General features: G+C 42.8%; 1 protein-coding gene across 4 annotated transcripts; it reads left to right on the forward strand.

The window, feature by feature from the left end:
• Positions 1 to 12,809: 12,809 nt before the first annotated feature.
• SPATA13 (spermatogenesis associated 13) lies at positions 12,810 to 60,581 on the forward strand. Of its 4 annotated transcripts, XM_068423717.1 has the most exons (12): positions 12,810 to 14,303; positions 27,788 to 28,150; positions 31,277 to 31,421; positions 45,901 to 46,037; positions 46,459 to 46,638; positions 47,697 to 47,882; positions 50,549 to 50,728; positions 51,375 to 51,607; positions 54,022 to 54,151; positions 54,720 to 55,092; positions 59,085 to 59,163; positions 60,407 to 60,581. In XM_068423717.1, the coding sequence occupies exons 1-12, from the start codon at positions 12,834 to 12,836 to the stop codon at positions 60,579 to 60,581; spliced, it is 3,651 nt and encodes a 1,216-aa protein (XP_068279818.1). In that variant the 5' UTR covers positions 12,810 to 12,833. The 4 variants fall into 4 exon arrangements, with proteins under 4 accessions (XP_068279818.1, XP_068279826.1, XP_068279834.1 ...); XM_068423725.1 differs by lacking the exons at positions 12,810 to 14,303; positions 27,788 to 28,150; positions 31,277 to 31,421 and adding an exon at positions 43,369 to 43,423; XM_068423733.1 differs by lacking the exons at positions 12,810 to 14,303; positions 27,788 to 28,150; positions 31,277 to 31,421; positions 47,697 to 47,882 and adding an exon at positions 43,369 to 43,423.
• The last annotated feature ends 367 nt before the right edge of the window (positions 60,582 to 60,948 follow it).

Raw genomic sequence — 60,948 nt, forward strand, 5'->3', positions numbered from 1 at the left:
TCTGTCCCCCTTTTCTTAGACTTCAGAACAACTGAAAATGTAATAGTCAATTTTGAATCATTTCCAAGTGTTTGCATGATGTGTTTTGCTTAAGCGCTGGAAAATCAAGACGTAGAATATTGTGCATGGAGCAGGATGGCTGTTACTTCAGCGTTTCTCCGGCAGCAGTATCCGTGACTCTGAGAGCTGAACACTGAACGGGAGCTGTTTATCAGCTGAACGATAGCAGGATTTCTGATAAATTAAGCCTCTCCTCTTGGCCTGATACGGTGAAGTATAAAGCTGATCCTAGTCAGCTGATATGGGCTTGTTATAAAGGCGCACCTCTGACTCTTTGGTTAAAACAATTATTCTGGAATGTATTTATCAGTGGCTCTTGAGGACTTTCAGAGTTAAAGCTTTCATGTAAACCCTGTCCCTCCTAGGAAAATTACCAGATGCTGACAGGGGGTGTCACCAGTGGCTCAGCTGAACATATGCTGCGTATTGTTTGGCTGCAAGCGCGGGGCAGGGAGGCCCTGTCCCCTGCTGCTGCCGAGGCTGGTGAAAACAGGTTTTAAACCAACTTCTTTCAGCATAATACTAAAGGTTTGCCTCTACAGAGTGTCCATCCTACCAATGAGAGTGAATAACTAATCAAGCATAGATTGGCCTGCCCAAATTTTCGCTGCATCAAGAAAGAGTTAGATGGCATCTTTACTGAGTTATTTTACAAATGGCATTTTTTGAGGTATAGAGCAATCCCAACATCCTTGCACTGGGACTATATTGCGTTATTTTTGTGGTGAAGCTGGAATTGAAACTGAATCAGACATTGAATGTAAAGCAGATTAAAATCTCTATTTACCTTAATGATTGATTTTAATCTCTGAATTTGACACAACAGCACTTTATAAGCAATTCAATTAACCATTTTCTGGAGAAAGTATTTTCCTGCTTTCCCAGAGAACATACTTAAAAATATTTCCTGTTTGGGATGCTGCCACAGAACTTGTGTTTTTGTCTCTTTTGTGAATCCGCTACAGACACCCACCCAGCACCTCCACCCGCACACCCACCTCACACCCACATGTCCTGGCACCCTACGGCTTTGAAACACATCACACGGGGAATAAGCTGGGGGCATTTCCACAGTGTTCCCTCAGTCCTTTCCAATTCACAGCACTCCTGGGCGGCTCCTGAGACAAACTGCAAGTCTGGAGCCATTTCAGGAGTCCCGTTGGTTGCTTGTGAAAGGAGGAGTTTCCACTCGCCTTCCTGTGCCCTCCTCCTTGCCCTTGGATGCTTCCTTCCACCTCCTGCCCTGCAACAGCTTGGATGCAGCCAGGGGAGCTGGTTCAGCTCACAGCCTGGCAGGAAAAAGAAGGCGGCATGTCCAGCATCTCTCCCTTTAGGTGATGGCATGCTCTTAGACTGGCTGGAGCCATCACTTCTACCTTCACCTGTAGAGACCAGGTAGATCGAAGGAGATGATGTGAACAGGAGCAGGTGGTCTATGGGGAGCGACAGCATCACTGGGTCAGTGGGTGATAACAGGAGAGAGCAAAGCAGCCGTTTCAGTCCTGGCACAGAAACAGAAAGTTTGCTGGATTATGTCATGAAAAGTGAGAGGTAGGAAGAGATCTGACTCAGGTATTTAGTATTGCCTAGGCAAAACACAACCCTAGGACAGAACTGATGCAAACTGCTTGCCTTTCATACTGCAGCCAGAAATATAGCTCAGTATTTTAATTATGTACCCAGCAGGTTGAGGGAATGGCTGCTAAGGTTTTTCTTGTTAGATTTTCTTAACCTGAAGTTTAAAGAGGACTTTTTAAAAAGGGCAGTGTGACTGACAGAAACCAAAGTGTCCATTTTGCTGTTTGCAATGTTCAGGCAAAGACAGCTCACCAACGTAAACTAACTTTTGTAGTAAGAAAATGTGTAATTTTTCAGGTTCAGAGCTATCCCATGCTCTTACAAGACATAAATTATTAGCCAGATCTGCGAACTCCAGTTTAGAAGATTAATGGACCATCATCAAAATAGGCAATTGAGTCTTGAAACAGGCACTTTAGTCTGAACTCCTTTCAAAAAACTGGACTTTAGGGTTTGTCCTCTGCATGGGTAGATAATGGATTATTTTCTTCATGTGCACACTTTTTATAGCTCTCATCGCCATAAGCATCAAAGTGCCAGAGAAGCATTGATGGATTTGTCCTTGCAGGCCCATAGGTTATAAGGTACTACTCCTATCATCACTTCTTTTACACATATAGCACTTAAGCTGAGAAAAGTATGCTGAACTGCCAAGGTCAGACAGAAACAAAATCCAGAATCCCTCTTCCCCAGCCTCAGTCATAAAGACATCTTTCCTGCCTTAGATGGGGGTTTCATTTTTTTCAGATGATTTACCATTACTTTCAGGGCTGGTAAATCCAGAGTTGTTTAACCTCTACTCATAGAAATATGGGTGTATGAGCAATAAAGGTCTCTTGGGGCACTGTTTCCAGTCCCCCCCTGTTTCAGATAATTATGCCACATGGTACCTTAGATATACATAACTAACTCCATCTCAGCCTAATTAAGTCAGGTTTTCTTCCACGCTGTTCTAATAGGAAGACAGTTGCCTGATTCCAATGTTCTGATCTTTAAAAATCTTCTTCTGATTTCCCACCAAAATCTTTACAAAACATGCATAGGAGTATACTGATAATATGGAGGAGTATTAACCAGAAAGTGCCAGGAATCTTCTCCTTCCTTTGCAGACAGCTTGTCAGCTTTGCCACTCTGAAATAGTTAAAAAAAAACCCAAACAACCCGAAACAAAAAAAAACAGAAATCTAACAGAAACGTAGACACAGATAAATGACAGCCAGTGGAAACCTCTGCTAGCCCAAATAAGCATATGTTCACTAGTTTTTAGGGTCTTTAATAGCACAAATGAGCTGTGTCAATCCTACCTACTGCCCTCTACTTACACCTTTAGTGTATCTGAATAACTAACTTGCGCAGCTGCAATATCTTACAGAGGCAGTCAATGTGTATCATTTGTATTGATTCCTAGAAACAATTGTAATATTACAAATAACATCAGCCTGCAAGAGATTTCCTTGACTATCCTGCAGATAAAAGATCTAATTTAGCATGTATGGCTGATTTTAACAGGACCAGTAAGCTAGCCCAAAATTTATAAATTTGTATGTGTCTGATTCCATGTCCAGACAAACAAGTTTTCAAGTGAGCAGCATTATGTTTTCTGCATCTTTAAAATCAGGTAACATTTTCCTGCCGAAATAAACAGATAAATTGCTTAAATTAGATCATCCATGTTTTAAAAGAATACTCTTGATATTAGTGTTAATAAAGAAGGAGATAGCTAGTTACTACAGCACCAGAGAAAGAGAGGGATGACTATTAGTTAGAGGCTTATCGTTGCTTTGAAGTTTTGAGGGAGGCTAAATTCAGAGCACGTATTTTATTGAAAAGTCCCAGCGCTTAAATGTTGTTGTAGCACTTCATTAGTATCCACTTTGTTCTAATTGTTTTTTTCTAACGTTTCAATTCCACAGGATTTTTGATAGAGTAAATTAAAACAAAAAGTAGAAGTTCTTGACAAACTAGAGGTAGAATTAGCAAGAAGATTTTTTTTTTTTCTGAAAAAGAAAGAGAAACATGGTGGAGATGGTAATTCAATCTTCTGGCACAAGAAATGTGCCCATGAATGTTAATTTAGTTTGTCATTGTAAAAAGAGACTAAACAAAGAAAAGTATTGATACTAATTGAAAAAAAAACCCTGTGTGTTTCTTGAAGCACATGAATCAGTACTGCCTAGAAGCTTCCACTGATTAAAACAAACCCTGATGCTACCCCCCAAATGCTACCTGTTTCTCCTTTTTTTAATCTAGTGAGATACTCTCTGTTCTGACCTCATGAACATATCAAAAGCTGTAATTGTTCAGGGCTTTTTGCCCTGGCCAGCACAGGGTTAATAAGGTGTGCAGCTGCACTATCACCAGTTGGGTATTTCTGTTGCATCACGCTGGGACAATTATTCTACTGAGACCTGTTATTTTTATTATAATAAGCATCAGAAGCAAGATAATTTTATATAACTTCGCATAATTTCTACTGATGTGGCATCATTCCTAATGAAGTCCACTACCTGCTGCATTTCCATATTTTCTAATATCTGATGGACACTGGCCTCTGCGGCGTTGGTGTTTCCCTGCTCCTTTCAGCACAGCTGAATTATTTAAGCGAGGGTTGGGTCCTGCTTGTACTTCCTCCTCGAGCCCAGGGAGAAGCACCATCACTCAAAAACCATATAAACCCATGCACAGCCCCTCGCTACAGCTCACATGCAATAACGAATGAAGTTTGCCAGCTCCTCAGCCCCTGGCCTAAGTAGTGCAAACACCTGCTGCAGGTGGTCCTCAGCCTTCAAACTCTTCAATGCCCTTTCTCTATGTATTTATTCTTCCATTGACTTATTTGGCCTCCCTGCATAACAAGGCACCTTCATATCCTCAGGTAATTTTGGAAGGCCATAGTTTTGAATAGAGAGGACAGGATGGCAGGTTAATTAAGTGGGTGGGGAAGAAGGTTGATAAAGAGTTCTTAATAGTCACTTTTACATGCTACTATTTTGAGCAAGGAAAATAAATGCAGAATGGCTGTAGGGCCATCAGACGCTGCAGCGAGGGGTGTGACATAGGAAGGGATGGCAGGTAGAGCAGAGAAGGAAGAGAAAGCAAATGGCTGCAGAGTGGGACAATCCCATCCCTTTTTCTGAGATGGCATCCTTTCCTCCCAACTAGTCCATATCACTTTAATGTACATCCATCCAACAGAAAATCTAATATAACTTTTGTCAAGAAAAAAAAGAAAGAAAAATAGATATGGTATAGAAAAAATCAATTTTTGACTGATCTCTTTCTCTTCTTATTTCTGTCTACCTTACATCTCTATGGTCCTTTTCCTTCTTGCATCTTACACTTTGTGAGACACAAAACAAAGGTGGAATTCAGCCTTCCTAATTGGTAACGGGAAGTCTTCTTTATGTTTAAATACAATGATCTGTTTGTTGGAAAGGGCCCTTCTGTAGTACCAGCCATCTCTTCATGTCATGCTGCCTGAATAATGCCTCTTGAGGATGGGGAGAAAGAATAGCATCGCAGTCAGACCCCGTGGGGTTATAAATAGCATTCTAGCAGCCCGAAAGGCTGAAGCCATCATTAAGTTGCATGCAGCTGTAGTGGTGTAGGTGGGTGAGTAAGAGTGAGTTGGAGATGGGATAATGGTAACCTGGTAGGCAAGGGTCATTTTTCATTGATGGCGTCAGTCCATCGGGCTATTGTGTTCTCCCTAAATTAAGTCTCTGTGTTTAACAGAGCTGAGCAAGCTCAGCGAAACAACCTCGGCAAAGCACATTTGAAAGAAGATTAGAGGGGAAAACAGTTTGTTGTGTGTTGCGATTTAGACCAAATTGTGAGAAACTTTTCTCACTTTCATCAGTAATTGTCTTTATCAGCAGCAAAGTAAACACAACTGGAACTGGCCTTTCGGAAGTAGCACACCAGCTTCCTACATAATGGCAATGATGACTTTCACTGGGCAAATTAAGACGTTAATACAGCAATTTAACCCAAGCTATCCTTTGAGTGTTTTCCTTAGCAACATGATTCATCTTCTGGAATGGATTTTTTCAGTGCCAAGACAACAAAGGTCTTGAATTTCGAAAATCCCTTTCAATTTATTATTACTAATTTGGTTGCAGTTATCCTACATTAATTTCACACAGTTTATATATAAAACAGATGAAAATAATTAGCAGCCTATGTTAGTTTGAGCTTACATACACAAACATACTTCTCTTCCCTCATTTCTAAACTGAACAAATTGAGATCTTGATCCTGCTCCCAATGAAGTCGGTGGGGGAGTTGCCTTTAACTTCAATAGATATATGACTCAGCTTAATTTCCCCTGTGGGACCTGTCAATGTGTAAAGATTCCTTGGAGGTTAATTGCTTGCAGAAGAGTCTTTGCCTGGGATGTAAAAGGAAGGTGCAAACTGAAGAACTGGAGCATTACCTATGTACTGCAACCTGGAAAAGACACTGTCATTTAAAGCAAAGGGATCTCTTATTTCAGTAATCCTGCATCTGAATAATTAAATTTGGTCACTCATTAATTTAGAGCATGTCCTAGAGAGTCACTTCCTTTGCCGTCTTGCCCAATAGCTGTTGAAGTAGGACAAATGCTTTTATGTTTTCCAGAAATTACTCCTTTTGGCTCTTTTTTTATGCTCTCTTTTAAGAGTACTTTTTAAAAAAATCACTACTTTAAAATAGACTTTTAGAAAGTATTTATAAAAGAACCATGACACAAAAAATAGAGTTGCGGGAGTGGAAGAGAGGATTTCTAAACTAAGTAGAAAGAATCATTCTCATTTAGACTTTTCAGATTTAAGCGAGTGACTTTCTTATTACATAAACATGCCTTTTGCTATTCTGAGAAAGCTAAGAGATGTATCACCACCTATTAAAAGTTGGGGGGAAGGATTGTTCCTTCATCATTAAAACTCTATATTCTTTCTCCCATGTCACATTTTTTGTAATCCTTTCCCACCTGTATTACACTTGGAATAATCCTTCTCATTCCTTGTCACATGCGCATTAAACCTCTTTTAAATTACAGACTTAGAGCTTCTAAAACAAGCATTTCATTTTTGTTGCAGTAAGTGTGATGACCATTGTCAAACCACTATTAAAAATCTCATGCATATACCAATCTGGAATTTATTCTTGGAGTTCTCTTCATAAATTACTGTACTTGGTCAACCACAACATGTAATGCTGGCACTGCCTCTCAGTTCACTGCAGCCTTTGTTACTCATCTGGAGTCAAACTATTAGCCTGTAAATAACACAGTATATAGCTCACTTTTTCAGAAATACCTATGAAAGTGCTATGGATTTGTTCTCATTTACACCTTTTCAAGCATTCTCAGTGGCAAACAGTATTAATCTTCTCAAGAAACAAAAAAGCTGGAAAACCAGCCAGGAATGCCACTTCAAAACCACCTTTTTTAATCAGAAATTTGGATGACATTTTGCTTTTTTAGGATTGTAGAAAAACCTTTATATATGAAGGACTAATTTACTGAAACTTTGGTGTGTAACTTTGATGAAACACTACGGCTTGTTTTCCTTCAAATATTGTAAGAAACTGGAAAGTGTTCAAGTTTATAGTCAGAAGAGTGATTTGCCTTCTTTCTCATGGCAGCCCTGTTGATAAATTTTGCTTTGCATAATTTTACTAAACCTTGGTGTGAAGGCACCTGAATACTATATGCACTTCCCAGCCTTTAAAAAAACAATAATTCAGATTAAGAAAAGATTTGGGTAATTATGGTCTACAGTACAGGAAGTTAATCCTGTTCTCAGACACACTCTTCAGTGCTGCATCCGTGCTTCGCTAAATAGTACGCGGATGTGGAAGGACAGACTCTGACTCAATGAAGCTGCAAGAGTTTGAAGAGGGTTTTAGCATACTACCAGTAGAAAATCTATGACAAACAAGTCTGGAAGATTAAAACTATAGTATTTACTTTTAGAAGCTTGACAAATGTCTAATTGACTAAACACTGTTCTCTCTGTAATCGCAATTTTCTAGGTATTTCCTTTATTAAATGTAATGACATTTAGGAAATATGACATACAATGATATTCTTACCTATTTATCCAAAGTGAGATTTTTAGCATGGCTTTCTAAGGAAATTACGTTCTTCAAAGCATGTTGTTAGTCTGCCAATACCTTCTCATGTCATTTCTGTCTCCTCAAGCAGTTCTTAGCCTGCTAATGAGCTTCACATGTATTTAAAAGAAGAGTTCAGATCTCAAAGTTTAAGTTTCAGAAACGCTGTTGGCTGGATAAAGGAGAGACACACATTAGTGGCTCAGTTCAGCTCAATAGTTTTTTCTGCTTTATTTTTTGTCCAGCTGGTAGATAGAGGACACGGGAGGAACTGGGGGTTCCCTTCTCTGAGGGGGCTTGTGGATTAAAAAGGATATTCAAAATTAATGTGATGGATATAGCTGGGATATTTATGGAAAGGAACGTGCAGGAACATAGGAACATAAACCCATTGAAATTCAGGTTTGAATAGGGCTGTTAGAAGTTTTTGAGTGACCAGCACAGATTCCTAGAGATACCAAGGAGGCTGAGATAAGTTTACAAGACCTGTTGAAAGGTTTTTAAAGTTAACTTCTGATACACTTCTTGTCTCATATAAATGAAATAATATTTTCCTGAATGGTGCTGCTAAAGTAATTTTCTTGGCCATTTCAGTGCCTTCACTGAGTCTGCCTTCAGAGACTTCCTTTGTCATAGTCTGAAGCAGATAATTCTTGTCTGCACTGACTTGAGAACTTCCCCAAGGTAGTCCCAAGCTAACATAGGTCACCAGAGATGGACCATATGGAACCCCTCCACACTGTGTCAGCATTTCCAGTCCTAATCTCCATTTCCCCTTTGCTTTCCATGCCCAACACTGTAAAGCAACCATTTTACCCTCTCATTTGAGTCATTCTTCAAAACTCCCTCCTTCCATGGCGTGTACCATAAAGCTGAGGCCAGCAAGACCTGGGCTGGTGTCAGGTTGTGCCTGCTGCTGCTGACTGACGGAGAATCCTGTGGTGGCTCCCAGAGCTATTTGCTACCTCATTTGACGTACATCCCTTAAGCCCATTTGTTTGCCTCGTCCCCTAACTACACCTTGCCTTTGAGAGTATGTGACTGCTCTCCAGCGAAGTAATTACAGCCTGTACAGTAAGACCAGTCTCAGAGGAGAGACAGTGGGGCTGATGGCCTTCGTTACTTCTTTAGGGTGTCTGTTCTGTCATGTACTCTGTGTTGCTCCATTTTCATTCTGCCTTTTAATGAGATACATTAAAACTGTTATAGTTAAGACTACAACTCCAGTCCAAGTGTAGTAATAGTCTTAGACAATAAAATGTTTGAGCAAGGACTACCAGTTGTTACGTGTCTTTGTCAAGAGTCATGACACGGGGCTGTAAGACATTGTCTCACAAAATTTTCCTTCTAGTATATGATCACTGTTCAGACTGTGCATGAAATGTTCTTGCTGCTAACTCTGAGGAACGGGGGCAAACCAAAAGGTCATCCAGTTTTGGGAGAGAAAAACAGCCTGGGAACCAAGCATAAGTATCTGAAAGAGCTTGGGCAGATTGGTAAGTACTTATTTTCCAGCATTTATGTCTTTAAGCTTAATAAAGCAAACCATGCTTAGGAAAATATGCTGATTTGTTCACCAGTAAGAAATTTGTGTTTGGCACCACAAACACAATGGGGCCCCAGTCCAATTTAAATACTAAATAAAAATATATTTCTATGTTATAGATTGTTTTGTTATAAAATAAGCAACTAGCTACTAAATATACTTTGCTGGGGTGAAAAAGAGTGACAGGTGATCTGAGGCTTTTTTCAGTTACTTCGGGCTTACTAGGAGGATCAGTTATATCATGTAAGAAAGGGGACTATTTAACCCGCAGATTACAGCTGGGAATCACAGAATCACAGAATGGTTGGGGTTGGAAGGGACCTCTGGAGATCGTCTAGTCCAACCCCCTGCCAAAGCAGGTTCCCCTAGAGCACATTGCACAGGGTCATGTCCAGGAGGGTTTTGAGTATCTCCAGAGAAGGAGACTCCACAACCTCCCTGGACAGCCTGTTCCAGTGCTCTGTCACCCTGAAAGTAAAGAAGTTTTTCCTCATATTCAGATGCAACTTCCCATGTTTCAGTTTATGCCCCCTGTCCTCCTGTCACTGGGCACCACTGAGAAGAGACTGGTCCCATCCTCTTGACACTTGCCCCTAAGGTATTTGTAAGTGTTGATAAGATCCCCTCTCAGTCTTCTCCCAGCTAAACAGACCCAGCTCCCTCAGCCTTTCCTCATAAGAGAGATACTCCAGTCCTCTGATCATCTTTGTAGCCCTCCGCTGGACCCTTTCCAGCAGTTCCTTACCTTTCTGGAACTGGGGGGCCCAGAACTGGACACAGTAAAATTTATTTGTGAAAATAAACTAGTGTTTGAGAAAGGGTGAAAACTGGTACACATGTTGGCCAATCGGCCGTGCTACGTAGCAGAAGCCTGTGCAAGGCCTGTGCCCATGCCAAAAGCCAAGGGCGCGCAGAGCACACGTACCTAGAAAGGCAAAGCGAGTGGTGAGGCTGGGGGGGGCACGCAGGACATTTATCGTTGCGTGGCCCTGTGCCTTCTACTGGGGCACCGCCGCCGCGCACGGCAGAGGGAAGCGAGGCTCCTTCCAGCAAGCGGCGGCGCTGAAGACGCGGCGGGGTGCACTGCGGGGCGGCCGGAGCGCAGCAGACCCTACCCGGCGTGGGACCAAGGCCGAGGGCCGCCGACAAGCTCGGCGCGGGGGCGGCCGGAGGAGCCGGGGGTTCCCGCTCCGCCCCGCCGGGCCACCGCCCCCGGCCGGCGCTGCCCTTGGCCCGCCCTCCCTCCGCGGCGGCCGCTGCCATAGCGATGCGGGAGCGGGCGGCGGCGGGGACGCGCTGCGGCGGCGGGATCCCTCGGCTCCCCGCAGGTAAGGGCGCTGCTCCGCGAGTCGCCTCCCGGCAGCATCGCGGGGAAGTTGTAGACTCGGCGCCGTGGGCGGAATTTTTAATTTCGTTTCATTGCATTTGTTCTCCGGCCTCTGTTCCGCGCCCCTTCTGCCTGCTCAGGTGCAGCTTCTCCCAAAGCCGCTTTCTCTGGGAACTTCTTTGCCGAGAGCAGCGTCTTGTGCTCGTTATTGTTATATATATATTTTTTTTTCCGCGTGGAAATTTGCGAGCGGTACTAGAGCACTAGGGCAGGCCGAGGTTTCGGTGCCCGGCGGGCTTTTGTCCGGCCCCGGGTGCCGCGGCGGCGGGGCAGGCTCGGCCCGGCTCAGCTCAGCCCGGCTCGGCTCGGCTCGGCTCGGCTCGGCCCGGCCCGGCCCGGCCCGGCTCGGCTCTGCCTTGCAGCCCGGCAGGCCCCCGCCGCCACCCCGTGAATGAGGGGGATTAAATCAGCGGCGAGGGAGACTTCAGGCGTCTTGCTGAAACACAAGAAAATCCTTTTATCCTCAGAGGGACAGCGGCTCGCGAAACTCCTTTTAAAGTGCACTCGGGAGGGAGCAGCCTTAAAATCAGCGGGTACGAGCAGCAGAACCCCCGCGTTTCCCGAGGCGGTTGGCGTTTGCCCGTGCGGGATCTGCTGCTGCTCCCCGGGCCCGCTCGCTGCAGTCTCACCGCCATGAAAAACCTCGACAGGCTTTTGCATCTCCATCTCCTGCAGGCTGCGGGGCTCTGCCGCTGGCCCCCCGCCTCGCCCGGCCCCCTCTGCTTGCCAGGGGCCACCCCCATCCCTGCTGGCCCTCGGAGCCCCCAAAACCACTTGGGTGGGATGGAGACAAAGAAGGGGCCGGGGCTACCTCTCTCCCTCAAGCACAGCTGTATGTTTTCTCCCCAAGTTTTGTGGGGAGAATCCCCCCCCCACTTCCCCCCCAGGCAGTGGCAGGTTTGTGAAGATCCCACTGGCCCTTGCAGAGAAAACTGTGCCATGACCTTAATTTTTAAGATGGTACCAGCTTTGGACTGGGCATCCCAGTGGTTTCTGGGCCTTGTGTAGCATGGTGATGCAAGCACATGGCTACCCAGCAAAGACCCCTGTGCAGGGCAGGGGACGCACGGCCGGTGGTCCCCACATGGCTTTCCCAAGCACCGGAGTGTGATTTGGGCTGCTAGATCTCCCACACTCAGCTCAGGGGGAGATCTCTTATGCAGCATGTCCCAGTCACAGAGGCTTCGGTCACTTCCAAATTAAAGTTTTTATCACGCTGTCATGGCTTCTGGCTGTGCGTACTTCTGAATCTTGTTTTCATTGGCTAGGGAAAAATACTTCACTGTGCGCTTGATGTAACGCTTAGGTTTGCCTGCTAGGGGACAGGCTAGACAGTCAAGTGTCATGCAGTCCTTCGACAGCAGCAAGTGTCGGAAAAAATATGTATGTTTTCCTCTTCTTTGCCTGTTGTTTGAGGATTAGGTGGCACTTGAGGGACGTGCTCGGTTTTTTGGATGAAAACTTCTGGTGTGTCTTGGGGCTCAGTGCTGAGTGCTCTGAGGAGGAAGACTGGATTGCTGTTGGGGGTTTCTCTGTGTATGTGGATTATATTTAGTGTTGTAAGGTAGGTGTGGTAGTCATACTGAATTCATTAGCTGATTAAGCATTAGAGAAACAAGTGCATATTGAAATTATTCTGGTCTCTTAAATTGCTAATGAATGCAATTGAAGGAGTTATGAATGTCTTCTCACCACTGCCACACACCTTTGTTCAGTGGAAAAGAACTTCATTTCATGCATGTCTTTGTTTCCTGCAAGGAGGCTCAAACTTCTTTTAGTTGGGGACTTTGTAAGGAAATTTCTCTAAAGGTTGCTTTTGTTTTCTTCATCCAGGCAGTGCAGCCTGAGGAGCTGAGCTTACCCAGTCCATGTGAAAGCAAGACAAACCAAGGTGCAGCAGATGAAGGAGACGCAGCGAGGTCAGCTGGTGGAGACAGCAGTGTCGCTTTGAGCTACCCCAGCCTCCATCTCCATGCGTACAGCATTGAGAGCATGACAACATTTCCTGATGGCTGTGGAAATGGCACCACCATTGCTTGTATAGTTATGGATAATAAAGAGCCCCAAAACCAGACTACTTGTGTCAGTCATAATGGGGGATACAGCACCGGCAACAGTCATGAGGAGGAAATTCAAGAGGATAAGCTCAGCCCTTCCAAAATCATGCGCTTTTTCACCACCCCTCGGAAACAGGCTAATTCCAGCTCCGACAGGCCTCGTTCTCTGATTTTAATGGGCAACTCGTCCACGTGGAATGCTTTGTCTTCCATCAGAAAAATGGGATCTTTCAAGAAACTGAAATCTTCAGTTCTCCAAGGAATTCAAACAAGGGAATGCTCAGACATCTTAAATGAGAATGGCGTAGGCAAACAGGGTTCAAATGGGGCAGTGGTGAGAGTTCAGACTAACAGGTATTCCTTTTCGGGGCCTCTGCATGATTTCCAGAATGCAGTGGATGGTTTAGGTTCTGATTGCTCTGATGTGGAGGAGAGCGATGAGTCTTTCCTGAGGAATACTCATCGCTCACGCAGCATCAGGCGGGCTTATGGTGCTGGCCGCATAAACTTGCTAGACACAGAGAAAGTTCAGAGTCATCACAACTGTACTAGGCCAACGTCACCTGTCATCACAGAGCCAAAGATCTGTGAAATTTTGGTGAAAGACTCTGAAAACAACAGGATCATTTATCGGAGAAGCAGAAGTTCGGATAATTTGAACTTTCTGAAAAAAAGCTCATTCAAACGGAAGTCCACCTCAAACCTCACTGACCTCAAGGTTGCAAATGAAAAACAGATGCCAACGAGGACAGTGAGTGTTACTTCTGCTGACTTGGACAAAACCGGTGGGAACCCCGAGAGGAGATCCAAGCGATGGAAGAGCCCTATCAGGGCAAAGGATTTTGACCGAGTTTTGAAACTTGTCAGTAATGTTACAGATGTTTCATGGAAGAAGGATGGCCCTAAGAGCACTGCTCCTTCTCCTAGCGAGCAGTCCCAGAGAACATGGTCAAACAGCAGACTGCACGATGACTATTCCCGCAGAGTTTCCAGCAGCACAGATCATGACAGAAAGAGATGCACCTCCCCGGTATCTAGTCCAGACTCTTCCTTGCCGGGAACACCTTGTCTGCAAAGCCCCACAGTTGCTCAGGTTAAAGAGGCTGAAATGAATGTAGCTGTTGCTGAAGATAAAGGCCTCAGGTCGTCATCAGGTATCCCAGACTCCGATAGTTTATCATCACCCACGCTGAATGACATTAGTCCATTTTCCAATGAAGTGTTTTATTCGGACTCAGATGAACCAAAAGCTACTCAGCAGTTTACATGTGAAGCTGAAAACCCTCATGTTCCGGTCAGGCCGACTACTCCAAAGCCTCAAAGTCCCACTGCAGAGAAGGTCAAGTGCAATATGAATTTCCAGTGCCCAGACTATCACAGCATGTTGTCGCTGAGCTCATCGGAGAGTGAGGAGAGAGTTGAGGTACCGGGGCTGAAGCTGGGCAAGAATCCTGTTTGCTTCCAGGACTCAGTGCAAACTGTGTACTATGATGATGGAAATGAAGACAGTGGCATAAGCAGCCACTCTCAGCTGAGCCTCAATTTAGGATCTGGTGCTGAAGAGAAAAAGGAAGAGGTAAGAAAGAAAGCAAAATCCTTTAGAAGCTGTATATATATCTATCAGGTTTTGTCTTTATTAATGCAAAACAATGCAAAATAACCTGAATACTAATAGCTGTTGAAGCTTGTTATTGCTAAAATATGCTGACAGCAATTATTTCCTTTAATACATTCTCTTTGGATGCAACATCAAATTATTTTTTCTTTGTGCATTAATATCAAAGAAAGTTTTGGCAGCAAAGCTATTCATGTGTGTTTTCAAGGGCAGCTTATTGCAGCCTGCAGATGTACCACCTTGTCATGTGGTCTTGTCAGATTTTACCAGCCTAAGCAGGGTCTGGCTGTGTTTCCTTCCAAGCTGAAAGGTCTCTAAAGAGTCTGTATATTTTGAAATAGTGTTGATTCAGTGTAAAACACTTTGCCTGTGGAAGCCTTGCAGAACATGGTAGTACTCGTAGAGCAGCGTGGCGTGAAAGATACGGTATAGAGGTTTGTGCATTCAGTTGTATCCGATGTTTTCACTGTGTGATGATGGCCATGCTGAGAGTAAACTATCTGGGTATTTATTTGCCTGCAAATTTCAAACAGCAGTACTTTACACACTGGGCTGACTGTGTTGCTACTAATGTTTTGGTGAAGACACCAGCATTTCACTGCACCTAGTGCATGATTTCGTGCTCACAGTTGATGGGTCAATGTGCTGCAGCACCTCTGAGGTAAGTTAACGTAATAACCCTGTGCCCTTACCTAAAACACTGTGTGAGTTGGCTCTGGAGCAGTTGCAATGATTTGGCAGTGTTGGTGAAGAGCTGTCATACATATCCTGCGCGTGTTTGAGATGGTGTGGCTCACCTCAGCCCCGGCAATGTACCGTAATGTGGTTTTGAGCTACTCAGGGTGAGGCAGCAGAGAAATGTTTGCTACTTATTGGGAAAAATATACGAGGGCAAAAATCCCTCTGGATCTGTATGAATATGGAAACCGTTTACAAAATAAAGCTGACATATCTTTAAAGCCACCTCAGTTTGACTAAGAGTATCTTATACCTTAGGTATGAGATAGGCAAAGGCAATTGTTGCAGCTGCACAAACGTCAGCCTTTCATGCTGTAAAGTCTTATAACGTCTGTGAAACCATCTTACTTTTAAAAGCCTTGCATGGTTTTTGCAAACTAACTGTAAATGGTTACAGAGCTTATCAGTATTGTCCTTCTGCCAGAGAAAAGCGAGTTTGCTTGCTGTAGTGCTTGCAGCTATGGTAAGATTGGAAAAATAAACCCAATGGGTATAAATGTTGGGGATCTGAGGTTATTCCTCTTCTGGAGTCCCAGAGTTGCCACAGCCATTCATCTTTTCCAAAACTTTCACTAAAGAGCGCATGCAAGGAGATGCTTTCACACTGCCAGAAGAGGTGAGAGCCCTAGTGTGTATGTATGTCAGTTGTATTTCTCAGGAACACATGGAAGCGGAATTAATGCTACTCCCCTACCATCTAGTGGTGATCTGCCATCATGACCCACGAGAAATTCAGCTTGTCCCTCCCCTTGGCTCCCAACAACCCAGTACAGTTTTTAAATGAATGTCTACATTGGGTGGATAAAAGTTACTGCAGTTTTAGCTTTAACACCACATTCTGTTATTATCTACCATGCAATTTAAACTTTCTCTTTATATTATGACATATTTCAGGTTAATTGTGAGTGCCTTTTAGCGCTCGCTTCAGTTGTCTAAAATAGAGAGTGTGCACTGGTGGCAGCTCTGGGTTTGTGTAGTGGGCAGGCGGCCGGTGTGGGATGGAGCCCTGCAGGAGATGGAGGAGATGGTGGCCAGGGGTTGGACTCCTTGGCTGCTAGGGCAGCAGTGAGGGACTGTAGCCTCCTTCCTCTGCTGTGAGCACTGCCTGGAGCCCGCTGTGTATGGCAACACAACTGCGGCCACCCAAATGGTGCAGCTTCATCCAGACCTCTCTTCTGATCCAAAAAAGCAAAGTTTTTGGAGGTGGTATCAGTGGATTGGAAGCAGGAGCTGTGCAGGACAGGGTTTACTTCTGTCTTACTACGCAAGGGGTGTAAACTCTGTCCTCTCTTTCTTCCACACCTGCTCCTCATCCCATACACAACCCTAAAGCTGTGGCACTCAGAGCAACTACAAAATAGGGAGAATGGTATGGTTTCTCCCTGCCATTTCATTGCTCATTTCCTCCCCCTTTACAGCATGCTTCTCTCAGCATGGAGGTAGCTTGGTACCAAAGATACTTATGCCAGGTTATTTTTTAATTGGAGTTTATTCAGCCTGCAGGCACTTTTATGAATGCCGCATACTCACACAATGAGGTCACTGGGGTTTGAACTTTTGACTACAATTCATTTTTAACTCTACCTTACACCTCTGTGTTACAGAACTGTACCCACCCAGCCAGTTGTTCCTGTGACAGTCAAGCGCTTGGTTCATTGTCAACAATCATTTGAGATGTAATGCTAAGCCATGCAAATCCCAAATTTTTAAGACTTTGTCTGAACCTTAAATACACTGGTTGACGGACAGATCTGCACTGTTTCCATTTTTCATGCATCTTCTTCTTTGTCTGGATTTCATGTAAAAGCCAGTATGTATTCCAGCACAGCCACTGAAGTCTCTGTGGCTTGGAGACGTATTTCAGTCCAGAGCTTACAAGCTGCTAAGCGGTCAGGCTCAAATGTGTTCTTCTTTCAGGGCTGGCTGACGTATCTGGAAGCAAATCTAGTTCATTCCCTTACCCACTCATCTAGTTGATCAGTTGGCGAATGAAGTCTGTGGAGCTTGGTCCATCTCTGTATTTTCCCAAATGTGGAAACGAAATGTTTCTACCTTACATTTCCTCGATGCTGTAAAGCTGATTTTGCAGTATTCACACAAGGGCGTCCATCCATTTACCTGAATCGATGTTTTGGGGATTTTTTTCCTATGTGATTCAGTTTTGAGATCCTGTCACTTCTGTCACTTTGTTGCTTTCACTAAAGTGCAGGATCTGGACTAGAGCAGGGGAGGTGTTTGGCCTTCTATGTTGTTGGTCCTGCCAGAGGTTGCTTCCCAGGGAAGAGCTAATTAAGTTCAGCCTGGACCCATCCTCAGCACTCCTTAAGCTAGAGAGGCGTGAGTCACCAGAGCTCATCTGTGACAGCCCGTGCTTTCCCAGTCTCTGCTTTATGCCACTGTCACTTATATTCAGTATGTTGCTTTTAAATAGCATCAGGAGTCGATTAAGTACAAGTTTGTATTTGGACTGTTTCATACAGTCTTTACTTTCCTGAAGAAGAGCCTCATGTCACTGTAAATAACAAAAACTTAAACCCTTGGCTTTGGACTGGCACGTGTCAGCCGCTAAGGCTGCCTGAACAGAACACTGTTCTGAATTTGTTACAAAAAAAAGACAAATCAAGTTATTTGACATTTCACCTAGTCTTTCACAAGCTCTTGGAGCACCTGCTGTTTAAGTTGCCATGCTGGCATCTGGCTTCACAGCACACCAGACTTTTTATTACTTGAATATCTTTTCTGCATGACTATAAGTGAATAATAAATTATAGTGAAGAGGTAACTCTGCTGTAATTAGAGTTGAGTCACATTTTGTTTGCAGACTGTATTTTAAGTGCTCTAAGACCTGTCTGTGACTCATTTATGTTCATGCCATGTGAAAGTCAGTGATCCCAACTAACCCACATCGTGCAGTCCTCCACGGCTCAGCTGTTGGCAGAGCTGAGCTCGTCTTCCCTGTTTCTGGGTTCTCAATATTGAGCACAGATGGCTTAACCTGGGGGACAGCTTATGGAGGAGAAGAGGAAGAAGAGCTGTATGGGTGGGAATACAGAGAGGATTTGGTTCTGTCCTCACTGTTCATCCTCCTGATTTCTTCCTTCAAAGTGTGTCCTCATAGTGAAGGACCAAAGGGTGGTGTCTGGATGTGGTCATGTTCAATACCCACAAGGAGCATGCAGCAGCCAGGAGCTGAGGATGGGCATCCTTGGTACCTACTGCAAGCTCCTGAGCACTGTGGGGCTGGGCATGAGCACACCTGCTGGGACTTAGCCAGTTTCAGCTCTCTGAACTCTTCTTTTTGGGTTTATTCACCTCTGGTTCATCCACATGCAATTTGGAGTGTGGCTTAATCAGCTTAATCTGTATAACTGAAAATGTGCTGAACTGTGAAGGATGATTAGATAAAGTAAATAAAGATGGGAACTTTTTAAACTAGGTTTACTCCTGTGGGGCTTGTAATTTGGAGGAGGACACAGGCTCCAGTGGCACTCTGCTCTTGCTGGCCACAGAGCCTGGGGACAGAGCAGCAGAGCACTGTAACAGGCTCTCAGCGGCATCTCTGATGGCAAACTGAGGTTTCTGTTAGACCGAGTGACACTGGATTTACTCTAAACTCTCTGAGCTGCTCTGCACAAGTTAGATACGTTCACACAAATGTCTCACCTTCACAGTTGCTCAAAAAGTGACTTCCAAGAGTGCTTGCCCAGAGCTAAACCAGAAACCAGTGTGCATTGCTACAAACCCAAAGTGCAGAACCAGTCACAGAAATGATGCAGAAGGGGGCCCTCAAAGGACACGTGTATCTTCCTGTCGCAGCAAAAACTCTTCCAACTCACTGGAGCAGAGCTGTCTGCTGTTCAGTACAGCCTGTAATCGTTTGTTGCTGTATCTTTCACTAGGAAGAAGAAAACCAACACAGTGGTGATAGTAATCTGTATTCTGGATCAGGTTAAATTTTAGACTGAATAACTGCAGTGCTGAATAAAATTGGCCATTCCTGAAAACTGGTAATCCAGGGGTTGTCATCCCTGCAAAAGGGTCTGTGGATGCTGAAAGGGGGAGTTCAAATGGACTCTGCTGCAGTTAGGCTGGGGCAAGCTGCTCCCTTTCCATATTGCGTATGTGCTCTGCCTTTCCAGAGTGTCTGATATTTCAGCCTGCTGTAGCTCTCCTCTGACACCTCAATAATACCCAGCCACGGCTCACCCTGGGATCAGGAGTAATAGTACCTCAGAAAGTGGAACGGCACTTCTGGCCATGTAATTTGGTTTTTATATTGAGCATGGTGTTGAGTTGTCAGCATTGAAAATTCATCTCGATGCTGGGAGGTTGCGATGTCCAAATTGAGCACAGGCAGCTGCCGTTTCCTCTGAGCCACGTGCGCTTCCCCTTTCTGGCATCCGGAGGCTGCTGTGCTGCTCGTGGTACTGGGATGGTGAGCTGGATGCTGTGGCAAGCTGGGAGACTGGCCGAGCTCTGGAGGAGACCGAGCATGGCAGCCTCCACTCTTCCTACTCCAAGCTCAGCCACAGCAGCCTTGCCCTTACTCCATGCTCTAGGAAGTAATAGTTTGCAGACGTAGAGTTGTCAGAGGCAGCTCCACCCCATGCAAGCTGCAGTTTGTGACTGCTGCTGGGACCTGCTGGTGGCTGGGCTTGGGCTTGGCCAGGGACAATGAGGCTTTGCTTTGGAAGGGTGGAGAGAGGAGGGAACCAGAGGACCTCTGCCCAGAGAGATGCTGAAGAGACACGAAGGCCTATGGCTTTTTATGTTTTGCTTTGTTAGCATAAAGTTCCACTTTCAACCTGTAGTTATCATCTGGCTTTTGAGGTTCGCCAGCGGATGTTACAAAGACAGCTTGGAAAAAGTTGCTTGTTTTGCCAAATAAAAGGAAAATAGATTTTTTTAGTCCTGTTACTTGAACTGGGGTGTTCTGAGTCGATTTAGAAATCACTTAGAGATTTATTTATGGATTATTAATGCCTATACCTCTTCTAAGAAGAGGTGGAGGATATGAATACTCCTTTACTATACACTGTATGCTTGCTGTCCCAGTTTGGATACTGAAGTAAAGAAGGGACAGCATTAGAGCATCACTCAGACATCCCCAAGTATCCGTCACCGGAAAACTAGTGGAAACAGTTTTCTGGTTTTAGCACACTTGCATTTTTATATGACTGATGAGATTATTCTTGCAAAGCAAATACATTTCCCTGCAAACTCCCCTATGCCAGATGGAAATGTTAGCTGATTTGGTTTTGGAAACAAGTTAGAGGAGAGGACGAAGGAAATCCTTGTGGCTGAAGAACAGGTTTGAGAGTCATGAGATCCGCTTGTCATTTCCAGTTCAGCCCAGTGCTTCCTCTGTGACTTACATGACTTAACTGCTTTGTGTCTGCTCCTTATCTGTGAAATGTGGCTATTACGAAGGTGAACTCGCTAATCTTGGTAAGGCGTGTTGCTGAAAGGGAAAGCATTATGTTTGTTGATTACGATAAGCAGGCTTTCAAGTATCAGGATAAATGAAGCAAACCTGCATTAAAAATGCCTTAGAAATACATGCCCAAATTTTGTTCGTGGTTCTGTCTGTATAGCCCGATCTTTTAATGTGGTTTTATAGATGTATTTGTTAGTTAAAACACCACAATTGCTTTGGTGTCAACAAAACCCAAGAGTAGAATTATATAATTTTTTTCCAATTTCTAAAACTTCCAAAATGAGTTACCACAGTAGTTCGTGTTGCTAATGGGGATTGATTTTACCATATTACAATGCACAATAATGTAATTTTACTCTATGACAACACATAGTTTTTCTTGCATCTGTTCTAGGAGTTCCTGCTAGTGTAGTGCCGTGGTATTCCTTTAGGGGGTCCCCCTTGGAAGCAGCGTTCTTCAAATTTTTAAACTGTGGGCTTACCCAATTTTGAGAGGGGAAGAGAGGGAAGATAAGGCAGATTATCTTGCTATAATGTTTATAACTTCCAAGCAGCTAAAACTTCTGTTAAGTTTTTAATATGGTTGTATTACTTTGATTTCTTCTGCTTTGCTTGTTTGTATAGGTGTAAATGCGTATATTCTTAAGCAGTTCTTTTGCAGTTGTTTCACACATTGTATTCTCCTGTCTTGTAGACCACAGGCCGAATAGCACTGTGTATTCTAGGGACAGATAGTCAGTGCATTTATTTGGGATCTTCTCAAAGGCTAACTAAAAAGAAAAGATGCCAGTGGCAGAGGCAGGGGCATTTAAAGAAAAAGATTATAGCGCAATTTGCATTTAATTAGAAAGGAACAGATGAAAATTTTCTTCCTGTAGATGAATTGGACTGGTTTAATAATTCTGGTTAGTTTGTGATAGAAGATGCAAACACGGCCTGAATGGGTGCTTTCTTCTGCAGCAAAAGCAATCATTTCTATGGTAACTATTGCTGTGCTGTATCACTTTTGGAAATTGTCAGCCAGTTGGATCAACAGGGAATCACTGGGCTCTCAAAACACTTCAGGACATTTTTATAAAATCTGGAAAGAAAGCAATAAATATATTTTCTCTGGGAGGCTGTATTGTATCCGGAGTCTCATAATCTCTGTGTCTGTCACAACAGTTTGCAAATAAAAATATTGATCATGTCCATGAAACATAAAACAAGCTTTTGACCTCAGTTAGTAGTGCTGATAAATGAATTTCAGCTAATGCTCCCTCACTGCTATTTAGCAACAAGAAGAAGTGCAAAGGTTGCCTTTTATCATGTACCTGGGTGGAGACACGTTGTCCGGACTTTTACTCTGTTAAGTGAAGGTGATAAAATAATTTATGACCACTAGGTCATGATCACTTGGTCCTTTAAAGTTTTGCTAGCTTATATGAATTGCAAAATAAATTCTAATATTACTGCTGAGTTCCTAGCATTTGGCAGTTAATGTGTTATACAGAAATATCAGCTAATTAATAGTAACCAACTGTAATATTGGCATATAGCTGTCATTGCTAGTATAAGAAGTTTGTACATTTTTATATAGCCTCCTGAATGCACACAGAAATGTGTACTTGTGATCAAAACACAGATATCTACATGAAATAGCACAAATGCTGTGATTTTTCCTTGTAACTATCCCAGTTTCTGCTTTTAAGCCTTGTAATTTACAAAGAACATGACTGATTATCCATCACAAGTTTTCACTGAAAATATGTACAAATCATGTTCTGATACTTCTCAGCCTACTCAGTTTTTCTTTGTGATTTATTTTCAGCTAGAATTATCTGTTTCATTTATCACACCTTTTTATAAATTGCATTTGAAAATTAATATGCATATCTTGCAAAGACATTATTAGATTTTGATTATCTCCATTCTCTGGATTAGAAAAAGGCAGCTGTAGTTAGCAAGGTTGCATTTCAACCAGGCAGCTCAAAAATACAGAGATGATACCAAAACAAGAGGCAATGAAACTTATCGTGGAGGTAGATTAAAAAAAAGGCAGAAGGGGGCCAGTTGCTCTAGCGAAAAACAGCTATGAAATACCCTTGAGCATCAGCCCTCCCAGGGGTTCCCGGGCAGCAGCAGCCAGTCTGTGTGGCCCTGTGGCACAGCGGCTGCTTTGACAGAGGGAAGGGAGGAGGATGCTCTTGCCCTTGGAGACCAGCAAGGCTGGAGGTCCTTGTCCAGGAAGCACCTACCTCTGACTTCCCAGCAGATTGCCAGGTAGAGAAAACACTTTTGAGAGATTTTTTCCCTTATACTGCCATGCTTGTCTATATATATACATTATGAATCATTAATTTTATCAGTACATTTAGAACATAAAAATAAAATTTAAAAAATCCAAATATGTAATGGTAGGGGTAGAAATGCAGATTAGTGGGCAGGGAGCCTCAGCAATGTACGCAGGCATCAACACCTTTATAGAGCGGTGATTTTTTTCTCATTAGGGAGTTTATTGGCATAAGCACATTAACAAAAAATTACCCAGGGATTGTTTTTCCTTTGCCATCATGACGGCAGCTGTATGTCAGCCCTCACAAGTGTACCAACAGCAGCAAGCTGACAAGCAGCGGGCCGTGTTGGGTCAGACTTATGTTTGGGCTTTTTTTGCAGTAGGGTGTGTGGTCAGGTACAGGATGAAGGGTTATTCATGGTTGGTATAACTGTGCCATGCCGTTTCAGGTACTCGCGATTTTTTCCCATTTCACTGATAAAAGTTGCATCCATGCAAGCAACGCTTTATCAGTACTGTATAGATCAGACCTCATGCTCCTTGGGCAGTGCTCCCTCTGAAAACAGTTTTGGATGCTGAATTTATCAAATATACACTGTAGTCTGAGTAATAGTTGCAGAACCTGGCTCTTGTCTGGCTATAAAGGCTAAGCTAAGATTTCAGTGGTTATTAAATACTTGATGCTGATGTTGCTTACATTGGTATTAATGAGTAACAGGGAATGCCAACAGCAGTCATGTGTCATTAAATGCAACGGGGTTGTATCAGTGCCAGGTCGAGTTGAGTGAGATCATGATCAAGTCCTTGAAGCTGCTGTGCCTGGATTGGGAAATCAGTCTGGGCCCAGGGAAAGGAGAGGTTCGGTCTGGCTGGGCTCAGACTCCGCGGTGTAGTTGTCTACCTGGAAGCAGCCTGGAAAAGCTCCTGCCATAGCCTGGTTGATGCGGTCAGGGGAGCACACCCTAAATAGCACACCTGAAAGTAGCACCTAGAGCTGAGCTGAGTTACCTAAAAGTAGCTGTCGAGTGCAATGAGGGGCAGGTATCCAAGACAACTGCGCACAGCTGGAAAGCACCTTGTGGGGAAGCTGTACCTTGCTGGAGAGGGAGATGGGGACCAAGCAGGGTTCCTCACAGATTTGGGGAACATGGTTGTAGTGCCATCTACATCTGCCTGCAGTCAGGTTTGGCACCTGATTCCTGCACGTAGTGTTCTGCAGGCTTGGCTGACACTCTAGTTTGGGGGCTCAACTCGACTGCTTGCACCCAGCGCTCCTGGAGGTGCCCTGACTGGTTCCCCCTCATCTCCAGGGGCTGCTTCTTGATGGCCCACGCTCCTGTAGGTCCTGTGTCATACCTGCATGATGCGTGGTACGTGGAGATATTTTAGATCCCTTAGGACATTTGAAATGGCCCTGGGTGCCTGTGTTCAGGCAACAAAATCTCATCCCAGATTTCTACAGGCTATGATGACAGCTTTAACATCTAGCTAACATACAAACACCTCCATTGCAGACATCAAAATTTAGATGTGGGAATCTGGAGCTGAATCCCACCCTAAGAGTGACATATTCGTGGGAACAATAGCAAATAAAAGTGTAGCCTGGATCGAAGTAAATGTTTATTTTAAATGTTTGTATTTGTAGATACACTGCTGTCAGGGAAAAGGAAAACGATTGAAATACAACAATTTAACTAATATGCTGTTGTAAGAATTTAGCTGTCCAGATAAAATCAATTCATTTGCATCAGTATAAATAAGTAGACCTGTTTGTGTTTGCAGTCTCAGAAGAAACCTAACCTAGGATGCAGCCTGAAAGAAAAGATGAATAATCTTGATTGCTAGCATTGGTGATCCTGTGCTGTTGCTAGACTAGCAGGTGTGAGTTTCAGAAAATCCAGTGTGGATTCAGCTTAGACCTTTACTTCTCAGAAATCTTGAAATTCCTTGAAATTTTTGACCAACACTTACAATGCACGAGTCAGCGTCTGACATTTTGATTTTCATCCTACATGAAGTGCCATGTATCTCTCTACTCATGTCAATAGATGTTACCGATAATAATTGTAGAACATAAACCTGATTTCACTTATAAGGGATTAATCAAGAGACGGTCATCTGAGGTCAGTGGTGCTGCACCAGTTTAAAGCCAACGACAAGTGGAACAAAACTGTTTCCTCAGAATTTTTTCATTGATGTCAAGAATCACACTTATGCTTAAGTGACTGCAATACTGGAGCTGATGAGTTGTGTGCTGGATATTTTATTCTTACTAGTAAGTGGTCACTTGATCAGGTCCTGCTTGAGTAGGTCACTTAGAGGAATGTGAGGTTATCAGTCTAGTTTCCTCTGCTTTTTGTTATGAGAGGATTACATTTTCTGTTTTATTAGTATTCTTCAATGCAGTTTATAGATCTAAGCCTAAAAATACACGTCCTTCAGCACTGTTTATTGCACAGCAGAGATTAATCTTGCTGTCATTTGGATCACTACTAGGTGGAGTGCTGCAGAAGGAGAGCAGTCCTCTCTTGGCAAATGTTATTGCTCAAGATAAGGGTGTAAAAAGCAGATTAGGAGATGACACGTGACGTGTCCTTCCCTCAGTCTAAAAGTACAGGATCATGGGATGAACTTCACCTGACTGGTTACGCAGAGAGTGTGCTCACATTTGTAGCTCTTACGGACAAGACTGCAAACAGAAACATAAAATGACTCTTATGAGCTCCTTTCTCAGTCACTGCATATGTGGAGACCCTTTACCCGTGTCTGATGCTGAGGTAAGAACCTTATTTAACCTGTGATTTTGCTGCTCGGACCTCGGAGAGGCTGGTTTAAGGGACAGCTTTGCTGAAGCTGTATGGGTGCTCCAGCCAGGGAGTCACTCTCTACTGAATCGCTTATACTATTAAAACTGGTCCTGAGCTAAAATCTGCAGGGAAGCTGAAGCATGCTTGAGTGACAGGTGTGATGCCAAAGAAATCAAATTTTATGGAAGTGCTCTCTTTAGAATAAATTTCATGCTGTAAGTCAAATAATTCAATGTAGAGCAATGTATGACATCAATCATTTTTCATAGCTTAATTGCAGTAATCATGTTAAAATGCTGACTGTTTAATAACTCTACCTACTAGTTGAAGTGGTTTCATACAGTGAAATTTGTCTTAAGCTGTCTTTCAAATAAAAAGCAAAATCTGCCCGCTCTATCAGGTGGCCTTCTAAAAAAGGCTCATCGGAGTTGTACTGGCCTGGTTGAAAATGGTAGGTGAAGAAGGTGGTGACAGGAGATAAGTCCTCTTTCACAGGCATCATTGTAAAAGGCTGTCTAGGCTGCATGTTTGCTTTTAATATGCAATACCTGAAATGCCTTCATCTGGTCTGAAACAGATGAACAAAATGTAGCCAGAGACAGACAAAATGATGCCTCTCGGTTTTTTTTGAATACTTACTAGCTTTGAACATTGTCAGAAATGCACTTGGGTAGTCTAAAGGTATCCTAATAAAGAAGCAGGCTGATTTTTTTACCAAAAAAAAAAGTCAGAATTGGTTTATATTTGTATGAGAACTTGGGGCAGGGTTCACTTGCTCAGTAGTGCTTTGGAGTTTGCCATTCACTACATTAGGCGTTCATGCAAACTGCCACCCACCCCAGAAACACCCATCTTCCTCTGTTTTTCTGTTCTTTATAGAAGAGCCAGGAATAGCCAAAGAAAAGCTGAGCATTTGGAAATTTGAGGGAAAAGTGAATGTAAGTTTTTACATGCAGTATTTTTTCTCAAAATAAAAACTGCAGGGATTTTGCTAGAAGAGTTTACGGCAGTGTTACTCCAAATGCATTGAAATCCTTAAAAATGTTCCCTCTAACAAGTATTTCAGTTGGGGTTATTTTATTTCCAAACTTGCAGTACCAGTGCAATTATGATACCTGTAGGCATTAACCTCCATGAGCCAGATGTGCTGTTAAATAGGAACAACATGCTCATTTTCCAAGCTTTCTCTCTAAAAACATCAGTTTTTCCTGTATTTGTGTTATAGTGTATCTATCTCTGGTCCTACTCCGTACAACTATAACCTCCCTGAGCATATAGAAAATCAGCTTCTCCCTTCCAAACTGGATGAGCTCACTCACCCAATTCACACATGGCTGCACAATCTCTAGATCTGACCCAAGTGAGAGTGTGGGAGTGAGTGGTAGGAGGGAGTGCGACTGCCCGTTTTGGTATCGGCTTAGTTACCTGGGATCGGGAAACAGTCAAACTTCAGCCTTACTGTTTATTTTCATCCCTGAATAGAGATAAAGCAGAGGCATATCATAGAATCATAGAATGGTTTGGCTTGGAAGGGACCTTTGAAGATCTTCTAGTCCAACCCCCCTGCCATGGGCAGGGACACCTTTCCACTAGACCAGGTTGCTCAAAGCCCCATCCAGCCTGACCTTGGAACACTTCCAGTGATGGGGCATCCACAAGTTCTCTGGGCAACCTGTTCCAGTGTCTCACCACCTTAATTGTAAGTAATTTCTTCCTTATATCTGATCTAAGTCTACCCTTTTTCAGTGTGAAGCCATTGCCCCTTGTCCTGTCACTACAGGCCTTGGCAGAAAGTTTAGAAACACAGTGTGCTTGTTGAATTATTTTTACTGGTGTTACATGTAGCATCCTACTTGTGTACAGGAACAAGTCCTGTGAGTGCCAGAGCTGTCTTCCCAAGACATCATTCAGTCTGTACAGCTGAGGTAATAGGTGAGTTTTAGTGTTATTAGTCATGTTTGCCTAAGAGGTGCTGACGGTTGGGTGTTAACCTTACTCAGTACAAGCATCATGATGTCTTTGCAAAGGAAAGTTACTCTCTTCCTGAATTGTCAGTTGCATTTGTTGTATTTATTATGGTAACACTTTCTTTTTAGCAATGTTAAGTAGATCTGCCATATGAAAAACTCACAAATGATTAAGTGTCAGAAAATTCTGTGGCTTATTTGACTTGTTCACATTTAAAAAGGTTGTTTCTGATGACCACTGGCAGAGGTCCCCATCCCAGGATGAAGAAAAGACAGAGGCACAAAAGGTCACAACCAGGAGATGGGGCTCTGGAAAAAGATCTCGTCCCAGACCTCTCTCAGACTATGGCCAAATGTCGATCAGAAGTTTCTCTATACCAGAAGACGCAGTTGTGGTGGAATCTCAGAAGACAGACTGCACGGATGGAGAAAATCAGCCAGGATTGGCTTTGGTCGGGTCTGTGATCCAAAGCAATACAGTAGGCTACCACAGAGGACGAAAAAGAAGACCCATCTCTGTAATAGGTGGGGTCAATTTCTATGGAAGCGGTCCAGCAGAAGAGATAGAAGGTCTGCTGACACAAGTAAGATAAGAGATGTGCTCTCTGCAAACTGCAAAAGACCCTTTCACTTCCTTTCTCTATCTTCAGCCTAGAAAATAGAATGGATGCTTCCTTCTCTTCCTTCCCTTCTGTCAAGCTGACATCGTGTACTTACATTTCTGTTTTCCTGGTCTCTAATTACTTTGTCTTGTTGTTAAGAAACTAAACAGCGTGGAATAAAACTGAAACTGACTTTGGGATAATCTTTTTTGTATTGTAAATTAACCTTATTTCTTTCTTGGAATGGTTGTTATGTCTCATATTGGTGTATAAGAGCTGATTTGTGTGTAATACAGCTGGCTGTTTAGTCACCTTACAGGGTGTAGGGCCTGAGGAGCAGAGGAGTACAAACAATACAATAGTAACACATTATTTATTGATAATTTTAAATTCTCCAAAAGCAGGGCTGTTCAAAACCTGTGGCATTAGCTGTGGTGTTCAAAATCTTGGTATCGGCATAGCAACAATACTTAAAACTAGTAAGGAGGTAGCTTTAGAAACTTGGTAATAAATTAAGGAATTAATGGAATAAAGAAAGAATCTAAGAAAACTGTGAATAGGAAAAAACCCCACCCTGTTTATGTACTACTAAATTGACCTGATGGAACACAGGAAGCCTGTAAGAAAATAGCGAGTGGCTGAGCTAGTACTTGAGCAGTACCTATATACTTATTTGCCATCTCTGTTGGCTTAGGTAAGAAACTGAGAAATAAAAAATTTCTGAAAGATAAAAATAGCTCTTTTCTTCCTGGAGATAGTCCTGAGTGGATACGATGTGTAGAGGAACTTACTGTTCTGACGGCAGTGGTGGCCCCATCTTGTAGTTGGTTACAGAGCTTCACGCTCGTAGGCTTTTGTAATACTGCACTGATCAGGTGTTTTCCACTTTCCAGAAAAGGTGGGGAACTCTTACCTAAAGCAGTTGTCAAGCTGATAAAGCAACAGAAAAAAGGAATGGTATTTACATCCTCAAAAAATGTGATTCCCCAGTGGTTATTAATGGAATTTGAATCTTCTTAATGTTTCTCATGCTACTTGATCTCCTGCTGGGAAGTTCAGTGCAGTATCATTCATGGGTACGGTACTCCCCTGACTGAAATCACATGCTGAAACAATGGCAGGATTTTCAGTCTCCTGTGAAAAGCAATTTTTAACATGAACATTGTTATTGTATACCGCACATTTTTTCTTTATAATTCCCTGATGAAAAAATGCATTTTGAAGCAAAACTCCCCAACTGAAGCCAATGAACCTTTTACCCAGGCAAAGGCCATAGTTTCAAACCCAGCATAATTGGGATATTTTAAAATTAATTTCGTCACTACTTAGCTTGGAGGAAAAAAAAGAGGAAAATTATTATTATAAGTTCTAGACCATCTTAGTCAAGAATAATAAGATGGATTTCAAGGGATAGTAGGTATTGTCAACCCAAATAATCTTGCTGTACCATGGAAGTGATTTAATACTCTCCAAGCCCCTCATTTACTGATGAAAACAAATGGATCTCTCTTCAAACCTTGCTCGCATCAGTTTATTAATGAAGCAACATGCATCAAGGCAGCATTTGAGTTCATTCTTTCGGTGCTCCGATGCTGCGGCGAGGGTTGGCTGGGGTTAAATGAGCACATTGCTGGATCACTGTGGTCAAGACCAAAAATGTGGAGCATTCCCAGTGGGGACACATTTTTAACCCAAATGATGGCCTTCTCAGGCCTGCCAATGAGTGACAGCACATCCTTGTCTGTCTGGGGAAGGGATCTGGACTGAAGCCTTACAAGAACATTTTAGTTGCCCAGAAATAAATAGCTTTGTTGCTTAATCAGCTAGTTATATGCATATAGTAATTGCCATTGCTTCTATTAGCTATTTGATGCACTATAACGGACTTACTCTTCGTGGTGTTATTCAGTGATAGGATCCTGGTATATTGCTAGAGCACTGAAGCAATGAGGTTTAAAGATGAGGTTGTAGATAAATCATATTCAATACACACAGAGGTTTTTGGCAGTCATATTAGAAAGTAAATTTGTAGTTGGAATGTAAAAAAGGACTAATGAAGCAGGAATACATGTGCTAGAAATATTTTATGTGGGACTTTCAAAGACTGATCTTCACCTTGCTGATTTTTTTTCTTAAAAGCTTTGAAAACCCACAGGAATATTTGAAAAGTGTAATGCTAATTCCTTCTTTTTTTGGGTTTTGTTTTGGTCTGACAGCTTAGGTGTGAGAAAACGTTTTCAAACAATATTAAATCATTGGTTTCATAATAGAGTGAGATCGTTAAAAAAACAACCCTGATCTTTCAGATTACTTGACAGAAGGGCCTATGAACAGTAAGAACGGAAAGATAAGATGTAAAGATGAGTTTCTCTGAAGTTCATATGCTGAGGTCCAGCTGTTTAATGTTGAATGTTTTTGCAAGGTCCTTCAGGCTGCCTAATGTGGAGTTGTTCAGAGACAACATAAAATTAGACTCAATTTGCAAATAAAACAAGGGTAGGCTCTCTGATCATACTTAAGCAAATGAATGATTTAACTAAAGAAAATGGCTTCTAGATAAAGTTACAAGTGAACTTAATATTACCTCCTTTTAATGAGACTCCTGGGATCTTCAGAGCAGGGGATCTTTCAGACAATTTTTTTTGTCTCGTAAACTATGTTTATGTTATTTAAAACCAATACATTTATTTGAAGAAAGCAAGCATCCCAGGAAATGAACACAACTTCCAACCATAGCCTTTCTGGTCATTCTTTCGCTTTGGGTTTCCCTTCAGGTGTGTGTTTCTAACGCCCACCGGCATTGCGCAGGCTGTTCTCAAAGCAGTTAGAACAGAGTATTACAAGATGAAAATTTTAGAGCATGTCTGATCATAACAGAAGGCTAAGGAGTTTTTAATGTAACAGAGAACTGTAACGTAATAAAATACCTTCTGCAATGCTGGTGAATATGGTATGCAGTGTTTAAGCAATGTCACCTCAAAGTAGGGGATTTTACTATCCCTGTAATTAGCTGGACTATCTGAAGAAACCTTACTTCATACCTGAGTTTTGCTCAGCTGGACTTGCTGATGGCTTTACTAATACTGGATTTTCCTGTTTTCTCTGTAGCCTGTAACACGGCCACCTGTTCCAGCACACCAGGTCCCCCCTTACAAAGCTGTCTCAGCCAGGTTCCGGCCGCTCACCTTCTCACAAAGTACCCCCATCGGCCTGGACAGGGTTGGACGAAGGCAGCAAATGAGAACGTCTAATGGTAAGATGGGCAAGTCTGTTTAACTTTCTAGAACGCAACCTCATACCCCAGCTTGGTCAGGAAGTAGCTGATCGTGTGGAACACAAAAGGGTGCAGACCTTCTCAGTGACAGAGTAGTACCCAGCTAAGTTGCTTTGTTTTATGACTTTCTCATTAGTAGCTTTTCCTACTGTGTACATGTAAAACTTGTTTTTCACATCTGCTGTGTGACATTGCTATGGTTTATTCTTCTCTATCAGTTACGTTCCTGTATTTTCCACTTTCTGTTCACATACTTGCCTAAAGATAATAACAGAATATGAAGGAAGTAAGGTCTAAGAGGCTTGAGTTCACACCCAAACCATAGCCACACCACACATGTATTTTTAATTTTCTGTTTGCCATGCGTTCGGCTTAACTACCTAGATATGCAAGGCTTAAATAAGCTGCTTAGTTTGTTTCAGAGAACTGTATGCAGTTGCAGTTGCTTACTCGGTGGTGAGTGTAGCCCAAACAGGGTTCTGGGACATGATGGACAGATTCTTGGAAAAGATTTTTGGAAGCAGTACCCTTTATCAGACTTTCTGATGTGCCCTGTGTATTTTTTCTGTAATTGTTTAATATTAGCATGCAATGCTATCTTCAGTTAATAGATAATATAGTTAATAGTTAATATCTAGTATTAGTAGAACATTTCTTGGCAGAAGAACCTGTGTTTATACCATTTGTGTTTTTTCAGACCATCGTGAGCATAATCTAAAGTGTTATTCATGTTTCACTGGCAAGGGTCGGACATAAAAGCAAAATTTTCACTTTATATTCTTCACTGTTAATAGTGAGCAGAACACTAGTGGTAACCTTCACTCTGCCTCTCTGTGGAGAGAGTAAGTAAAGGTGTCTGGATCAGGGCTTGCCATGGTTGAAGTAGGAAAGTTAACAAGTAGCATTTTCAATGTTCCTTTATTAAAATTAGACATATGTTTACTAGTCAGTACTTGGCTTGTATGGTTCTAAGCTGTTTTAGCTGCAATGATATCCAAATTCTGCTAAAAAAATCACTCAACTACAAATTAATTTATATAAGAACATTTTAAAACTGCATTTTCTGGTCTTCAATAGAGTATGACAGTTTTCTTCAGAAGGTGCTCTCCAAGGAACAGAGTCCAGAATTTCTAACTGTAGCAATGAGATACAGTATATTTACTATATTAGTATTCTCCTTTTAATTTATATTGTAGTAAAATATTGGGAACTACTTTAAAGCCCATGGCTGGAGTGTGTCCTTGCTGTATGTATCTCAGTATACTTAATCATCCAGATTAGGCATGGAGGTAAATTTGACATCTGATGCTGCAGCCCTTGCTGAGACTACGTGGTATCTCAGTCCCTGATTCCAGAAGGACCACTCACAGAATAACAGGTTTGCCATGAGCTAGTTTTGAAAAAAAGAGATTCTTTACGCATCACAGAGTAGGGATTTCTTTCTATTTTTAGTTATCCTTTCCATTTCATGTTTGGAAGCCACATGAAATAATATTAGTTACCTAGACAACTGCCTGAGAGTAGCATCTTTCCAGGTATTTAGCTTTCGTATAACTGGTCTCCTAAACGTAAGCAACAGGATGACAAATACACAAAGCAAGGTTTCTGCTGCTTTTCAAGATAATGGAGCCATAGCAATATTGATTAGGCTAGATGTGACTTTTATGACTCATTACAATAAACATAGCAGTTGAGCAGGAAAAGCTTCTGAAATCAAAGCCCTGAAGGCAAGTGAGGAATATCATAGATTTTGCAGTTTGAGAGCAGGTGCAGAGATCTGTTAAATAGCTCCATCAGAAAATCATAAAGTGACTAGTGTCACACATTCTGATTTCTTTCCTTTTTTCTCTTAAAATTCACAAGGCTTTTCCTTGTCTTTGAACATGTGAGAGTTTTTTGGTTGCTTATGTGCAGTGAAATTTGATAGCACAAAAGCCCTTTATTATAGAAAAAAATTCTAAACCCAAGCACTGAAAACCAGTGGTATCTTATTTTAGTTACTTGCTGAAGCCTAATACATTGCATGTCTACTTTTATAACAATGGGAGAGAAAATTGGAGTTGTAAATTTTTAGAAAAACTGTTGTTACAAGATAGTAAATCATCTGACTGTAGGAGACAGAATAACAACCATCCAACACGTAAGGGAAACTTCTCTTGAGACTTACATTGCTACTCCTGTGCTTAAAGGGTTACAAGTTATAAATTATATTAAAGAGGTTACCTATTTATCACAGCAGAGCAATTCTTATAAGTATCTTAAAAAGTAACCCATCGTTTTTGCATATTGCAGTGTGGGACTTGAATTTGGCCAACATAATTGGTGAACTCCTTTACATGGGCTCAGCTCTGAGTAGGTGGGATGGGATTCAGCACACGTTTAAGCCACGTAAATTTAGTCTAAATCTAGGTGCCTAATAAGAGTTAAACATTTGAACACCTGTTACGAGCAGTGAAGGTCTAGGTCTTGATTCAGTAACCCACCTCAGGGTCCAGGTATGTGAGGGACAGCTGAGTACCTGCCTGCAGCTGGCAGATGTGACAGAGGACGTACAGGAGACCTCTTCCTTTCTTCAGTGACAGCTGATATCCAAAATACTTAAAATGGCACTAAGTATCTACATTTAAACAACTGATCTGGGGCCCTAGCCTTTGCAGTCAATGAAGGTTAGAGCAGGAACTGCCTTTGGATGAGGTGGATTGTCTCTTAGCTGTTTTAATTGTGACCAGTATCTGCTGATTTAGATGGTTCATTCAAATGTGGATTCCGGCATTTAGACTAATAAAATTTAAATGTCTTTAATTCAAGTCGTATCCTGTCCTGGATGTTTGCATACCTACGTTATACTACCGTCAAGCTTTTCCCAGTTCATCAAGGTTGGGTAACTGAGTAGGTTTTAAGCCTGTGTGGAGCACAGCTCAGGAACTCAGGTACAAACAAACTGGCTATTGGGGAGAGGAGATTTTCAGGTTCTCCATCCCTATAACCAATCAAATAAACAAACCCCACCCCAAACAGGTTATTGGCCATGGAGGTGAACAAACAGAAGTTACTAATCACTCCTCGAGAGCAAACAGTTCCCTGCTTGCTACGATCTCTTTGTTACCTTGTCCTTGCTACCCCACCCCAAAAGAGTAAGGATATAAGTAGGACAATGTGCAGGAAACGCAAATTCCTGGGCTACTACACTGAGTGCCATATTTGTGATTACCAGGAGATGGGTGGAATATGTCTGATGTTGCAAACAGCTCCATGGCGGTTGCTGTATTCTGCAGCCAAAATGCCTGAAAAGCTCAGGGAGGCAGAAAGACTCATGGACAGGACCTGAAGGGGCATCATGAAACCCACTACCACAGGCTAAGCAGTCCCAGTGTTGCTGAGGACAGAAAGACCTCTGGACCAGAGGGTGATGGCTATGTGATACTTTGAAGAATGGGACTTTTAGCTGATGGGAAAAGATAAAAACTATGCTGGTGGGTAATGGGATTGTTAGTCGCATAGATAGCTGGGCTTAATGATGCAGACAGGACCTAGCAGTGTGTTGGGAGCAGCTGGTGCATAAGGTGAAGCACCCAGGCAGTCCTAGGGACCCCGGAGGGGAGGTGATAGCTGTGGGGCAGGTGTGTGGCAGGGAGAGTGTGATGGACAGGAGGCAAAACTGAAGCTGTCAGGTAGCAGCTAAAAGACCAGGAGTCCAGTGGTAAAATTGTCCGACGTGCTGCCAATACCACGCTCAGACAGAGAGGCCTTTTTACTTCCAGGCACCTTCATGCAGAAAGTTGTATTAAAAAGAGGGAGATTTAGATTATTTGTAAACCAAGGAATGTTTTCAATACAAAGATCCTTTGTTTTCTAAACCAAAACAAAACCAGGCTGCTGACATGCAAATCAAGAGATTACGGAGTAGTTTCTAAACAAAGAATTAGGGGAAAGCTGGCAAGCCGAAATAGTACACAGTATAGGACAACATATCCTTTACAGGCGATGTCAATGATCACTGCATCCTCAAATGAAGGACGGGGCAGAAAGTTGGCAAAACTCAAGCAAGAAATAGTCAGGAACAGTTGGACAAATGTTGTTTAAAGAGGATTTAGAAAAACAGGCAACCCTGCCAGTAACAGCGAAAGTTTAAAAAGTAAGATGGAGAAATAAACATGTTTTTAAAGAAGCTAGATGGCACATGTCAGCAACTTGGCTGAAGGAGGATAACCGGTGGAGCATAACCAGCATATCACCCTTGTGCAAGCTGTATAGGAATAACAGAGGATTGTACAAGTGAAAGAGGGTCTCTAATGTATTAAAGAAAAACTAAGAGCCAAATCAGATAAACAAATTGACTGTATCATCAAGTGTTACAGGATCTGTGGACTGGGATGCCATGCCTGAATGGGAAAAAGTATAGTGGCAGGATTAAATGATGAAACACCTAGGATCACCACAAAGGTGACAGTAAATGTGACAAACCAAGGAAACCAGAGAAGTTCCAAGGGCAGCAAGCACAGTCATAAAAGGACACTTAAATCGGTGTCGTGTGGCTTAAGCATTGTAATGGGGCACAGTGCTACGTTTTCAGGTGTACTGTAAATAACTCCTTGGTGCAGCTAATCAGGAGACCTACAGGAAGGGAAACAACTCTTGAACCGTTCCTGAGGTGTGTGCAGGATCACACATAAGGGCTACTCTGTAAGGGTGGGATGTGTCTCATCTGACTCTATAGACTTCTAAGCTAAGCTAGGTGACCTTGACTGGAAGAAACAGATAATTTAGGGTGCTGTTCATTGACCAGATACAGACAGATAATGAACCTTGCCCACTGTGTCCGTAACACACTCTGAGCCAATATCCTTGCAGGGGTGAAAAGAGTGAAAAAATCCCTAACATTCTGTGATTCTGTGATTCTGTGATTCTGTGATCTAATACAGTATGTGTTTTAATTTAAAAGAGGGAAGTAAATAAAAGTGAGAAGTCATTTATGTAACAAGGGAATTTAAAGGAGCGGAAAAAGGTGTTGAATGCTTGCAGGTAGCACGGAGAGTGTTCAAGGACAGCATATTATATGCCTAGAGCAAATTCAAGTCACCTGTCAAAACAGAATTTGGAAACACCAGAAAATGGTTATGTCATTAAACACTGAGGAAAAGAATCTATCAGAAGAAAAAAAAAAAAGGCATCCTTCAGATGTCTGAATTGTATACAAATAGAAAAAAAAAAGGTCTAGCAATTTTGATGTAGAGTACAGGAACGCAGAAACCATTTGCTAAAGATATAAAAACGATGTCCTTTTTAAAAAATATGACAACCCTGTAGACTTGCAGACAGTTTGTAGGCCTTGTAAGTGACAGAGAAATAAAACCTGAGCTTAAATTAGATCACAGAATCACAGAATCACAGAATGTTAGGGATTGGAAGGGACCTCGAAAGATCATCTAGTCCAATCCCCCTGCCGGAGCAGTATTGCCTAGACCATATCACACAGGAATGCGTCCAGGCGGGTTTTGAATGTCTCCAGAGAAGGAGACTCCACAACCTCTCTGGGCAGCCTGTTCCAGTATTCGGTCACCCTCACCGTAAAGAAGTTCTTCCTCATATTTAAGTGGAACCTCCTGTGTTCCAGCTTGCACCCATTGCCCCTTGTCCTGTCAAGGGATGTCACTGAGAAGAGCCTGGCTCCATCCTCATGACACTTGCCCTTTCCATATTTATAAACATTAATGAGGTCACCCCTCAGTCTCCTCTTCTCCAAGCTAAAGAGACCCAGCTCCCTCAGCCTCTCCTCAGAAGGGAGATGTTTCACTCCCTTAATCATCTTCGTGGCTCTGCGCTGGACTCTCTCTAGCAGTTCCCTGTCCTTCTTGAACTGAGGGGCCCAGAACTGGACACAATACTCCAGATGCGGCCTCACCAGGGCAGAGTAGAGGGGGAGGAGAACCTCTCTCGACTTGCTAACCACACCCCTTCTAATACAGCCCAGGATGCCATTGGCCTTCTTGGCCACAAGGGCACATTGCTGGCTCATGGTCATCCTGCTGTCCACTAGGACCCCCAGGTCCCTTTCCCCTATGCTGCTCTCCAACAGGTCTGTCCCCAGCTTGTACTGGTACATGGGGTTGTTCTTGCCCAGATGCAGGACTCTACACTTGCCCTTGTTATATTTCATTAAGTTTCTCCCCGCCCAACTCTCCAGCCTGTCCAGGTCTCTCTGAATGGCTGCGCAGCCTTCCGGCGCATCAGCCATTCCTCCCAGTTTTGTGTCATCAGCGAACTTGCTGACAGTGCACTCTATTCCCTCATCCAAGTCATTAATGAATATATTGAACAGTACTGGTCCCAGTACCGACCCTTGAGGGACTCCGCTAGACACAGGCCTCCAACTGGACTCTGTCCCATTGACCACCACTCTCTGGCTTCTTTCCTTCAGCCAGTTCACAATCCACCTCACTACCCGATCATCCAGACCACACTTCCTCAGTTTAGCTGCGAGGATGCTGTGGGAGACCGTGTCAAACGCTTTACTGAAATCGAGATAGACCACATCCACAGCTTTACCATCATCTATCCACCGGGTAACATCCTCATAAAAGGCTATCAAGTTGGTTAAGCATGACTTCCCCTTGGTGAAGCCATGTTGAGTGCCCCTAATGATCCCCCTATCTTTGATGTGCCTAAAGACAGCACCAAGGACAAGTTGTTCCATCACCTTTCCGGGGATGGAGGTGAGGCTGACCGGTCTATAGTTACCCGGGTCCTCCTTCTTGCCCTTTTTGAAGACTGGAGTGACATTCGCTTTCCTCCAGTCCTCAGGCACCTCTCCCGTTGCCCACGACTTAGCAAAGATGATGGAGAGTGGCCTAGCAATGACTTCCGCCAGCTCCCTCAGCACCCGCGGGTGCATCCCATCAGGGCCCATGGATTTATGGACATCCAGATTGCTTAATTGGTCCCTGACCCAGCCCTCATCTACCAAGACAGATTCCTCCTCTATCCTGACTTCCTCTGGGGCCGCAGGGGTCCGGGGCTCCTCAGGACAGCCTCCAACAGTATAGACAGAGGCAAAGAAGGCATTCAGTAACTCCGCCTTCTTTTTATCCTCTGTCTCCAGGGCCCCCACCTCATTCATCAGTGGGCCTACATTGCCTCTAGTGTTGGCTTTACCTGCAATGTATTTGAAGAAGCCCTTTCTGTTGTCCTTGACCTCTCTTGCAAGGTTTAATTCCAAGGAGGCCTTAGCTTTCCTAGTTGCCTCCCTACATCCTCTGATAACAGACTTATATTCCTCCCAAGTGGCCAGCCCCTCCTTCCACGATCTGTACACCCTCTTCTTCCACTTGAGTTTGCCCAGCAGTTCCCTGTTTAACCATGCAGGTCTCCTGGTACCCTTCCTTGACTTCCTACCTGTTGGGATGCTCTGATCTTGAGCTCGGAAGAAGCAGTCCTTGAATGCTAACCAACTATCTTGGGCCCCCTTACCTTCTAGTACCCTGTCCCATGGGATTTCCCCTAGCAATTGCTTGAAAAGGCCAAAGTTGGCCCTCCTGAAGTCCAGGGTTGCAATTCTGCTAGCTATTCTGTTCCTGCCACATGAGATCCTGAACTCTGCCATCTCGTGGTCACTACAACCAAGGCTGCCCTCAACCTTCACCTCTTCAACCAGACCCTCCTTGTTAGTGAGGGTAAGATCCAGCAGCGCTCCTCTCCTAGTTGGCTCATCCACCATTTGCATCAGAAAGTTATCATCAATGCACTGGAGGAACCTCCTGGACTGAGGATGGCTGGCTGAGTAGGCCTCCCAGCAAATATCAGGGTAGTTGAAATCCCCCTCAACAACCAGGCCCTGTAATTGCGAGACAGCTCTCAGCTGCCTGTAGAAGGCCTCATCACCCTCCTCATCCTGATCTGGTGGCCTGTAATAGACACCCACAACAGTATCACCCCTGCCAGCCTGCCCCTTAATTCGCACCCACAAACTCTCAACTCGCTCCTGATCCGCCCCTGGACAGAACTCAATACATTCTAGCAGCTCACTCACATAAAGAGCAACTCCACCACCTCTCCTTAGCGGCCTGTCTTTCCTGAACAAGACATAGCCATCCATGACCACATTCCAGTCATGCGAGGCGTCCCACCAAGTCTCTGTGATTGCCACTAGATCATAGCCCCCCGACCGAGCACGGATTTCCAACTCCTCCTGTTTATTCCCCATGCTGCGTGCATTGGTGTACAGGCATTTCAGGAAGCGAGCTGGGCACACCGATTTCGTCCCAGGGGGATGGGAGATAAGGATCTGTCTCATAATGTCAGTAAAAGTTTTAGAGTAATTAAATGAATAGTAACAAATTGCCAGAACCATGACTTCTAAAGGGATTTAAGAATGAAATTGCTGAGTTACTGCCTCAGTACAAGGAAGAAGGCAGCAATGGGATAACCGTTTATAAATAAGTATGAGGAGGGATTCAGTGAGCAGTAAACCAGTGAGTCTGACATAATAGTACGTAGAATATATAAAGAGTGTATTTAGGATTTAGAAACTGTAACAGAGAGTAACATCAACAGACTGGTGGACCCTTATGATGAAGAAGAGTCCTATGTAGGGGACAGCTGTGCCCCACAAATGGATTAGATTTTCTGAAAAAAAGTCCCCGAGGGTGTGACCAAGGAGATTCAGTAGGTATAGGCTATTTGGGTCTCCAAAAGGCTTCTGACAAGATCTCTTACAAATGTCTCTTAATAGAGGCCTGGAATAAGAGGGAAGATCATCCCATGCTTTAAACAGTGAGTAAGCACTAAGTAAGTGAGAGGAGGAAAGTGGTCAGTTTTCTTCAGGAGAGAACTCACGAGTCAGATGCTCAGTGTCTTCACAAATAATGTGGGAAGGGAGCTATAGAATGAAATTATAATTCTCATTTGTGTGCTAAATTATTCATGGTAGTAAAAGCACAAGCTGCTTGAACAGAGTTGCAGAAGTATTTCACAATACCGAGACACAACGCACTGCACTGGCGGCAGGTGAATTCAGTGTTGATAAAGGCAAGGTAGTGCACGTGGAGGAACACGAGCCTGGTATGGCTGCAGAAGAATGGACTTTGAGCTGGATATTGACATTCAGGAAGAGATCTTGCAATCCTAACAGATAATTGAAGTGTCAGCTCTGTGCATAGTAACAGTCAAAACAGTAAATAAAAGGGCAGGCATTTGTAGGAAGGCAATAGAGAACAAAACAGGAAGCCCAATTGTGCCACTGGTGTGGCATGTGGGGGCCATCTCCCCATTTCTTCCCACCTCAAAAGGCATTTTTTACAGGGGACAATACAGAGAAAGACAAAAGAAAACCTACTCGGTGTCTCTGTGTGAGGAATGATTAACACAGCTAGGGCTCTGCAACTTGCAAAAAAGGACAACAGGGGAATAAAAGTCTGATTGGCATAGGAAAAATGAACAGATAATAGTTATTGTTTCCAATAATGTAAGAATGAAAGGACACCAAATGAAATCCTCAGATAGCATGTTCAAAATAAAAGATAGTTTTCAAATGCTATAAAATTAAACTCTGAAACTAATTGCTACACATGATATTTCACATCCCAAAAGTTTACAGAAATTCAGAAAGTGGTTTGAAAAATTCAGTTAATTAAACATCAAGATATCCCTTCTGCCCCAGGAGGGATCTGACTCTCATCTGCAGATAGCTGGAATTTAGGAAAGTACATCAGAAAAAGGCCATTACATGCCTCATCTATTATGATGTTCCTCCCTGGGCATCTGCTACTGGCTGCTGTCAGAGCAGTGGGTGGGAGGGACCTTTGGTCTGCCCCAGGGTGGAGGGTCCTATGACACCAGAGTGGTATCTAGAACTGGATTTTCTTGAGGCGGGTAAACTAGCTGTTAGTTTCAGTATTTTAGTATGTGCTACCCACAGCCTTTTCAGAGTGCCTTGCGCAGTGGGTAAGCCAGCTGGGCATGCGTTTGGACAGGGTCACTGTGGACTGCCACTACAAAGGACAGCCTGCACCTCCTCCTGTCCCTGGCTCATCCTGCGAGGAAATGAACCCACCACCAGCTCACCCCAAACAAGTACTTCTGTGGTGGTTCAGTTTGTGGCTGCACAGTTTCTAGACGTGCCGGTGCATGGGAGAGAGAACAGATCCCCCCCGGCAGCATCCGACGGTGGCACTGGGTTAGTCATCAGGCAAAAGCACACAGTCTGTTCCATTCTGCAAAAATCAAACCAAGTGACTGTTTTTCAGAGATCGTTTTTAATGTGTCTTCTAGGAGAGCTGTGTGGGGTTTGATCTCATTTTGCTTTGGCGGTTCAGCTGTTTTTCCCCTGCGGGTGGGGGTTTGACACAGCAGAGAGCTTGTGCTCTCACTGATTAAAAGCGTGAAGCCTTCACTTGCAGGTCCCAGGTTCATCAGCACTTCAGTGTCACTTCCGTTTGCTGAGTTGTTTTTTTTAATGCTTTGTGCCGAGAAAAATGTGTGGGGCTGTGTATAAACATAATATGTAGTAGCTTGTTTTTACTGTGCTATCCAACAAGTGTCCTTGCAGCAAGAAATAATAGGGAAGTTTGGGGGTTCAGAAGAGAATTCCTGTCAGTCTCCTGTGCAGTGCAGCACAGTCTGGATTTTTGTAGGAAGATGACATTAATATTGCCGGGTGATGTTTGGCCTTTCCTTCTCTGTCTGAGGCAGCGTTCGGGGAAACCATGTGATTTCAGTGGGTGTTGAGAGGTCGCTGTGTGCAGAAATGCCTCCAGGGTCTTGTGAACACATCCCCGCAGTTCCCAGTTAAAGCACAGGCTCAGCTGAGCAACGCAGTTTGCAGGTAAGGAATAAGCCATAAAGATTACGGAGCTTTCCAAACCGTAAATGTAGTGCTGCGTACAAGCGCAGATTGCAGCAGGCTTTGCACTGTGCTGATAGGAGCAGCTCCTGCCTTTGCTTCCAGTGCATGAACTGGTCCAGCTTCACTGCAGAACGACGCAGATGTAAGGGTGGTAAATGCTGGCCCATGGTGAGTGAATGAGGCTGTGCGCTGGCTGGGTCAGTCCCAGGGAAAGCTGGACTGTTTGGGAGCTTTCCTGCTTCATTCCCTATTTTCTGGAGCAGCTGAATTAAGTTTGTAGTTGAGTCTCCGTCCTCCTCTCTTTTCCTGGGAGCTGCCTGCTGCAGCCTTAACACTTCGTCTGCTTGTGCCCTAAATAATGATACAGCATTTGCCTGTGAAGCAAGAGAAGTTTTAATAGCCATGCAAAAAATACCTTCATTGTTTACTTCTACTGGAATTTACTTCTACTGGAATTTTAACCAGTATAATATCATAGAATCATAGAATCACAGAATGGTTTGGGTTGGAAGGGACCTTAAAGATCATCTAGTTCCAACCTCCCTGCCATGGGCAGGGACACCTTCCACAATATATAATATAACAAAGATAGACCGATACTCCGAACAGTGTTGTAATACAAGGAACTCCCAGCTCCCATCCAAATAGTCTCTCCCTTTGAATCACAGTCATTTGAATATAGCTTGAAATTGCATTAAGCTGCTTTAATGAAAAACAAATGTACTCCTTGGCTAGCTGCGTTGGAGATGTCGGGGCACTTTGGGAGTGGTCTGGGCAGCTGCAGCACAGCGCGGCCGGGGCCAGGCAGCCAGGTTTTTGTTTCTTTTCTGGAACTTCCTCCCTAAGGGCACCCCATGATGTCAGCGAGCCGTGAGCTCGCAGCGGCCAGGCTCAGCGCCCCGCTGGCACTTCCCGGCCGGCCTCGGCATCGCAGGCACCGCTGGGAGCTGAAGGCAGCGAACGGGCTGTTTCTCTGCACTGTCGGTAGCTCGGAGCCTTTTCTGATCCTCCGCTAGCCCTTTAGGACCGAGCATCACCCGTTAGAGGTTCAACCCTTGCCCTGGGTCGAGTCTGACTGACGGCAGCATGGTAGCCAGGGGGGGAATGGCACGATTTTGGAGTCTGGAGAGCCTTCAGATGGGTACGTGTGAGTAGAACATGCTCTCTCTCTTGCTGTTTTTACAGTGTTTTTAGATTGAACTGGTAAACCGTGGCAGTCAGGGGGCCTGATGCTGATCATGCTTGTACCGTGTCATCCGTGGGAGCCTGCAGCCTTACACCGGCCACAGAGTTGGCGGGAGATCAGAATCAGTCCCAGGCTGTCTTTTAACTTTTTGCATCCCGTTGGAGCGATGGGGAGAGCCCACCCCTACCTCTCATATTTCTGTCTGTAAACAATAGAGGAACAGATGCAGAATGCGAGCGACCGATTTTCGCTTGAGTCCAACTCAAGACAATGTAAGCTTGTTGGTTTGGTACAGAATAATGAACAGTTATCAGTCCCAAAAATGCAGTCATTTTTCATCTGGAGCCAAATGAATTAGGTTATTTTGATGTGCTGTTGTTACTGGAACAAACGCAACAGGCAGTACTGATAGCACAGTAGAGATGTATAAAGGATCACTGGGATTAATTTTTTTTGGTGTTGCTTTACAAGCTAAAAATTGATTTCATGAATTATTTATTTGCAGATTTTTTTTTAATAAAGCAGTTTCAGTAAGTTTCGCAAGATGAATTTTAAAAGTTTATCAGTGCTCAGATATATGAGTCTGTAGGGAAAAAAACCCTTGTTTTTTTAAATAGGGATTCTGCATCCTCCCTGGTTAGGCAGATTATACTGTTAATGTGAGTGTGTATTTAAAATGCTGGAGAGTAGAAGAGAAGGGTCGAATAGCCATGTTCTGTTACATCAAGACTATGCCATATTTTTCCACTTTTAAAGGAAAGAAAACTCTTCCAAGTTTTTTAGTGAATCTGTGCAGTAATCAGCTTTGATCTCTCTTGCAAATTAATACCCAAATGACCAAAGATGCTAGTGATGGTATGAGTGCCCATGAGGAGGGGGTTGAAGTGTTTCTCCCTATATGGTAAATACCAGATAGGCAACAGTGTGCCTCTTAGCTGTGCAGGTGTGTGGAGTAAAGCCAGGAGTCATCTCTTTGTGACTCTCACCCCTCCGGAGCCCCGAGCTCAGCAGGCAGGCGGCACCCAGGCTTGAAGCAGGGCAGAGAAGAGGCAGGGTCAGGGCTCTGTGGCTTGGCCTTGCTGCTACGTGGAAGTGGCAGGTTCAATAACTCTGCTTAGAGGTCCCTTCCCAGGCACTCGGGAGTGAGAAAGATGCTCTGCAGGCTGTGGGGCAGCTTACCTGGGACACAGTAACCATTAGAAAAGGAGTTCAGTGCTAGCAGCCCATTCTGAAATTTATTGGTTTTATTTTTGATTTTTTACTTTTTTTTTTAATTGGATTTTTGAGCACTGTAAGATCTTCATACTCTCTAGTTATTCTCAGCCTGGGCCTGCCATAGGAATAAACCTTTAGGGATAAATTAACAAGGACCAGAGAGTGCACCTCAAGCACTGGACCACTGGTCATGAATGCCTGTTGATTACTAGCTCATCCTCTGATCTGTCTGAACATTACAGCTGGCTTTCGAAGGCAAACCTGCTCTAGCACTGAGCATTGTGGACGTAAGTCAGTTGATATTACTTGGTCTTGAGATCAGTCCCCGGTCCTCTTCATCTGCCAGTACGGAGATGATCACCTAAAGGATCTACCACCCAGTGATGTAACCCAAATGGGTTTTACAGCTTTATACAGTAACTGTAGATTTACATGTGCGTAGTGTCAGTCACTTGTACTGTGTTTCTCTTGGTTTATGTGGCTGTGTAATAAGATGAAACCCATCTTAGTTCTGGCCTCTATTTCTTTACAAAGCTGCCTCTCTGGTCAGAAAATGCACGATTGTCAAATCAAGAACTTTTTGTGATTTGGGGCAGTTAGAACAATTTTTTTCTCAGGCAGTTACACTGTGCTCAGTCCAGACTCCCTGTCCCTTTGGGCCTCCCTGTAGGTATCTCAGTGCTGCTTGTGGGAGAGGTGGCGGCGACTGGCTTAGAGCAGGGGCTGCGGGTGGGCTACCCACCCTCTCTTGGGTGGGTGCGGAGGTGTTGGGTTGTTACATTGCTGCGGGGATGTGACATGATGTGACGGATCCCAGCCTGGGCCTGTCAGCAGCCTCCCATGACTGCGGGGGGCCCACTGGAGCGCTCTCATCTGCCATGGGGGAAACGGCAGCGAGACCTCCCTTCTGTTCAGGTCATTTGAGATTTCCTTTGAGTAAAAAAAAAAATAAATAACGGTTGTAGTTCTATTTTTCGTGCACAAAAAGGAGAATTTCTCAGTTTCATCAGCTGCTAAATGAGAAGATTCTGAAAAAGAGTAAAAAGCATTTAATGGTGGAAAAAGCGGTTTTCCTGGAGCCCTGCTGCTTTCCACTTCTGCTGTTATTGCTATATTCGTGACAACAAAGGCAACTTCTCAGCGATTCCTCTTGCATTGTTTGTTTGGGGGGAATCATAAAAATGATGAAGCAAACAGCTGTCGCACCTTTGTTTTAGTTGCTGCAGATGGTGGGACTGAATCTTCAGCCTTAGTGGATGACAATGGCAGTGAGGAAGATTACAGTTACGAGGAGCTCTGCCAAGCCACTCCCAGGTACCTGCACCCAGGAGGGGAACAGCTAGCAATTAATGAGGTAACGTCCTGGGCTTTGCATTGCTGTAATGACAGGGGGTGTGTGTGTGCTGTTTTCCACAGGTCTGAGGTTTCATATTAATAAAAAGTGCAATGGCAGTAGCCAGCATAGGGAGGAATCCAGCAGCCGTGGTGTCCTGTCTCTGGCAGGGCCCACAAGCAGATGCCAAGGGAAGAGCACAGTGACTGGTATTTCACTGGGAGTGTAACTCGTTAGCCTACCTAACTGCTGTGGAGTAGGACTCTGATTGTTCTCACTAACAAATATACGCATAGATTTCTGAAAATCCAGAATTTTAGTTTTATCCTGTAATAGGAGTAATCATAGGCACTCTGGTGAGGTATTTTGATCTTTTAGTAGTTTATAAACAGTTCATTGTTTATCTTTTGTCCTTCACAACCTCATTTTCTTCCCATCTCAGCTGATAAGCGATGGCAGCATTGTCTATGCAGAAGCTCTCTGGGACCATGTGACTATGGATGATCAAGAGCTGGGCTTCAAAGCTGGAGATGTCATTAGAGTTCTAGAAGCATCCAACAAAGACTGGTGGTGGGGAAGAAACGAGGACAAGGAAGCCTGGTTTCCAGCTAGCTTTGTCAGGGTGAGTAACTCTTGCTTTTGCACCATTGTCACATGAGATTCCTAGCAGGGTGCAGTAGCAATGGTCATGGCATTACATTTAAGTGAAGGGCCTGATCCTCATCATCCTTGTATCTGAACATCACTGGGGTAACTCCTAATGACTTCACAAGGGAAAAAGCAATAGAGAATCACACCCCAAGATCCCTTAGCTCCTCTGACACCTTTTACTCTGTCTTCTTCCTTTGTGTGGTCCTTTTGTAACCAAAGGAATTTCTTAAGCAGAAATGAGGGCAGCAGAAAGCTCAACCAGGAGCAACCAGTGTATATGGAGAGGACACAGCAGTTTTCATGAGGGAGTGGGGAAAGCTATGCTGCAGGCATTTATTGGCAAAATAGGGCTTAATTTATTATCACAACATTATGTAGGAATCTGGTTTACAGTCTGAACTCTGCAGTCACAACTCAGCCAGATTCATGACAGTATAACTCTTGAATGGTATGAAATTGAACTATGTTTTAGAAATTAATTTAAAGTACATTTTGAGAGCCTATAATGAAGCTTGGGCCACGCTGTATGAAGTACCACACAAAGCGTAAGAGATGGTTCCTGCCTTTGCCGTTCCTAGATCTCCAGCCAACATGGACAATCAGACAAAAGTTGAAAAGGGAGATGCTGTTATCCACATCGCACAGATGGGGAACTGGGGCAGAGGGAAACTATTTAAAAGTGTTTGAGTTTTCTACTATTGTAATTTTTACCTATATGCTGGCCTCACCAAAATAACACATAAACTATTATTAAGGGTCAGAAATAAGCTTAAGTCTGAAAAATACACAGGCAACACAACATGGTATCTCTGAGATACTGTGAGTAGAAAGCCAACCAGACAAAAATCTCAACACTTTATTTGAATATGCAGTGGGTACAATAAGATAAATCCTATTGTGGAACCCTCTCTATAAGGTAAGAATTGGAACTAGCAAGTCCTCTCTTAATTGTAAGAAGTTTGCAACAGTTTATCACATTTTGTAAGTTTGCTGCTTTACTCTTGTTTGCTTTGTTTGTTCTGGCTGCAGCTGCGAGTTAATCAGGAAGAAGTGCCAGAAAATTGTAGTAGTATCCAGGATGAAGAACAAGATGCAGACATTAGCAAGCATCGTCAGAAAATAGCTGAAAACAAGGATCAGATGAGAACCAACGTTATACAGGAAATTATGAACACAGAACGAGTCTATATCAAGCATCTCAAGGACATCTGTGAGGTACATGCTTTCACCTGAGGGCATTCTGCTGACCTAACGTGAACAAAACATCCCATATAAGTTGAGAACTGGAGTGGTTTCTCATATCAAAATATTCCCAGTTGCACTTCTGAGGCTGTCAGTCAGACTCTTCTTGTGACCTCTTATGGCTTTCCTCTCTGCCAACTAGCACAAGACACTGCTTCCTTTTTTTCAAAATATCTGACCGCTATTTCCATAATACTGAGAGAAGGAAGTCCAGTTTACTTAGAACTTTTTAGCACTTGGTTTAGATAGAAAACTTTCAGTAACTTTAATAAAATCAATTACAGTTCAGGGACAAAACTTTTTGAAAGTGTCTTGCAAAGAGAATGTTTGCTGGGTGAGATTTTTTTTTTCCTCCAACAAAGAGATTTTTACTGGGTGCTTAGAAGCTATGAAGAAGTCTTTAAGGGTGTTTTAGAACTACCTTACTTCTTTGAACCATAAAAAGTGGGGGGCTTTGTGCTTTTTGTTCAGATTTTGTTAGAGGCCCACACTTGGACAAGAAGCTTCTTAATACTTTTCACTGAAGTTTGCCTCTTCTGACGTGGGCTGTGACGCATTTGACCTGTATTTGACTTGTATTTGTGGTTAGCATCTGGAAGGGTGCTAAGCAACCTACCAAAATATTCTTTGTACCCTTAGTTTGCTAGGTCTCTCTCTGTATTTGTCATGTTGTCATCCTTTAGTCCACTGCTCATGATTAGATTCTTTCATGGACAACAAAGTAGACAAGAGAGTGGTGTGTTTTGATTTTTTTTTTTTAGATCAGGCCTTTTTTATGCATTTTGAAGAAAGAAGGGAAAATAAAAAGACACAAATTGGTTGCTAATTGACTAATTTTAAAAGATTAAATGTAAGTTTTGTCATTTAGATTCACTGTGTACTTAAGCTAGTAAGCTTGACTGTGTGCCTAAAAGATCAGGGAGGAATTTGTACACGCAGCTGTGTTACTGCCATGGTTAGTTGAGTTCTAGGACATAACTTTCATATTTTACTGACCTATTAATTCTTAGACTGATATTAATAATTAATTTTCTTTAATACATGTATTCTGTACCTCTTTTTTTTAAATCTGACATGCCTCTGAGTTTAGTACAAGAGAGCAAACACATTTTCCGAATACAGAAGTGGTGCTCCATGTTCAATATGTGGGGTAGAGATGGTCTGCTTTCCTCAGAGTGAATCCGTAGGGTGGTGCAAGGAGGACATAAGGCTGAAAATACACTCGAGTAAGACTAAGCCAGAAAAGCTACTGCAGATAGTAATCCAAATTTGCAAGCTCTGCAGTAGAATGAATCACTGGGGCTAGTGCGGTCAGGATCCTGAAGCTGGAGTATACCCAGAAAAACATTTTACATTCAAGAAGTGTCTGCAGTCCACATTACAAGAGCTGCACAGGAATTAGTTTTCCTTGTCAGAGTTATCCTTCTAACAGTAGTAAATGTGGTAGCTGGCTTGCGGCATAGCCACTGCACAGCTTTCAGAGCAGATGGCTCTGGAGGAGACAGGAATGTTCATAACAGTGCCAGCAATATTCAGGGTTGCTTCCTGGTAAACCTCACCGGAGCAATTGCAAGGCTTTTTACAGCTGTCTGCTCTCAAAGGGGGAAACCTGCCTGAAAGCAGCCAAACACAGGAGCCTGGCAGATAACCCCTGTCATACCAGTTAACCTTCGCACTCCTCCGTGCCCTGGCGCCATAGCTGATAGGAGAGTATAAGCACAGCAGCTATTCCTGGATATTCAGCCCCTGCACTGTGTCCTCCTCGCCACGCTCAGCTTTGTGGAACAGGTACCTGAGGATGTGCCGGCTGTGCGTGGCAGCTGCTTCTGCGTGTTTCAGCCCTAAGAGGCCCCTGATCGTACCTTTGCTTCTTCACTGTGCAAATGCCGATGTGATCTAATGTTGGTTACTGATGGCAGAGCAGAATTTGCTCCAAGGGCATTTTAAAACTGGAGAACTCAGTTGTGTATCTGCTTAATGCTGGATACAAATAAAGTGAACTGAACCCCTCTGATGTTCTCACAAGTAAAGAGAAAAAAACTGGAAAAGTGATTGTATTTTTATGTGTGGTCTTGCCAATACCACGTGGATTTTACCAAACAGCAGCATTCTGAATGCGTTATAATACGTTCTTCACTTTGCTTCCCTGGCTTAGACTGTGACCTGCTTACCTACTGGTTAAGTAACCAGTACTTTAGCCCTGGTAGAAATTGCCTTTATATTAATTGGTTTAGGTTTTGTTCTTATCCACATAGAGAAGAACTGTTATGGCACAGAGAAATTCCTATGAAAAAGCAGAGCAGCTAAAGTAGTAGCATGCGTGGGGCCTTACACGGGGCTCACCTCCAGCTTGGTGGGTATTCGTAACAAGGGGATGCGAATGGGCTTTACACACTCTGCAGGTTTCTGGTTCCCTGATTCATTTACGGTACTGTGAGACAGAAGTTGGACTGCAAGGATCAGTGTGTAAACATTTCAGGTGCAAATCTGAAATTTCATGTCTGTGTGTGTGTGTCTGGCTGGGAAACCACTCACCTGCCTGTAAATCACAGGGGTTTTGCCAGCTCAAATGGGCTTGTTCAGCGTAGAACCTGTTTTCACATCTTCTAACTAAAGAGTTTTTTAAATTTCATTTCCAGGGTTATATTCGGCAGTGTCGCAAACATACAGGAATGTTCACCACAGCTCAGTTAAGCACCATTTTTGGAAATATTGAAGATATTTACAAATTCCAAAGGAAGTTTCTGAAGGACCTTGAGAAACAGTACAACAAAGAGGAACCTCATCTAAGTGAAATAGGGTCATGTTTTCTTCAACATGTACGTTGCAAAAATTGATTTTATTTATGAAATTAACAAAATATGATAAGAAAATGCTAAGTTACAATGTTAGGAGGGGATTTTAGTAACAAATGCTTATCAAATACTAAACTATGTATAGATAACATTTTAGAATGTAAAATAATTTACAATTAAAGAATTATTTAAATGTTTTAGATTTCTCCTCATCTTTAGCAAGCATGTAACTTTGTACACAATTTTTAAGTTTCCTTTTCAAAACTGTAATGGTCACAGATGAACGATTTGCAGTGAACTCATACTGGGCACGCAGAAACTTCCTAAAGATAATAAGGAAAGAAGGTGGTGGGGAAAGAGGCTGTGAGTTTGTGATAGACACTTGCTAAGCCTATAGCTGTCTTCCCTAAAGAAAAGCTACTTCTTAAACTGGGTTTGATTATCCTGACTCAATGGAGGCCTCTATTTCTCTGTTCTTTCAAAGGAGGCACATAGTTTTCACAGTTACAAAGTAGATTTCTGCATAGTTTAAAGGCTGATCAGCGTGGAAACAATATAGGAAATGGATTAATAAATTTAATTAGATATAATAGACGTTACAAAAATATCTTTCTTCCTTTATAGACAAATGCTTTAGTTAAAGCTTTGACTTTTTTTTTTTTTTTTATAGCAAGAAGGCTTTGCTATTTATTCAGAGTATTGTAACAATCATCCCAGTGCCTGCATTGAACTTTCCAAACTAATGAAACAGGGCAAATACCGTCACTTCTTTGAGGCCTGTCGCTTGCTTCAGCAGATGATTGACATTGCCATTGATGGTTTTCTTCTCACGCCCGTTCAGAAAATCTGCAAATACCCTCTGCAGCTTGCAGAGTTGCTCAAATACACCACTCAGGACCACAGGTGAGAGAATGAAAAAAGCAGATTTTATAATAGTAATAACACCTAATTACTCAAGCTTTCTCGGTGACGCAACACTGAGGCTTTTGAGATCAGGAACAAAACTCCCATTGACCACTATAGACAGGAGCTCCTTACTAGATGGGCATCTTGGAACCATCACAAATATTAACAAAAACAGTATCTTAGAGTGCAGCACAGGGGACTGACAAGATGCAAGACAGAATGAGGAATAAGTGAAAGAAAGAGAAGGAAAAGAGGGAGGTGCTGAAATAGGATGCAGGGAGTGATGTGTAAATCAGAGTGAAAAAAGCCAACGTGTCAAAGAAATGAAGGAGAAGGAAATGCATAGAAGAAAGGGGGAAGCTGCATAAGTGTTGTGAACACAAGAAAAGGTAAAGAGGGCCTTAGAAAAAAACAATCTGAGCAAGTTTGGAGGTAGTGTTTTTTAGAAACTTACTAGTAATAAACATTGCCTTTGTTTGCAATAAAGTCCAGATATTAGATTTGCAGCTGGGATAAATAAGAATTGAAGTTGCAGGTTATTAGCCTTTCTAGTATACCCCTGAGCTGATTAAATCTTTGACTAAATTAAGATTTTATCTTTAAATATATGCCTTTTTACTTTGTACAACTGCAAGAAAAATGTTCCATTGTGACCCCTGTACTCAAAGTCCAAATGCCACTTGAGGCAATGCTTCCTTGGCCAAAGTCTGCACTTCTTTAACCTTGAGAAAACTCCCTTTGGAGACCACGGGATTTTTGCCAGGGGCAAAATATCGGGGATGTGAAATACTGACGTTCAGGTGTGAAATGCCTCCATTTAGTTCTGTGGCTACCTGGGAAGTCCTGCAATAGCAGTTACTAACATGGGTATCTCTTTTCAGTGCTACTAATTATAGAAAGATTATTCTGTGAGCTATTAAACCTGAAGATGAAGTGACAGCAAAGTCTTGCCACCTTCCACCCATAGTACCCATTTTCCTCTTCTGTGGCACAGCGTCCAGAGGTGCCTACAAGCACAGGCAGGTGCCCAGTGTAGAGATGCTCACAAACAGGCAGGCCTACACCCACACAGAGCCTTGGTAAAGCTCCAGCCAACTGTGGTTTTCGGTAGCTTTTTGTTTTGTTTACATAAAAAGTTTGAAGATCTGATGTGCACAGCCTGCCATGAAGGCCACAGGTTATGCAGCAAGTGTGAAATAATGTACACACCAACAGAGAAAGAAGGAACTGAGATAAGGAAGGGCAAGAGTAGCAGCATGGATATCATGCAGTCACCCTGTGGGATATCTCCCTGATGTTAGTAGGATCCTGTCATTGTTAATCTCACTTTTTGTATACAGTGTGGCAGAAAAGACTTTCCATAGGTATAAACAGAGAGGAGAGTGATGTGCAGATTTAGAAGGGAAGCGCATCCATCAGCAGCAGCCGATGAAAATAGGAACTGAGACAGAAGCAGATATAAAGGACAGAGAGGCTGATCCCTTGCAGGATTTGTTTCTGACTTGTGTTGTTTTCTACCTCTGGCTCCCTTTTCTGCAAGAGGCGTTCTGATAAAGGAGGGAAGGCAGCTGCTCTGCTGGGACTCTAAGGCAAGAAATACATCTCTCCTTCTCTCTTCTCAGAGACTCCATTTGAGGAAGGTGAAGGAGTGATGGATGCTATTCAAAGGGGAACAAAACCCTGCCTACAGGTTGGGGAGATTCATAAGCACGTGAGGAGGTCAGGGAAAGAGGGAGGGGAGCAGAGCAGTGGAAGAAGGACAGGAGACTTGCATTTGAGCTGGAGCAGGCAGGGGAAGGTGACCATCTTGGCTTTCACACACTTGCTCCATGAAAATAGGCCACTTTGTTAGCGTTGTATCCTTCAATTCCTCTCTTCAGTGCCCGTGTTCTTGGGTCCCTTGCTCACCCTGTTTGAGGTTCTTTTCGGTATTTTTTCTGCCCACATAGCATTCCCTGTGTGCATTCATTGACCCAGCCGTTGGGAGCAAGAAGGAGAAAATACAGTTGTTAAACACGACTAAAGGAATGCCCTTCCCAATAAAATCCCACTAAAATATTGCTTAAAAATAAATTCCTTTGGTGAAATGTAGGTATCACTGAGGTCAATGGGAGTTCTACCATTGTTTTCAGTAGAGACAGTATTGCAATTCATTAATGTACCTCCTCTGCCTCCTTCCACCGGTTTAATAATTTGCTCCTGGACAAAGCCTTGCAGTACAGCAGCACTGAATTGTACAGACTACTATGTGAGGTTCAGGATAGCTGAGCATCAGGTTTCTCGTATTTAAGTACCCTGAGTAGAGGGATAAATGGGTAATGCGGGCTAATACTTCAAGCAGTGTGTCACAGTTTGTGATTGCATCATATCCATTGCATAAGTGATCTTTGAAACGTGCCTACATTTCACAGTGATTATAACAACATAAAAGCTGCCTATGAGGCTATGAAGAACGTAGCGTGCCTGATCAACGAGCGAAAACGCAGACTAGAAAGCATAGACAAGATTGCACGTTGGCAAGTCTCTATCGTAGACTGGGAGGTAAGTGCCAGCCTGTCCCTTTCATGAGCAAAGGTACTGTGTACAGTACTTCATGTCCTCTACAGGATATGTCTTTCTGCATAGTAGGTAGTTTATGGTGTCTACTTTTCCACTGGTGATTGCTCAGTTAAAAGTCCAGTTGCTTCATTTGCAGTGATTCTGTTACTGATTACCTTGTTTATAACTCAGGAAGAGCAGCATGTATTAACATGGACACTTGTCTTTGAGATGACACTGGATTGAGATGACAAAATGGATTTTTTTTAAATGCTAGACCTATAGAATCTCCTTTGGATTTTTGGTAGTTCTGTCAGAACTTGAACCTGCTTCACTGACTTCAATGAGTTTCTTCCTGATTTATGCAGAAATGAAATAGAGCAGAACCACATTCATTGAGTTTGCCTGTCTGATATTATCTACATTGTATGACATTTTCAAATCTAATAATAAAAATACAAGAAAAATGAATGAACTTCAGACAATTATAAAATGAAACTGGTTAGGCATACAGTAAGATCTTAAAATATTATTTACTTACTTATTTACTACTACTTATGTATCTTCTTAGGGACCAGATGTGTTAGCCAGAAGCTCAGAACTGATCCACTCAGCAGAACTGACCAAAATATCAAAGCAAGGCAAAAGCCAGCAGAGGACTTTCTTCCTTTTTGACCATCAGCTCGTGTTCTGTAAGAAGGACCTACTGAGAAGGGACATCTTGTATTATAAGGATCGTATTGACATGGATGAGGTGGAAATCGTGGACACTGAAGATGGCAGAGACAGAGACTTTAATATTAATGTCAAGAATGCTTTTAAGATAATAAACAGAGCAACAGAAGAGATTCATTTGTTCTGTGCAAAAAAACAGGAGGATAAAAAGAGATGGATGGAGGCGTGTGAAAGTGAAAGGAGAAGAGTTCAGGAAGACAAGGAAATGGGTGAGTGGAAGGATTTCCTCTCTAAAATGTGGTAAAAACAAAGGGGAATGTTCTTGCTTTTACACTTCTTTATGCTTTGTGCAGATGTGCACTCTGCCTTCTGGGACTGGTGTCTCTTTCTTGCCCGACATGACCTTTAGCTGTGTAAGTGAAGTCTATTCAGGTCTGTTTGCTCTGTCATTGTGGGCCAGAGGTCACAGAATCACAGAATGGTTGGGGTTGGAAGGGACCTCTGGAGATCATCTAGTCCAAGCCCTTGCCAAAGCAGGTTCCCCTAGCAGGTCCAGGGCAGTTAGGTATGACATCCATGTCAACAGTGTAACCCATGTGATTCTCGTGCATTGTGGAGTAGAATGAGATACGAGATATGACAAGGTGCAATTCACAAAGACCAATCAATAATAAAAATCCATCCAAAATCCTAGCAGTTTTGTATGAATCATTGGCCCAAAGCATGTGTTCATAAAGGACACTTTATTATAAAGCCAAGCAGCAATAATTGTAGATTTATACTGTCCATGTCATATAATTGCACCTCCTCTGTTAGTTACAGCACCACTGGGCAGTTCACTGAGAAATGAAGCCTAACCTTGAGTGAGCAGGGAAAAAGGTAGCAAATCCTAGGATCAGCTTTAGACCTACAGCCTGTGGCACACTGTAAGGACAGTGTCTTCTGTATGAATGTACATTTAGGATTGTTAATTAAATTTGGTTTTGGCATAGTTTCATGCTTCCTTTAAGATCAGTGACAAAAGCTCCAGCAAAATTTCATTGGCAAAACATAGACAAAGGAGACAGCAACTCTAATAAGAAAAATAAAACTCTTTTTAATATTCCTAAAGAAGTAATGAAAATATTAGTACATCTGTGTGTGTTGACTGCATGAGAACTTCTCCTTTTTATTACACTCTTCAGGCTTAGGCTTTGGATGACAGGAGGTTAAAATTGGAAGTCCAGTGAAATGGATGATATAACTCAGAAATTATTAAAATTTAAACAAGATGACAAATCTCGTATTCCATGTTCACTTAAAACACCTGGTCAGAAGAATAGTAAGACAGGAATAGCCCTTAGATTACAAATGTAAACCTTTTGATCTTAGTGGCTTTCTCTTGTTTGATACTGTTGTAAATATGACAAAAATAAAGCCTCTTCCATATGTATCACAGATAGTCCATAAGCTGAAGAAAATACTTTCAAGTTTAACAGTTCATACCCTAAAACCAGTTTTAACTCTTCCAGGTTGCACTGTTGCAATTAACCCCAATTGTCTTGAGTCTAGAGTAAACAATGAAGCAGCCACAGCTAAACTTCCCTCAAACTTTCCAAACTTTTCAAAACCAATTCTTCTCCTGTGCTGAACATCACGGTGTGACATTATGATCGCGTTGGGCACAACAGTGATGGCTTTTAGAAGTTGCTCTGTGTGGAGCTTGTTCAGTCACGTTGTGCTCACAGGGATGGGCGGTGGCTGCCTTTCCTAATTCACCTAAACAGAACAGAAAATAAAGTGGATATTGCAAAAGGGTGAAGGTGATCAGAATGTAATAAAGCAATACAGAGGATCTGATTATGAGTGTCCAAACAATCCCTCTAACAACAAAGGTACAGAAAGCCTCCACTCCAGCATACATTGAGAACAATACTACAGTCATATGGAAGGACAATATGGAATACACCACAGCTCCTACACTTTTGTGAGCAGGACCGAGCAAAAGAAGATAAAATGTGAACACTTGCCATTCCCATCCTGTCTGAGGAGCATTCTTGAGCTCTTCAAATCTGTATCTGCACCTTCTCCTGCAGTGGTTGCTTTATGGAGCACCAGGAGAGTATGTTAAGTGGGCTAAATGCTGTATGTCAGGATGCTTCTGAGGCTCACACTAGCACTTGCCCTGGGCAGCAGCAGGTCTGTCTGGTGCAGGCAGTGGGGTGTTACCATTCCTTCTAAGTGACACTGCTCCAGAAATCCCCAAGCATGAGGAAACTGCAAAGGTGCAGCAGCTACAGCTCTAAATGTCATTATTTATTCTACTGGGACCTCATGGTAATCAACATATTATATTCAACAGGGTAACCATTCAACAGTGGTGGCAGGGTCAGTGATAACGATGAGATGTGTCGTAATAGCACTAACTCTTATTTAGGGCTGGGGCACAAATTCTCATGGTGCTGAGCACAAGGATTGCAAAGGAGGGTCCATCGTGCTTGCTGCTCTTCAGGCACAGTGCAATAGAGTGAAGAAAATTCAGTAACGAGAAACTGTATATTTGATAATGGCACATAGGCACATGCAGCCTTTTCTGCCCATGTAACATCCAGCCTTCTGGAAACGTGCTTTTCAAATGTCACAACTCATTATTCCGATGTACCTGTTTTGGCACAGGTATCACGAACCAGAGGAAAGAGAGATGAATTGTAATAGCTAATGTCCATCTGGGCTTGCGAGTCTCAGTGGCTTGGATGTTTTCTCCATTACCCAGAAGACTGCTTCTTTTCTAAAATTTCATTTTTTTGGCATAATTGAACATTTCCTTTAGCCAAAACCAGTGGAAAGGCGCCAGTATTCTCAACCTCAGGTTTAAATTTATCTTGTTGATTTTGTAAGCTATCTTGCTGGACTTCACACAAAGCCTCTAATCTAACCACTCAGAGAACAAATACATACTCTTACAATTCAGAACTGCAAATGGCATTTTACTTCTATTTTCAAAGACATTTTGGTGTGAGTCACTGTCTCCCAAACCATATCTAGCTTTTCTTAGCTTTTATGAGTATATGGGAAGAAAAGGCCACAGCCAGAAAATCCTTCTCCAAACCACTAATAGTAACCCTAAGAAAGTGGTCTGATCTCTGTTGATGAGATTGCTTTCATTTTTTTTTATCTGTTTCCTTGTTTCTATAAAGGAAAAAAGCCCTGCAGAATAAAATAAACTTCTGCTACCCCAAAATTATGGCTAACTGCTGTTGTATTGTAAGTTAATAGGCTGATTTGTAATAACTTCTTCATAAGTTCAGGCTGAAAAAGCAAAGGGAATTTTAAAAGTATAGAGAAGTGGGGGAAGATGCAAAATGGAACCAAACCAGACGCTTCATTCTGACTTCGAATTGCAACTTCTGTGCTCTTCATGTGCATATGAGCAAAATGAGTGACAGCATGTGCAGCCTGTTGTCGCCTTGTGCAAACGTAACATACGCACGTATCTCAATTGTCTTACACGGGGAGAGGAAACTGGAGTGCCTGTACATGGGCTCCAGACGACACCAGTCACTGGTGTCACCTTTCATAGCAGAGATGTCTGGCATCTCTGTACTCAGCACAGATCAGTCATACACCTATGGCACGACAGTAAATAGCATAGGGTATAGCATCATATAAGTCATACAAGTATGCAAACAAGTACATGAGAAACCAGAGTGAGGGATCCAGCCCCAGTCTGATGCAGCCACAACCACATCACAGCCTGCTTTGGTGTCTGGCAGATGATGTGATACTCTCTCCTCCGAGTGGAGGGAAAGATACCCAAATTTGTACTACTGCAATACCAGTGACTTCAATTTGTTACCCCAAGGCAGCTCAGAGTGAGTGAAGAAAGAAACAGATTCTGCATTTGTGATCTATTACTTTGTGGCTTGTAGCTTTCAGAAGTGTTAGTTTACACTTTTTTTTAATCTCTTGTTATCTAGACTTATCTATGAAAAGAACTTTTTGTGTGTTTAGTTCCCTAGTGATTGCCATTTGCAGCAACTGGAAAGCAGCTTTTCCCAGTAATCTACAGGCAAATTAATGTTCCTATTGTTATGCCAGTGAAAAACTATCTTTAAATTTATATGACAAAGTAAAACATACTTCTAAAAACTTCAGGTATATAACTATTGCGATATACTAAAAATTGTTTAAAATATAGTTTACTTATTTGTTTAAATTTAATGTAATCAGATATTAGATACAGTATTTTTATACCAATGTCCTAATTTACACTTTGACATAGGAATGGAAATCTCAGAAAACCAGAAGAAACAAGCCATGCAGAATGCCCGTAAGTCAAGGCATGGAAAAATTAAAGGTGGGTGTTCAGAATTGCTTACATTCTTACTGTGTTCCAGTGTTCTTATGTTAGGAAATAGTATGATCTGGCTATGGTTGAGCTCTTCAACCTTTTAAAAAATGTTCATGGTTTACATAGAGTTAAAATAATTTCCATTAACCTGTATTTTAATATCAAATCCCAATGCCTTTGTAAATGGTCTAATAAATTAGCTCCCCAGTGTCCTTCAGACAGGCAAGTCAGTATTCTCTTTATTAGAGAAGAAACTCAAGAGGTAAGGCAAGCAGTTTATTTAAGGATGTAAGAAAGTGCATGCAGAGATTAAATTAGAAATGAGGGTTACTGATTCCTTTCTTTGCTTTTATTCAAGTAGCTTGTTCTTTAGCAATTCTGTGCTTTGTTTAAAATATGCTAAAGTTCTTTTTGCAAGCCACGTGTTGCTGTATTTATGATAACACATTCAAAACGGCTTCCTTCTGTCCTAGACTAGAAGTAAGGATGGACTAGAAATGTGTTTCTCTGGAAACAGCTTTGTTATTCCTTTTCTCCCTCAGAAAATGTGTTGTGATTTTGTCCTTTTCCATCTTGAAGTCAAATTTGGGTAAATATCTATTGTGTTGAGAGCCACATTAAGTCTGAATTTAGGAGTGAAGGAGTTGATGTTAGGTAGTCCTCTGCTCCCTGGGATTAATATTATTAAAGCATTTTCTCTTTATCAACCACTAGATACCTATAAAACCTGTCAGGATTTTCAGGGGAGTGGCTGAAAATTATGATCAGATGATTCTGCTCAGAATGCACAAAGGTCAAAGTCCGAGAACATTAGCCTGGAAAAATATTTTCCAAATTGAAGAAATAGCATTTTTGTTGGTAGCAATGTTTTACTGAGCCTTATTCTGAGATTTGACTAAAATACAAGTATCTATCATCTACTGTGTGAAGTCATTCCTTTGAAATACCAGAATTTACTTGTGCAAACAATATAGTCAGGCTATGTGAAACTGCTGCTTATTTTTGGTAATTCTGTAATGTTATTTTTACTGGTATTTTCTCTTCTTAAGCTAAATCAATGCAGCAATTAAAAAGTCCAACATCAGAAAAGGTAACCTTTAGTAATGCTTCCATTCAAGATCATGGCAAAATTCATACTGGCTTTACTGAGCATTGAATTTGTCCCGTGGTCCTGTCCTTAAACTGTGCCAGTGTTGGTTGCTCTGCTAAATGACCCATATGCTTTCTTAAACTGTTCCTTGTGCAGGTGTAAGCTATAACGGGTGTCCGGTGCCTCCTCCACACCAAAGCCTGCATCCTATTCATCAGCGCCACATCACTGTGCCTACCAGCATCCCGCAGCAGCAGGTGTTTGCCCTGGCAGAACCCAAGCGGAAGCCATCCCTCTTCTGGCATACCTTCAACAAACTCACCCCCTTTAAAAAGTGAGAAGCCAAGGACCTGGGAAGGACATCGGCATGGAGGGAGACTTACTCCAGAGAAGGACTTTGGAGACACAGCTAAGCTTCTTTGAGCTCAGTGAATCTCCAGTTTTGGAGGGAAAACTTTGGGCTCCCTTGAGCCAGAAATACAACCTTTGTCTAGAAGAAGAATGAAGTTCCTCAAGACTGCTCTGAAGTCAGTGTTGCCAAGTGTCAGCATTGGTGATGAAGAGCAGTCTCCCTTCTGACAAAGACAACTTGCTGTTACTCTGAAGCAGCTGTATTTGATCTGTGTTTCACAGTTATGTTGAAGTAGTGATGGAATCGTGCAGGTCATTGCAACATTTCGTTTTTCTTAACCTTATATTGATGGC

The sequence above is a fragment of the Nyctibius grandis genome, chromosome 2 (genome assembly GCF_013368605.1).
Source record: "Nyctibius grandis isolate bNycGra1 chromosome 2, bNycGra1.pri, whole genome shotgun sequence".
Taxonomy (NCBI): Eukaryota; Metazoa; Chordata; class Aves; order Nyctibiiformes; family Nyctibiidae; genus Nyctibius; species Nyctibius grandis.

Excerpts from the sequence above, each read along its gene's own strand:
- SPATA13 (XM_068423717.1), top strand. The coding sequence starts at position 12,834 with ATGCGCTTTTTCACCACCCCTCGGAAACAGGCTAATTCCAGCTCCGAC. Across the intron at positions 28,151-31,276 it reads TAGAAGGTCTGCTGACACAA|CCTGTAACACGGCCACCTGT; the intron begins GTAAGATAAGAG and ends TTTTCTCTGTAG. Across the intron at positions 31,422-45,900 it reads GCAAATGAGAACGTCTAATG|TTGCTGCAGATGGTGGGACT; the intron begins GTAAGATGGGCA and ends CCTTTGTTTTAG.